Genomic DNA, 72,089 nt, shown 5'->3' with positions numbered 1-72,089 from the left:
TGATATACATATATACCACTAAAAATATATTAATTTTTACTCAAATATATTTCTCAGGTTGTTTTGATGAGGTGAGGGAGGGATGTGGTTGCTTATAAGATAATAAGGGGTTTTCTGCAAATTGGAGCAGAGAAGTGAGTTATTGTTGCAAAAATGCCACAACTTACCTCATAGCCGTTAGATGTAGATCTAATGATCAGAAATGACGGATGACAGACACACCATCATCACCAACTGAGTCTTTTATAGGAGTAGAGATATAAGCTTGTTATCCATGCTAAACCAGCCAACATAATGGTGCATTGGTTAGTTGTATTGGTTTAACGGTGTTGTTCTTGGGTTCGATACCTGGCTGCCTCAATTTTAGTTTAGTTTAATTTTCACTCTGTGATGACAGGCATGACCCATTGGTTCGTGAAAAAAAGGTCAGGTCAACCGGGTGTGCTAGGAGATTTTGTGCACAATCATTTATAATCATTTGTTGAAGAACATCTGCGATGATGATGAAGAGGAAGGGGGAAAGTGGGTCACCTTGGCGGAGGACGTTCTTACACTGGATCCACGGGCCAGGTGAGCCATTCAGTAGAACCGCAGTTTTGCTAGAGGTAAGCAACGTGCTTATCCACCCCAGCCATTTTTCTGAGAAGCCCCGAACACTAAGAATAGAGAGAAGAGCAGGCCAGGAAACCGAGTCGAAGGCTTTGGAGAAGTCTAGTTTAATAACCAGCGTGGGAGCTTTGGTCCTAGCACAGACATGGAGAAGTCTGCGGCATAGAGAAAGTTCTCAGAAATAGTTCGACCTAAGAGGAAACCTGTCTGGTCAGGGTGGACAAGAGCAGGTATGACTGGTTTGAGGCGATTTACAAGTAGTTTAGCCAGAGCTTTGGGAGGGCAGTTTTGAAGTGAGATAGGGCGGAAAGCGTCAGGAGATGGGGAAGCCGCTCCTTTTGGGATGAGGGCAATGAATGCTCTGTTAAGACATGAGATATCGGTCGATAGTGAGTAGAAACTGCTGCAGAGGTCAGTTATCTTGTGTTTAATAATGGGCCAGAATTTATGGTAGAAACCAGGGCCAAACCCATCCGGACCGGGGCTAGCCATTTGGTTCATGTCCGCAAAAGCGTCATAAATTTCTTGTCCAGAAAAAGGGGAGTCTAGGTGTAGAAGCTGCGGCAACGGGTTAGGGTATAGGGAATGCAGCGAGAAGTTCCAAATTGGGGTGGAAGAGACACTAAGGATAGAAGTGAAGAAGGGCGTGAGAATTTGGATTTTTGATTCATGCGCCATGAACTCCTAATTATTATGCAAAATCATAGGAATTTGTTGTTACAATGCCTCTGAGAGGCTGAGGCGTGGAAGAATTTGGAGTTTTCGTCACCATCTATAGTTGCTTTAATTTTTGCACGAAGCTGCTAGTAGATCATTTTCTCGCGGATGATTCGATGGAGGACTTTTATAATAATCTCGCGCAAGATCTGTTCAGGTTGCGACAGAAAACAGGACTCTTCAATTGAGTCCATAAGGTTGATGACCACTTTACAGTTTGATTCCTTGACCGAGAGCGGGAGAATTTTTTTCCGCTAAGAACGGAGTGCGAAGCGGCATTTTTTTAAGCGCACAAACCAGTGTTAGGGGGGCAGAGGAGAGGGAAGGGGTCGAGGCCCAAGAGTCTAGGACTGCGGATCGGCAGGCCGGATTTTGGGCCCAACCGAGCTGGAAGCGGAAGAGAGCGGGCGAGGGATGCCAGTATTAATAGAGATGATCAGGGTACCGTGATTGGAAACAAAGCGCGTAAGGCTTGAGACCGAAGAGTCCAGGAAGGTAAGGTCCCAAGCAGAGTTGATGAAAACTCTGTCTAGTTTTTCTAAGGTTGGTTGGTCACGCTTGTTTGACCAGGTGAAGGCTCTGTCGATCAAGGGGAGCTCAATGAGGGCCAGGGAGTTTATGCATTGGTTGAAGAGGTCCACCTCGTGCTGGCGAAAGGCGTCACTGTTTTTATCAAGCGCCGATCGCATTAGGTTGAAGTCGCCAAGGATAATCCAGGGGAGTTTTGAGGGGGTGGGAGAGAAGCAAGTTCCGCTAAGAAGCTGGGTTTGAGTGCATGATCCGTTGGGGCATAAACATTTGTGATTCGAAGCTGGGATGGGGAGGCCAAGGTGGAGACCGTGAGGGTCAGTGTGAAATTGGAACACATAGAGCTAATGACAGTGAAGTGAGCAGATGAGAGGGCAGAGAGGATGCCGCCCGAGGAACCTAGGGCGTCCTTGTGGTGAGACAAGTCAAGTTGTCGGGGGATGAATGATTCTATTTTCACAGAATCGGGGGCCGTTAGTTTGGTTTCTTGGAGAAAACAGGTGTGTGGTCTAATCATAATGAGCTCCGCCGGGACATCTAAACACTTCTGTGGTTGGCCCAAACCACGAACATTCCAACAGCAGAAAGAAAGAGTTGTGCGATTCACTTCAACAAGCATACACCAGTCCGTCTCACGAATACAGTGGCCGATCGAAACATTGATAAATTAAGATGGAGTGGGTGGTACATGGGTAATAAGACATGCCATACAGAGAGCTTGCTAGCACAAAATACGCACGCAGAGAGCACGTGCAACGACATACGTTGTCCCAGTTCGACAACACGAAAAGAGCCAGTTGAACAAATGGCCAAACCTAAGTGCAGAAATTAAAACGACGGAGGCAGGGGCGGCGAACGGCCAAGGGCGGGGTCGGAGCAGATCATGGCTCACTAGAGGGCACCGATGCGAGCTCATGGACATCGTCATCAGTTGCGCCACACTGCAGGGCGATGAGCGAGAGAGCCACTGAGTCCATGGAGGGCACATCCGGGTTGTCTGACAGGCCCGCGGCGTTGATGGCAACGGCGAGGCCGCTCGAGGCAGCAGAGATGTCAAACTTGCGAGCCCGAGTCCTAATTGCCTTGGTAGTCATGTCGACGAAAGCCGACCCTTCGAGGCCAGCCAGGCGACGGCTACGACGTGGGCCGATGGTGGAGTCGAGGATATGCGGCGTCCTACGACCTCATGTGCGTCGTCCGGGATGTCGATATCCTCTTAAGGAGGGGGAAAGGGGTTAGAAATGGTGGAGGGCAAACGAGAACTGGGGGTACAAGGCGAAGAGCAAATGACATCCATACCAGAAGTGGTGTCGGAGTCGTCGTCATCAGCCAGGGGAGCAAAGGGGTTGGAGACGACGAACTCGCCGGAGAGGTCGACCACATGATCGGAGCTGGTGTTGCTGCTATTTTCGATGGCCTCGTCGACGAGGCCAGCAAGCGGCGAGCAGTCCTCCGGGAAGAGGAGGGGCGAGGGGGCCAGCCCAACATCGTCGTGGGCTTGGGGGGCGATCGTCTGAAGGGGCGGTGGAGGCATGAAGTCGTCGTCGTGGTGCACCCCGTTGCAAGGACATGGCGAAGCAGCATTATTTTGCCAGACACCATGGACGTGCGAGATGTTCTCGGGGTCGGCATCGTCGAGGTCGTCGTTGTTGTTGAGAGGGGCGGCGAGGCCATTGACAATGGCTCAGGTCTTAATCACTATGAGACGCACGTCGACGACTTGGGCGGGGTGGGAGGCGGGAATGCAGCGGTCCGGGGTGTTGACGCCCGCCTCCACTTGAACGAAGGCGCGCATGGTGGAGAAGTCGCCGGGGTGGAGGCAGCGGCGGTCGACATAGCAAAGGAGCCCGAAGTGGCCAAAGACGAAGTTGGCGCCATGATGGTGCATAGCTCGAGCGGAAAGCGTGCAACGTCAAGCTCGACGAGACGGTCGTACATGGTCATGGCGCAGTTGTCCGCGTCCTCGGGCCGAACCAGCTCGACACGGATCCCAAGGTAGTCCATGGGAAAGATCTGGAGCGCCTCCGACCGACCCGCGGGGTCGTCAAAGATGAGGAGCGCGGCACAGCCCGAGGCCGCAGCAAAGTGAAAGGATGCCGAGGGAAGGCGCGAGTCGAAGAGCTGGTGGATGAACTCGTGAGCGTCGATCATAGCCATGTTGATGTGGGCGAAGGCGAAGACGCTGATGTCGTTGATGAGGCCATGTGGGACGAAGATGTCGGGGATGGGGGTCGGCATGTTCGCCGGCGAGGGGAGCAACAACGGGCGGCGAGGCCGAGGCTGCAGCGCTAGACGAGCTGCCAACCGAGCCCACGGGCGACGGGAGCAGCGAGGCTCGCTGCGAGGGCGGGGCGGAGTCGCCATCCGACGACGACGAAGGTTGAAGGGGCGCGGGGATGGAGACCGCCGGCGAGAGGGTGAGCGGTTCGTCGAGGAGGACGTGGTGGGAGCCGAAGAAGATCTCACGAGCGGGGGAGGCGGCTGGGGCGGAGAGGCGAGAGGCTTGGGAAACCATGGTCACAGGCGAACGGTGGAAAGGTGGGTGGAGGAAGGCGAGAGGAAGGTGGGACGGGCACTCGAAGGCCTTTTGCCCGTTGAGGCCGCAGCAAGCGCACCGGAGAGGGTCACGGTAGGAGCTGATGAGGTGGTCGCTGGCTCTGCACCTAAAGCACAAGGGCTTGGATGGAATGCGAGGTGGTCGGGCGGAGTGGTGAAGATAAAGGGGCTGGGGCGAGCGCGGGTCGGGGTGGCCTTGGGAGCATGCGAGATTTTTGGGTTAGAGAGAAGGGCGTCGAGGTACGGGGAAGGGGAGCAGCTTGCCGGAGTGACGTGACCAGGCAAGGGCTTGGGGGGTGAGCCAGCGGCGCCTGTTGTACGTGCTCGAGTGGATTGCATGTTGATCCAGTTGGGGGAGGAGGAGGAGGTGGGGGTAGACCTGGTTTACCTGCAGGGGCGGGTGGACCGGGGGGAGCGCAACTGGCGGTGCATGGGCAGGGAGCACGGGCCATTCGGGTGATGGGTCAGGTCACATTAAATGCGACGCGAGGGGCCCCGCGGAGATCAGGCATACGTCTCGCGCGTGCGAGGCCGAGGGGTCGCGAGGCGGATTGAGTGGAGTAGGTGTTTGTTTAGGGGTCAGGGTAGGCCATGGCAAGGAGAGAGGCGATGTGGGCCGAGGTGACGGAATAAACAAACTGGTCGGAGGGGGGAGAGGCGGGTGAGGGGCACCGAGGATGGAGGAAGCTTGGGCGACACAGACTTGGCAGGTTGGGCTTTTGGCCCAGGCCGGCGGACAGGTCAGAGTGGCCAGGGTGTCATTCAAATTTGAAATTCCCCAATCTCGCGCGAGATCCAGGGTGGCTTCTAGGTATAGCGTTAGGCCAGGCAGGACAAGAGGAGACCGTTGCAGCAATTCGTTTCTGATCAAAGCTGATGAAACTAACGAGAGGAACAAGTTTTCCACGTAATGCAGAACTGAGAATGTAGAGGCCCCCGCAAAGCAGTGGTCAAGGGCCACTTTAACCATGAAAGCACTAGGTTTTGCCTTAGATGAAACAAATGCAATTCAAATAAGCATGCTTGGGTCTGAGAGTGGATGGAGGTGACATCCAAGAGGAACTAGACCTACTTTGTGTTTGCGATGGATGAATGATCAAAAATTGAGGCCGTGGCGTAGCGGACTAACCTTGGGAGCTGCCGATGACGAGCTTACCATGGGACCTTGCGGTTGGATGGAGGCCGATTGGGAGCACAGTGAGGACGATGGCGCAGCGCAGCGCCACTGGGGGAAGCGGATCATAACGCTCGACACGACGAAGTCACCACCATCACGAATGTGAGACGCAATGGCGGGCAAGGCGACGGTGAAGGAGAGCACCGCCACATCATCCAGGGCGACCGCGAACTGGCCAAAGTCACCACCAAAGATGGAGCAGAGGACGAGCTCGAAGAGGGACGCCGTCATGACGAGAGGAAACTGGATAACTCTGGCATGCATGCGGCAGCGGACGTGAGTCCGAGGCAAGGGCCGACAATGTTGGTACTGAAGCGAGAGCGAACAAAGGCCTCGAAGTCGACACCATAGAGAGGGTGAACATGCAGGAGTTGCGATAGTGGCGCACAGGAGGGTGGCAAGGACGCCGAGGCAGCAGAGCATGCAGAGTCGAAGGAGGCGGTGAAAGAGCGGCCGCGGATGGGGAGCTGGCGTGAGAGGATTTGCACAACCTCCAGAGACGCAACACGGAAGAAGAACACGCCGCCCCGGGGTTGCGCACATGGTAGTCAGCAGCAAGGCCTCCAAGGCAGGCTTGAAGGAGGGCGGCGGCAAGATATTCATCAAAAGGAAGGCCGCGAGACGTGATGAGGACCTGAGCCATAGCGGAGTGGGGGGAAGGGGCGGAGGCGCAGGGGATGCCGAGAACACGGCGGAGCTGGTCTTGGAAGTCAAGCCCCATGGCGTCGCCAACACGAATAAAGGAGCGCATGGCGACTGCCGAGGTGTTCATGTAGCGATGGCTTGGGTGGAGGAGTGGGTCGAGCTAGAGACCCTCGTAGAAAGGGGTGGAAAGGAGGTAAGGGCAAGCGGCATCGCCGGCGGTGGAGGCTGGTGCAGGCGGCGCCGCGGGGGAGAGGGGAGGGGCGAGAGCCGGGGAGGGGAGGGTGGATCTGGTCAAATAGGCATGCATTGGAATTCAACTTTCTGGTGGTTCTAGTAGTAAAATATTAACTAAGAGACCTGCAAGGTAATTGCTGAAATCCCATTCAGGCAACATAAAAGATGATGGACTTGGTTTTGTGATAGCCTCACATGTGTGTAACCGTGTACGTGTTGATTACTCACCAACGGGGTTTAAAAATAACTAGTTGCCATGTAAAATTGACTGGTTGCCTGCTTTGGACCCTTGACGTAATCTCTTGTCCGCACCTGGGTATCTGGATCAAGTTCCATTGTGTGTGTACTAGGTTTAGTTTATGCCGGGCTGCTGCTGCTCCGCGTCAACTAATAGTCTCTGCGTGTGCGTGTGCGTGTGCATAACACACCGTTGAGTTGACCACTGAGATTCCGGAGAGTTTCTAGCATCCAAATTGTTGGAGTAAAACTGACACCATCATAACAGATTAGGTCAGAACAGAAATCCAGCTGACTAGGTGAACAGCCAAGTCAGAGCTAGCTAGCAGCTGACTAATTACCGGTTTGATTAATATTTGGACTGGGCATATATTGATCGAATAAGTTTTTTTACCGGAGCCGGGAGCTACCGGAGACCACTAGCCAATAGCAGTGCTCCAACTGACGTATCTCAATCCTTCTTTATCGTATTTGATTCCTTTTCTGGGTTTTTTATCTGTATTTTCTTTACCCTGGGACCCATGTATGGAAGAGACAGTACTGACACATGCATCTCTTTTTCTGCACATAGTACAGTACACATTGTCTGTTTTCTCTTATACAACTCATCGCTTTTAATTTCATGTTGATAATTTAGATGGCTCATATTTTTAAAACCAAAATTTATTTTTTGAAACTTTTTATATATTTGAACTCCTGATTTCAAGATCTTTAGAACAAGCTTAGTTTTGGATACTTTTTGAACAAGTTTGAATCCATTTGTTTCACTCAATATGTTTCACTTATTTCAGAAGAACTATTTATTTCAGTTATTTCGAACCACTAATTTCACATGTTTGAATCCATTGAATTTCTGAAATACAATTTCAATTATTTCAATCGTTGTTAAAAAAACAGATTTCGCTCATTTCAAAAGATGGATTTATCCCCATTAAAAAACTATTTCACTCGTTTGAAGAAAAATATTTAAATCAGTTCAATCCAGCTGATTTCACTAAATTAAGAAACATATTTGACTCAGTTTAATAGAATGCACTAAATTTAAAAACATATTTCACTCAGTTTGATAGAATGATTTGATCATTTCAACAAATGATTTCACTCATTTCAAAAAGTGATTTCAATCATTTCAAAAAATAGATTTAAAACATTTCAAAACGGTTGATTTCACTAAATTGAAATAATATATTTCACTCAGCTTAATAGAATGATTTCTATCATTATAAAAAAGATTTCACTCATTTCAAAAGTGATTTCAGTCATTTTAACAAACATATTTCACTCATTCCAAAAAAAATATTTAAATCATTTCAATACAGTTAATTTCACTAAATTGAAAAAATATATTTCACTCAGCTTAATAGAATGATTTCTATCATTTTTTAAAAAAACCACTCATTTCAAAAAGTGATTTCACTCATTTTAACAAACATATTTCACTCATTCAAAACACTGGGTTCACTCATTCCAAAAAGTATGTTTCGTTGTGTTCAAAAGACAGATTCCGCTCGTTTGAAAAACTTAGTTCACTCGTTTCAAAAGTTGTATATAACTTATTTCGACAAAATAGTTTCACTCAATTTAGCAGACATATTTCACTAATTCCAAAACACAGATTTCACTCATTTCAGAAAATGGATTCCACTTGTTTCGAAAGGTAGATTCCACTTGCTTCAAAAACAGATATCACTTATCAATATATATTGAAGTGGAAATATGATTGAAATAACAAAACTCAAACTAGACGAAATATATTCAAGATTGGCCTTGTTTTAAAGATCTTCGCGCCAAAAGTTCAAATATATAAATAGTTTCATAATTAATTTTTTAGTTAAAAGATATAAATGATTTAAATTAGCAAAGGTAAAATAAAAATGTGGATTTGTTGTGTAAGAGAGGAGAGAGACTGCTCATGTACTTTTGCTGCCATGCATGTGGCCTACAGTACGTGAGAGAGAGGAGCATGCATGCATCTGATCAAAGGTAGGCCCAAGTAATAATTTTGGTGAGGTCCATTCACTGTATTTGATCAGGTATAGATGTTGTATCACAGAAACTGGAAATAATGCGTGGCAGCTGCATGAATCCTCACGCACCCAATGGACGATGGATTACTAACCGGTATATCCCGGTTCCGGTAAAAAGAGCTTTGCGATATATTGATCCACCATGCATGTATGGTGGTTCTTTTTTTTCAAAATGGAGGTAAAAGATTTGCCTCATCATTTAATTAAGAGGAGAATAGAGTTTGATTGTTTACAACCCACGATAACACGCCACATGGCAACTACTCACTAGAATGTCCCCTAGTTTTTTAGCTCCTGCCGTCACCCATAGTCTAGCGTCGGTAAGAATGTTGTTGACTAGGATCGGTGGCGGCGCGCTCTTGTGACGGAAGATGCGTGCGTTCCTCTCGTTCCAGACGGTCCATGAAACAAGCATTGTGAGGGAGGCCATGGCCTTCCTATTGGGAATACCCAAGCCAGTCATGTTTGCCCACCATTCCTTGACGGAGGCTTCAAGGTGCCAACTGGAAGGGTCCATATGGTCCAGACTTAGCTTGTTGATGACCAGTCTCCACAACCTATTGGTGAAGCGGCACTTGAAGAAAAGGTGAGCCCCTGTTTCTTGCTCCCTCCCACAAAGAGAGCAATGACCACAGTTTTGCCACCCACGCTTGTCCAATCTATCCGCCGTCCAAATCCGGTCTTGTAAAGCAAGCCAAGCAAAAAACTTGACTTTTGGCGGTGCCCAAGCCGATGCGCAATCTATCCGCCGTCCAAATCCGGCATGTATGGTGGTTCTGGTTCCTCAACGTTTGAGTCAATTTGTAATGCGTGATCATCCGGTTTATTCCAACAACCTTGATGCTGATGTCTGGTAACAAAAAGTTATCCATAAGCTGATTATTAACAGAACAAAAAAGCGGTTTTGCTAAAAGTCTGCTATAAACCAGTTTTTTTGTAAACACATTGCTGATTATCTATATCCAAACAACCACTAAGTTCATTTTAGATACGAGAGATTCCAATATTTTATCGCCTAATCATGACACTGTGATAGTTTACTCAATTTTAAATCTTGCCACAATTTACCTCTTAGTTGTGACAACTTTTGCCGCATTTAACTATTTTTTCCCAAATTGAAGCTAGATTCACTTGTTAGGACGACATAGCAATTGAATGAACATGCAACTTGGATGCGCACTTATTATGGCCATATATACAATTGTGTCAAAATCCTTCAAAATTTGATAAATCCAATCCCGGCTAGCTGCACCACCCCGCTCTCATTATAGGCCTGAATTATCCGCCTAGTCAGCTACCACATCATGCTGACATATTAGTTGCCTTCCGAGTTGGGAAAAGTAATAATAAAATAGAGTAAATATTGTTTTATCTTAAAGCATGATTAAGGCCTGTTTTCTGAATGAGGTGTAAAATGCAACAAGATTTTAAAAATGAGGTTAATATTTTCACAAGATCACAAATAGATGGTAGATTTTTTTTGAATTTTACTCACATTTTGAACTTGATCGAATTATGACCAAAACAAAACTGACACGGTTATGGCAAGATATATACTTATTCTGCATAAAATAGTAAGTTCTTAAAGTGAGCCGTGTTTCCCCTGACCAAAAAGTTGTGAAAATGCATCAAATTAAAGAAATGCAGCCGTATCAAAACAAGACTTGGTAGCTGTCTATGTCGTGGTAAACACATGTAGCAAAAATCTAAACTAAGAGATCTGCATGGTAATTGCTGAAGTCGGACTAAGTCTTATGATCGGCTGCCATTTAATTTCGGTTTATTTTTAACCTCTGTTGTCGAGTGATCAACACATACACGGTTAGAGCACACACGTGAAGCTATAGTATAAACTACCAATATACAATGTAAAATTGACTAGCTGCCTGCTTTGACCCTTGGGAGTAATCTCTTGGACATGTTACTAGGTATTTGGATTGAGTTGTGAACTTGTGATGTGTACTCAGTACTTTTGTTTTATGCCGGCTGCTACGGTGAACCTATAGTCTCTGCGTATGCGTGTGCATAGCGTACACATCGTTGAGTAATTGAGTTCGGTGGACAGCCAAGTCAGAGCTACTACCTGTTTGATTAAGATTTGTACTGGGCATTGATGCACCATGTATGGTGCAACCTCGATGTTGGAGTCAATCTGTGATGCGTGATCATCCCATCTATTATTCCAACTAGATGATGTATGTATGTGTAACATCATGCCATGCGTGTGATGTTGTTAATAAACCAACAGACAGGAATCTGCCTCTGACCGTATCTAGTTTGGCCTCTGACTGGATCCCTGTCTTTGACTGTAATAGCGCATGCACGAGCCATCTAGGGTCTACCTGCCACTGCCAGGTGTAGTATATATATGACCTCGGGGTAGGGTTACTGCAACAAGCATTAAGCAACAACAATTGAGCCTGATAGCTCGAGAAGGTGGTGGAGCAGCCGGCGGGCAGCAAGCAGGCAACATGTGTAAGATCATGCCCCCCGTGGCAGCAGGCCTCGTCGTCTTCTTCTTCGCCGTCCTCCTCTCGGCGGCTGCTGGCGGCGATGCGGCTGTTGTCGAGCACACGTTCGTTGTGAACCAGGTGCGCATGCGGCATCTGTGCAACGACACGCTGGTGACGGTGGTGAACGGGCAGTTCCCCGGCCCGGCGGTGGAGGCCACGGAAGGCGACACCGTCGTCGTCCACCTCGTTAACCAGTCACCCTACGGAATAACAATCCACTGGTACGCGGCCACGCATGCATGCATAAGCTATCTTCTTCCTTCTTGGTTGATCCTCTAACATGCGCGCGTGCATGCAACTGCAGGCATGGCGTGAAGCAGCGGCTGACGTGCTGGGCGGACGGAGCCGGTATGATAACGCAGTGCCCGATCCAGCCCAACACGACCTTCACCTACCGGTTCGACGTCACCGGGCAGGAGGGCACCCTGTGGTGGCATTCCCACGTCTCCGCGCTCCGGGCCACCCTGCACGGCATCATCGTCATCCGCCCCAGGTCCGGCGCCTACCCGTTTCCCAAGCCCGACGTGGAGGTCCCGGTCATCATCGGTGAGTGGTGGCAGAGGGACCTCGTCAAGGTGGACCAGAACTTCTCCATCGGGGGCTCGTTTGAAGATAACCCCGCCGCCATCGCCATCAACGGCAAGCTCGGAGACCTCTACAACTGCTCCGGTAAGCTGTTTGTTTGATACTCCCCCGATCGACTTGTGAACACATGAAAAGCGTACTGAACCTCTGCATGCTCTGTTTACAGGCGTAGCAGAGGACAACTTCGTGCTGGACGTGGAGCCCGGCAAGACGTACATGCTGCGGCTGGTGAACGCGGCGCTCTTCTCCGAGTACTACTTCAAGGTCGCCGGGCACAAGCTCACAGTGGTCGGCGCCGACGCCAACTACGTGAGGCCCTTCACCACGGACGTTGTGGCTGTCGCGGCCGGCGAGACCATTGACGTGCTCATGGTCGCCGACGCCCGACCCTGCCGGTACTACATGGCTGCCCTGGCCAACCAGCCGCCGGTGCCTGACCCGCAGATCCCGGAATTCGTCTCCAGAGGGGTGGTGCAGTACAAGAACATCCCCAGCGATGCGCAAAACTGCACAGAGAAATCGCCTCTCATGCCTGCTATGCCTGACCAGCACGACACGATCACGACCTTCTACTTCCATGGAAATCTCACCGGCCTGCAGCCTGGTGGTAACCCGCTGCTGCCTCAGGTCCGGGATCGTGTGGACGAGCGGCTGTTCCTCACGCTGGGCAAGGGCTCCATGTGCACGAACAACAAAACGTCCTGCAAGCGAGGAGGAAACCCGGAGTCCTTCGAGGTGGCCTACATCAACAACGTGTCCTTCCACCTCCCGGAGACCACGGCGGTGCTCCAAGCGCGATACTACGGCGGCAAGTTGAACAACAACGGCGTGCCGGTGCAGGACCTGCCCAGCAGGCCGCCAAGGGCGTTCAACTTCACCGACCCGGTGCTCATACCGGTCGTGCCCGGCGGCAAGATGGAGGAGCTCGAGCCCACGCGCAAGGCCACCATGACGCGCCGGTTCGCGCATAACGCCACCGTGGAGGTGGTCTTCCAGAGCACGGCCACCATGCAGAGCGACTCCAACCCGATGCACCTCCACGGCCACGACTTCTTCGTGCTCGCGCAGGGCCACGGCAACTACGACGCCGCCCGGGACGTCAGGAGCTACAACCTCGTGGACCCGCCCATGAAGAACACCGTGCAGGTGCCGAGGCTCGGGTGGGCCGCCATCCGCTTCGTCGCCGACAACCCCGGGGCGTGGTTCCTGCACTGCCACTTCGAGTTCCACATGGCCATGGGCATGGCCGCCGTGTTTGAGGTGGACAACGGACCCACGCTCGAGACCACTCTCCCACCACCACCTTCGGATCTGCCAAAGTGCACGAGATAGATGCGCTCCCTATCATGGACTACCAAATAGCATCACCATTTTATGTACCTAATATACTGGAATTCTTTTTTGGCACGAAATAATGTACTCCTAGATGATTCTTCCCCGCCTTTCAGCGGAGTATTCTATTAAGTATTGACATTGTTTAGTATTGTATATTGAGTATTGACATTGTTTATTAACCATCTACTCATGTTTTTATGGCACGAAATAATGTACTCCTAGATGGAGTATTGTCGTTCCCCGTTGCACATGTTTTTCATGTGCCCTCATGCTGATTTTTGTGCCGGCACTCCTACCGGCGAGATGTCGATGCATGCTGAAAGACAATTCTTTCCCATAATGAGGACGGCCACTCTTTCTCTCACCAAACCATTTGTTGTACCTTAGAGCATCTCCAACAGGCGCCCAAAAACTGATGCGCGCGCTAAAATTCAGGTTTTTTGGGCGTCGGACAGCTCCGGCAGAAGCTGTAAAATAATGCACGCGCAAAAAAGGGTTGAGCGCGCGCTGAAAAACGCTATCGCATGCTGCAAATTTGAGGCGCCGGATTGCACGCGCTTCATAATTTACACTGCATGTTTTTTGGACGCGCGTTTTTTGGCATCTGATAAAGCAATGTTGGGCCTGGCGCGCTAAAAGTGCTATAGTGACACGCTAAAACTATTTTAGGGAGCGAAACTTTTTCTGCACATGTTGGAGATGCTCTTAGAAAGCTTGCGATCTTCCTCCCTAAAGCCTCATTATCCTAATCAAGTTAGAAAAATCAAGAAGAGACACCGATCTATAATTCAACCAAGCCAAAAAGCAATTCACTTGCCCATCTTGTTACTCTTGAGTTTGTGGGGAGTCCTAGATGGTTGAAGTCGCGTGTAAGCTTTCAAGTGTCTAAATTTGTTTTGGGAAGTTGATGTCACCTCAAGATGAGTTATCTTGGGCATTCACTGGACGAGGCTATCAAAGAAGAAGAGAGACGCAATGTCGTTGGGCATATCTTGGTGTTTCACTCGTCTCTGCAACAAATATAAATGTTCAGCCAAGAACATTTTATTACGGAACCTCACCAGAGGGCATGGTGCTCCTGTGATTTCAATAAGAAAAAGAGAATTGACCCAATTTATAAGGAAAACTAAGCCAAAAAAGTACACGAAATCAAGGTTGACCACATGACAACGATGCAAGAACCTCAACGACGAATACAAGCAGACCCTAAACAAAACTAGAATCCACTACCAACCGTAGCAACGATCATGAGCCAAAGAGACCTGTGATATGGGAGAAGTAAACGACACCTTCAAGAAGGAAAAAGATACCCATGGTTGCATTTGCCGCCCGTACTAACCCTAGCCGGCCAAAATTTACATTCTCTGAAGAACATGGATTTCATCAGGCGTCTACGTAATATTGGTTCTCTTGTTTCCTAGCTTTGTGTTTACTGCTTGCTAGCTTGTTTAGTGTGAGCCTTGCTTGCTTGTGATATCTAGGGTGTTACATTCGGTTACATCTACGGAAAACTTCCAAATCCCTAAAATCTGTTGAAATTGGCATCAGCCACTCGCTACACATGTATATGAGTTGAAATTTTATTTTACTCTTTTGGCCTAATCACACATTGCTGAGCTTAGAGTTGCTCAAATTTTTGCGTGTCCAACTTTTGTGGTTTGTATACTTTTCTTAAATCCAAAACTAAGATACACATTTTTTGTACATTGTTCCATATTTACTTTTGCCTATCTATTGTTTTCATGTGAGAGTCTCGAGCTAGTGTTTGCATGAAGGCCTAGTTACATGGATGTGCAGATATGAACCGTAAAGTGTTTTTTACCAGTGACGGTACCTAGAACATTGTATAAAGACAGAAGAAGTCATCTAACTACTAACTACGGACCCATAGGTTTGTGGTAAACTACTCACGCATCATCGGAGGGGCGGCAAGGATGATGAAGAACCCCTCTGTGATCGTTTCCCCCTCCGGCAAAGTGTCAGAAAAGGTCTCTAGATTGGATCTCGTGGTTCTGGAACTTGCGGCGGCAGAAAAAGTATTTCGTGGACTCCCTTATGGTTTTGGGGATTTTAGAGTATTTATATAGGCGGAGGTAGTCAAGACGATGCTCGTGGGCTCCACTACCCACCAGGGCGTGCCAGAGGCCCCTAGCGCGCCCAAATGCCTAGTGGGCCCCACGTCCATCTTCTCGTGGCCTCCAGAAGTTTTCAGGGTCTCTTATCACCCGAAGAAATCTCCAAAAAAATTCGTTCCATTTGGACTTCATTTGGTGTTGATAGTCTGAAAAGTAGAAAACAAGCAAAAAACAACAACTGGCACTGGACACTAAGTTAATAGGTTAGTCCCAAAAAAAATATAAAGTTGCTTGTAATTGTAGATAGATACGTTGGAGACGTATCACACCCTCATATCCGTCCTATATTTGGGCTGGATATGAGGGGTGCCGATCAGCCCGGGCGTTTGAGGTGTCCGTCTGGGTCGAAATTTCGTGACCGGTTAGTGACCGAGTGGGCCGCTCGAATGATTAAGGAGGGTTTAGGGTGCCCAGCTGTATATGCTCTAATAGGTAGGTGTATTCCACCCTTTCCCTAGGATCCTGTTGTGTATTTCCTACGCGAGGTCCCACCACCCAGGATGTCCCACCACGTGCATATCTAGGACGCCAGGATGCCATACCACTTGCATGTCCTGGACAACTAATCAACTGATTAAATCAGCTAATTAATTTATATCAAATGGGTCATACACAATTTCAATTTTCGAGGTCAAGACCTTTACAACAAGACCATTCATGGATATATTTCTTAAATTTCAACGTTTCAATTCACTTATTTCGCTCAATCTATTAATTAAGTGTTGTAAATCAGTTTTTGATTTTAATGAAATTATTTTTTTGAAATGAGCTAAACTTATTTTTTGAGAAGGAGTGAGAGTATATTTTAGTGAAATTACTTTTTCAGAAGAGTGGATTTTTTTGAATGAGTGAAAACTTTCAAATGAGTCAAATCAGTTATGTCTGCATTTCAAGCGATTGTGAAAAGTGTTTTTAAACAAGTGAAATATAGTATTTCAATAGAGTTTTTGAAATGAGTAAAATATATCTTTGTACTGAGTGAAAACTTTGAAAGAAATTAGTTTTGTAATGAGTGAAATATAGAATGTCAATAGAGTTTTTGAGTAAAACATATTTGAAACAAGTGAAATATAGTATTCCAGAAATGAGTGAAATATGTTCATTGAAGTGATTGAAATTAATTTTTATATGACTGAAATATCAGTTTCGCAAGCGCGCAGTGAAATTAGGTTTTAAATATATCTTTTGTACTGAGTGAAAAAGGTTTTTTTGAAACGAATGAAATATAGTGTTTCAATTGAGTGAGTGTAATGTGTTTTCTGAAATTAGTGAAATGTGATTTTGAGTGAAATAAGTTTACTGGAACTGAGAAATTATTTTTGCGATGACGAGTAAACATATATTCAAAAGAAACCTAGATCAAAAGAAATATCTCGAACAAACCTATTTCATAAGAAATATGCTAAAGAAACTTATTTCATAAGATAAGTCTGAAATATGTTTATTGAAATGAGTGAAATCATTTTTTATATGAGTGCAATATCAGTTTAGCAAGCGCACGGTGAAATAGTTTTGAAATGTATCTTTTGTAATGAGTGAACAAGGTTTTTTGGAACGAGCGAAATATGGTATTTCATTTGAGTGAGTATAATGTGTTTTCTGAAATGAGTGAAATCTATCTTTGTAAATGAGTTTAATGTGGTTTCTAGAATGAATGTAATCTATCTTTTGTAAATGAGTGTAATGTGTTTTCTGGATCTAGTGAAATGTGAAATTGATTGAAATGTTTTCTAAAACTAGTGTAACTAGATGACACCCCGCGCGTTGCTGCGGGAATTACGTGCTAAAAATAAAAGTATCAATACAATAACTGAACATTTATTCAAATATACGTCCAAATAACAAAACATTCTTGAGGAAACCAATGTTTGGGGAAAACCCGAAGCATAAATATTGATATGGATTAAAACCCTGGTTCCTAGTAAAACACTGGTATCAATACAAAAAGTAAACTTTCATAGATAATTAGATATCACGATCTGTTACATTTCTCTTAAATATATGGATAAAACATTCGTTCGCCGGAAAAATGTGGTATCAACTAATGGGCATACTACACATAGATCAAAACGTGCCTCCACACAAAACACAAAGTACGATTAATTTAACACATCCTAGTAACACAAAGGGTTCGAATATTGGAGCAATACAGTAGGCAACCTCTAACATGATTTGTTTTACATATGAGTACACACACTAAAATGTTGGAAGGAAATGATTCTCGTCGTCCCTCTTGTCAGCATGTCTCTTATAAGTACTTGTAATAGCATGGAAACCGAAAGGAAACTGTAACAAAAGTATACATGCAAACGTAGTGTGGTGGCAGAAAGGAGCCAATATATAATATGTACTGAGGAAAAATAGAAAATATGTATCACATTAGCAAGCAACGGTAGGGGTAATCAATGGAGAATTCCCTGTGAATTTGATGGTGACAGATTGAAACAGAGGAAAGCATAGTGACACACACGCTCGGTCAGTAACACAACATAGAGGCAGGACCTTTGAGGTCAAATCAAGATACATCTATGTGCCTTGATAAACATGGTTATAAAACAATTTAGCATTTCTAATCTCGACTAAATTAATGTCAACCGTCGCTGGAGCAAAAAACAGTGACAATCCATCTTACAGTTCTTGGAAAAAGATGAGTCACTGATGTTCGCCTTCCTCCACTTCTTGTCCCGCTTGCTCCATAAATAAGCATTTGAGGGATTATGTAGCGGGTAGTACCAAGAAGGCTGGGGGCTTGCAAAGAAAGTAAAAATAAAAATAAAGCGCATGAACCAATAGAGCCTGTTTTTTAAAAATTAGCAAACAAAACATTTGAAGGACAACAGAAAGGCATGAACGACCAGAAACTGATCCAAAAATACGCCAACAAAAATACTTAAGGACAAACAATAGAGCTGCCAATAATAGTACTCGGCAACATCTGAAACTGAAATCAATTCTCCTCCCAAAATTTACATACTATATAAGAAAAGCATAATAGGTACTAAAATCTGAAAGTAAATCACATCAATGTTCTAAGTAGGGGCACCTTCTGGTTGCCTGCAGTGGTGCTTCAAATATCGATTTGCACTGGAGTTTGTTACTGCTCGATACCGCGGATGTGCTACAACAATCAAATCCACCACAGACGGATTGATTTGCGCTGACTGTGAATCAGCATACCCTTACCCAATCCCACCCATGGGCCATAGCTCCGTGCCAATGTAACCAAATGAACTCAGCAAGTCAGCATACCTTAACCACTATCTAATCGAACTACACGAATATGACTCAAATCAAATTAGCTAGCGTGTTAAGAAAAAATGAAAAATATGAAGGTAGAAGATGAGTAGTAGAGGAGTGGGCATCGTTGGTTGAAATACCTGGCCAACGTCTCCACCCATCAGTTTCACTCGTAGCCTGAAAGGAAGCCAACACAGGACTATTGTAAATTAGATCAGACTGGATCAAGGATTTGGATCCCAAGTGCACGTTTTTTCTCACGGGGCACCGAAATTCCCGGTTACCACGGTAACCGCAAAATTCCAGAAAAATTTCGGACGAAATTTGAATTTGAATTCAATTTTTTTAATGTTCTATAGCAAGCACCACCGCAGCGTGAATTCAAATTTCGGGACAGAGAGAGGAGGACGACCACCGGCATCTCAACGACGAGACAGGGCGCCATACCGATTCGATGCGAACGGAACAGAGAGAGGGAATGCAGCAGCACCGCAGCCATGTCTACGATGCTACAGGGCACCAGAACGGTCTACACCGAGAAAGGAACTACAACCGGCATATGCGCCGAACACCAGCGGTCGTGTCAGAGGACCAGACCACACGGCGAGATTGCATCTTTTCTATACAGCCGTCGCACTGTATCGTTCTCCAGGGAAAGACTGTTTCTTTATTATAGATCGATTGGGTTCTTTGTTCACGGAAAGATTGTTTCTTTATATATTAGGAGAGAGAGACGGTTGGGCTTTTTAATGAGATTATAGGGCTTCTTTGTTGGGCTTCAGTGCATCATTTAACGCTGATTATCTTGTGGTGAATGTTTCTCAAAAAGAAAATCTTGTGGTGGGTGGGTTCTGTAGTTGTAACTAAATTGAAGATGAAAAGATGGTCTCTTCGGTGACCAGGGAATGACTACATGCAAATTATAATTTAATCACTGATTTGTTGGTGGGTCCCCCATGTAATCGCTGACTTGTGATTGGCCGGTATCTAATAACATGGCATGCTGAGTTGGACCGTTTGCATGTTAAGAGAATGCCTTGTAGTGGGGAGCAACTTCTTAAGAATGTAAGATGTGAAATTGATTGAACTGTGTTTCCTGAAATGAGTGAAACAGTTAGATTCAAACTAGCCAAAGTGTATCCAAGATTGGTCTTGTTTTAAAGGTCTTGTCGCTTTGAATTCAAAATATTAAAAGTTTAGAAACTGGATATTTAGTTCAAAACTTATCAACCTTTTAAAATGTCACATGAAAAACAAAGTGCATGTATTTAGTGTGTGCATGCAGCCGTGGTGTATCTGTTTTCTCTCCCCCTGTCCCCTGACACCCCATCCAGTTTTGTGTAGCCGTTTGTATAAGATTTGTATTGCTAAAAGAGAGATAATAGCATGGTGGGGTCTTCATATCAGTCTCAAAGCAAGCGTTTGACGATGGATTCCTAACCAGCAGGTACCGGAACCTGTAAATTTACTTATTCGAGATATGAACATTCTAGCCGGCAGGTCGACTCAGATTCGATTGCTCCCTATTTCCAGCAGCATCGAGACGCGTATGTCGCTGTCATACGTGTTCAATTTCTCAACGACCATGGCATTGAGTTGAGATGCTGCGTCTCCCGGTCAAGGCAGGCCATGGCTTTCATATCCTACACACACCACACACTCCACCAGTCGACCTAGCTATATCCAAGCAGAGTATCCAGAGAAGAAAACACACGTCAAGAATGGCATTAGCAGCCGCCGTTCTGTTCCTGCTGATGCTGTTACATGTGCTGGTAGTGGCACCCGCGTCAGCTCGACGGCGGCCGCCCGTGGCGCGGCCGGGCTGCCGCGACAGCTGCAGCAACATCACCGTTTCATACCCCTTCGGCATCGGCGCCGGTTGCTACCGCGACGATGGCCGAGCTGGCTTCCAGCTGGAGTGCCACGGCTCCCCTCCGCGCCTCACCGTCAGTGGCTTCGACCACCACCTCGCGGGCCTCTCCCTCGCGTCCGGCGAGGCCCGCGCCTACCTCAACGCGACGCGGGAGTGCTTCAGCTCCACGGGGGCCCTCGTCGACCGCACCAACAGCTACATGTCCCTCCAGTACAGCGTCTACCGCTTCTCTGACGCCAAGAACCGCCTCGTCGCGCTCGGCTGCCCCAACCTCGGCTACTTCGTCGACGGCGACGGATACTACGTCAGCGGCTGCATGTCCGTGTGCCGCCCCTCGCGCTACGCCATGCCGGGCCCGTGCACCGGCGTCGGCTGCTGCCAGAGCGAGATACCCGCCGACATCAGCTTCTTCGGGCCTTACCTGCGCAACTTCCCGCCGTCGAAAGATTCAACCGCTTTCACCACCAACGCCACGTCGTGCCACTACGTGTTCCTCGTCGAGGACGAGTGGTTCACCTACTCCGACCGTGTCTTCCTCAACCGCACCGACGACTTCGCGGTGCCCCTCGTGCTCGACTGGGCCGTTCGCAACATCGACAACTGCAGCGCCGCCGGCCAAAACGCGACCGACTTCGCCTGCCGGAGCGTGGGCAGCCAGTGCGTCGACGCAACCAACGGCCCCGGGTACCGGTGCAGCTGCCCCAAGGGCTACGACGGCAACCCCTACCTCGACAGCGGATGTGCAGGTACACATCCTACTGATTTCTGACACCAACACCACAGTTTTTGGGCTAGCCACACGAAACCAACACTATATAGTATAGCTGTTGTGCTCTGTTACTACTCCCTCCATTTCAAATTACTCGTAGCAGAAATGAATGTATTTAGAATTAAAATATATCTAGATACATCCATATCTGTGACAAGTACTTCCTTCATTTCAAATTACTCGTCGCAGAAATAAATGTATTTAGACTTAAATATATCTAGATACATCCATATCTGTGACAAGTACTCCCTCCGTTTCTAAATATTTGTCTTTTTAGAGATTTCAAATGGACTACCACATACGGATGTATGTAGACATATTTTAGAGCGTAGATTCACTCATTTTGCTTCGTATGTAGTCACTTGTTGAAATCTCTAGAAAAACAAATATTTAGAAACGGAGAGAGTAATTTGGAACGGAGGGAGTACATTTTTGTGATTTGTTTGAACAAATGATGTTGAAATTGCTTTGCAAACTGAAGACATCGACGAGTGCCATCTCAAAGACGAATACCCGTGCTACGGTGTGTGCACAAACACGCCGGGGAGCCACACTTGCCAATGCCCACCGGGTACAAGTGGAGGTGCCACCGCCAAGAACGGCTGCAGGCCAAAGGACAATTTCACCTTAGCTCTGAAAACCGTCATAGGTAAACACACTGATCCATGGATGGTCATCATGCAACATATTCCATCTCCATCGTTGGTTCTTCCTGTAATTTTTTCTCAATAATCTAAGCTAATGATCGTGTATGCAATGTCATATTTAGGAGTCAGCGTTGGGGTATTCTTGTCGGTGTTCATGTGCTTCTGGCTCTACTTGGGGCTCCAGAAGAGGAAACTGATCAAAGCAAAGCGGAACTTCTTCGAGCACAATGGAGGCGTCATCTTGCAGCAGCAGATGCGTTCCAATAGAGGTACCTCTGTAGGAGGCGGCGGCGGGTTCAAGATATTCTCGGAAGAAGAGCTCGAGAAGGCCACCAACAACTTCGCCACAGACCAGGTCCTCGGACGCGGCGGCCATGGAATAGTCTACAAGGGCGTCTTGGAGGACGAGACTGTGGTGGCGATCAAGAAGTCTAAGATGATGGAGAAGTCCGATATCAGGGAGTTCGCGAGGGAGATGCTCATTCTCTCCCAGATCAACCACCGTAACGTCGTCAAGCTGCTTGGTTGTTGCCTTGACGTGGAGGTGCCGATGTTGGTCTACGAGTATGTCTCAAATGGCACCCTCTACCACTTCATCCACGGGAAGGAGCTTAACAACGACACAGCCTTGGACACCCGTCTCCGCATAGCCGCAGAGTCGGCAGAGGCATTGGCGTACATGCATACGTCGGCTTCACCGCCGATCCTCCACGGAGATGTCAAGACCGCCAACATCCTCCTCGACAGCAACCTCACCGCCAAAGTCTCGGACTTTGGGGCATCGAAGCTGGCGCCGAGCGATGAGGTCCAAATCGCAACACTGGTGCAGGGCACTTGCGGGTACCTGGACCCAGAGTACCTCATGACATGCCAGCTAACAGACAAAAGTGACGTGTACAGCTTCGGCGTCGTGTTGCTGGAGCTCTTGACTGGAAAGAAAGCGATATGCTTCAGTGGGCCGGAGGATAGGAGCCTCGTGTCGCGCTTCATAGCGGCCGTGAAAGCCGGCACGCATGAGAAGCTCCTGGACGTCCAGGTGAGGAAGGAAATGGGGCCCGAGGCGTTGGAAGAAGTCACCCACATCGTGACCCGGTGCGTGAGCGTGAGCGGGGAAGAGCAGCCGGCCATGAAGGAGGTGGCGGAGAGGCTGGAGGCGCTAAGGAGGTACCAGCGGCGCCCGTGGGGTCAAGTTGGTGGCAGTGATTCGGAGGAAGGGCAGAGCTTGTTTGGAAGGGATATGGAACGGGGTGTGGAGTACATGTTTGGGCCTCAAGATGTCCTTGATCTTGAAGGGGGTAGCACATATACTTTAAGCTTGTAGACTGTGTTTGTTCTTTCGCAAAGGTATATCTCGACTTGAATTCTTTTTGAAATAGTAGCAGACGCAAACACTAGATTGGAGAAGACTGTAAAACAGTTGTATTGTCCAAATATTATGAATATATAAACATTAAATTAGAGAAGAGTGTAGAACATAAATGCAAATTTCTCAAAAAACTAAATTCAACAATAAATGTGTTTTTTTCGTTCCTTTTCTTGTTTCTTCTGGTCTTTTCTATTGTTTTCTGCCATTTTACTTCTTTCTATCAGGTTTTTTCTTTCTATGTTTTCTGTATAAATAGTTTTTGTTAGCAATACGGTAGGCAGACTGCCTCTATCGAATGTTTTCCTGCGCATATGTGATGGTACCAAATTTAATAAAAACATGACACTGCTTCTACTGCCCGCCTTACCATTTCTTGGGTGCAAAGAGGTAGAGGACTCTGTATCATTGGGTTGATAATTTTCTTGTGGTACAAAAAGGGTCACGGAAAGATAAGCAAACAGAGTAAAGCAAACAAAACCGTCACATCATTGTTAACAAATTTACCTATAATTGTATTTCACTGATGCGGATATTCTTGAATGTGCCCTCATGTTGATGTATCAGGCGAGGAAAGGCACCGTGACACCATCAGGGAGGAAGGCAAGTTCATCACGCCTGTGCCGGGTTTCAAGCTCCCGCCCCTTCCACCGAGCGCTCCCTATGAAGAGATCACATCACAGAGCGTTCATGCATGCATTCCGTGGCATTGACCATCACTAGGTCTGTTCAAAGATGCTTAATATATATTGTTCAACAAGCAAGGCGGCATTGATCTGCGATGTTTAAGTTACTACGTATGGCGACGCCTAAGTTCAGTAATTGTAAGGCAGCATCGCTGTAATAATGGGAGAAAACAGTGAGCATTCAACTTGAACTAGCTCAGTTCCTGAGAAAGGGTCAGTGCGATGCACTGTTGATAAGGGAAAGCATAAACAGTTTCTGGAAACATCAAACGAGACTTGAACAGGATCGAGATGCGTTTTGATCAACAGACATAGCCCCAGACTGCTAAGGTTGTGCTCAAAACGAGTGACACTGCAAGTTTGCACTTGTTAAATTCCATCCTAATTAAACTCATAGTAAGATGGTAATGCGCTGCAAGATAGAACAACAAACAGAACAAGGAAATCCAGCATCAGTTCATCAGTTTCAAGCCCACAACATCGTACCTGCGACCATTGCCGAGCCTGTGTGCACCCTCGACAGGATCATAGATTCAGAGCAACAGAAAATTTATGCTCGCTGACAGGTAGAGTTCCATGTTCCTTATTCCTGTCCAGGTCAGTGAGAAGAAACATCCAGAGATAAGAGAAGGATGTCTCACCGACCCTCCTCAGCGATTTGAAACATCCGACCGTCCATCTCGTTTGCTTGATGAGATCTAGGCCGTCGGATCGAGGCTCGGGAGGACGCAGGCCGTAGGATCGAAGCCGAGGCACTATAGAAATGAATAGTTACGGTCTCGCGGTAAAAATCTCGTGACACCGCGCGTAATTTCAGCGCCCCCCCGAGGGCATTTTAGTCATTTCACTATTGGGTATAAAAAGGGGGCGCTGCCGTGGGATGACCTAGCCGCCGCCTCCCTCACGCACTCGCGCCTCCCCCGCCCTCCCAGCTCGCCGCCGCCTCCTCTCCCCTCCCGCGCGCCTCCTCTCCCCTCCCCTCCCGCCTCCTCTCCTCCCACCCACATCGCCGCCGCCGCCACCCACCGCCTCGAACCGCGCCGGAGCAGCAGCAGCAGGCCAAGGCGGCGCAGCAGCAGGCCTTGGGCGACGAGCAGCAGCGGAGGGAGGACGAGGAGCACGACGGCGGTGGCGGCGGGGAGCGGCAGCAGCAGGCCAAGGCGGCGCTGCCCTTCTCCGCCATGTGCGTGCGGATCTCCCGCGACTCCTACCCCAACCTCCACGCCCTCCACAACGCCTCCAACGACAGCCTCACTGACGCTGCCTACGTCAAGATCTCCGAGGGCGACTTCGGATACGTCCTCGACGACGTGCCCCACCTCCCCGACTACCTCCCCGTGAGCAGCCACCCCTCCCCTCCCCTGCTCCTCCTCGCTCGACCGCTCGTAATTGTCCGGCGCGGGGGATTACCCATTTTTGAGCGTGCAGTGTGCCTGATTAGTCGGCCACGATCCACAGATAGAAGGCAACTCTGATGAATACGTACTAGAAATGCTGTGCAAAATCTATGAATTCTGTTTTCGTTCCTTACTGTTGGTGCCGTCTGCTTTTGGGAATGGGATTGTTGATTAGGCAGCAGGCAACTCTGATGAATACTAGCAAAGCTATGGCTATTCTGTGGATTCATAGTTCCATAAGTTACTGTCGTTGGCTCTGCTTTTAGGAATGGGAGATTTGATTGGGTAGAATAGATGACACCGATACCGGAGAAGTAGTAATCTGTTAGTATGTATTGTCTGCTTGCTTCTCCCTGCCATGTTCGGTTAAATTCGTGAGCCAATTTGCTAGAATTTGTAGAAGTTGGTCTTTTTATATTTGCCCAATCGCGGTGAATTTGTTTTGTTTGAAAGGTGAAACCATGATCCATGAGAATTGAGCTTATGGTTTGTTGTTTTATTCCTTTTGCAGACTTACCCGAACTCATTACAAGACCAACCAGCATATTCAACTTCAAGTAAGGCTTCTCCTGCATACATATTGTTTATTTGATTTTCCGCTCTTTGGTAAGTCTCTGAGTATGCATGCTGTATATGTGAATGTGACACTGGAACTTCTGTTCTTATCGGTATCAGGCAATATTTTGTCAATGAAGATGACACCGTACCACAAAAGGTATATGTAGAGTGTCACTCAATGTTTTCAATCTGATGTTGTGGTCGATGGTGGATTTACAAGTAGCTATATTTGCTATTGCAGGTTGTTGTTCAAAAGAATAGCCGCCGGGGGTTCACTTCCGTCGTGCTGGACCCCGTCAGAGGGTATCACTTGCACCTCTTTTGGTTATTGACGCATCACTTGCGTCTTTTCTGACGGAAATATTTGTACTTCAATCTTGTTAGGTTATCACTTGCACATACCTGTAAGTTGTGGAGGCCTTTGCCCTGGGCTCAACACTGTTATCAGGGAGCTGGTGTATGGCTTGGCGCACATGTACAATGTCAACAACATCTATGGAATACTGGTTTGTGCCATACTGCCCTATTCTAAATGGCCATGTACATCCTTGTATCTTTGTCTGTGCCTTCAGTCAAAAGAAACAAACAATCTAATGACCAAAATATACAAACAATCTATGTAATACAGGTATGTGCCCTGTTCTAAACGTACAATGTCAACAAAACCATAGGACTTGTCCCTCCCATAGATGCTTGTATAAATGTTACTCTCGCATTTTTGTACATGTCTATCTAAATTTGTCTGCTGTTAAAAGGACTCACCAGGTACCTTAAGATCTCTATATTATGGTCCCACCATATCAAACGTTTCAGATTGCAATGCATCTACTTCTTGACTAGATCTACCATATTATACTGAAATAACTATAAGATGAATTATACCTGCTGTGATTTTTATTTTATTTTTGTGAAATATTCTCTTCAGATTGCCGTGCGCCACCCGCCCTTCGCATGTGTAATCACTTAAAGTAAACTGTCTTTTAAATTGAATTCATTATTCCAAGACACCTTGGATATAATTGAGCAGAACACAAAACCAAACTCCGAGCAAGAGATTTCAGTAGAGCTATGAGCCTAAGCAGAAATTGTGGACGAAACTAGGTAAAAAAATGTTGCACATTGATATGTTTTTTTGGGTAAATAGGCCTATGGTAGCATCATTTATAGGTAATTATGAACAAAAGGGCAAAATAAGCTTTGTTGTTATATGCTGTCGAGTTTTTAATGGCTATCAAACACAACATTATGCTTGTGTGTCTTCTTATAAACACACGTCTTTGTTGTTTCTCGCCGTTTTCCTTTAAATTACGTATATATGTACATGGAATGCTTCTCCCTGTCAACAACTAGATCCCCCCCCCCCCCCCTTGTTTGACAGGTTAATTAATCCTACATTTCAGTACCAACCAACATATGTTCCTTCTTGAGCTCTCAACCCTGGGGTACACCTCCCGGTCAAGGCGCACCTCTTGTCTCACCGATGATGCAGCCTGGGCATCACTCGCTCTCAGCTAGCTATGTAAGTACTGCAGGGACTCTGCTGCATTTCAATCACTTGATGTTTCTCTACCATGGAGTAGAGTTTAAGACCGCTCCGCATGATTTGATGATATTCCTTTTTGAGCATCGGCTCTGGTGCATTCTTACTCACCACCGGGTACTTTGAAGCTAATAATGTTCCAGATTGGTGGCATTCTGTTTCAAAGCATGCTGGTTCGGTTTTGCAGCAGTTTTGACTTAAATAGTGGTTCGGTTTTGCCTTCAATAGTGGTTCTGCAACTAATTATTTGTTGATCTATTGGTTTGATTGGGAACAGGTGGGGTCTTCTGTTTGAGCAGACTACCTATAAGAATTGTCAGCGCCTTTACCTATCAGAGCAGGTGACCTTCAAAAGTTCTTAGTTTGAACACTTAGACAAACAGTTTTTTAGCATCTACGACTGGTTATTAGGTTTTGTTACATAATTAGTATTTATATTCCCTTATTTCATTTTTATTTTCTTTTTCTTTGCCTTGACACTAAATTGTGTATGTGTTATTTGCAGGTACTAATCTTGGTGTGAGCTCAAGGCAATAGGCAATTCTGAAGGTAGGCAATCGACATTAGCCAGGTAGTTGTACATGGTCTGGTCTCTTAGCATAATCTGAAAGTATCTAATGCAGTACTCAATATTAGTAGTCATTTGAAAAATATGCCAGTGTCTTGTTTGTCATGTCCATTCTGTTAATCTAGAAGAAACCGAGAGCATACACTCACACTTTAATTGAACCCAAATTGTTAACCTGCGATAAGTAGATATCAGTCACACTTCGTTCTTACTTTTCTGGCTTTTCTATGTTCTTACTTTTTTTGCACTTTCCTTTCATTTCTGTAGATGCCAGGGCTGCCTGCCTTGTGTACCATGGTGAGAAGTAGCACCAGTAGGTCGGCTCAGTCCCAATGGCAATGTTCTTTGTTATTTTATTATTATTCAACCACATACATTTGTCTCTTCCTGATGCCCTTGGTAACTTGAAAATCTGCAGTGCCATATTGGCTCCCTCTGCCGAGCACCGTGGAGGAGGTGAGCAGTTGTCTCTAGAATCATTTTTCATCCTGTGATACTTATTGTTCTGCCCTTGGATGGTCATTCTTGTTGAGTGATAACCAGGGCAGCTCAACTGTATAAACAGATTGATCTGGTGATAAGAGGTGATGGGGGTAGGTTATATGATCGAGGAAAGGCGAATCTGAGCCCACTATGCATTGAACCCTGAACCCTTTTTATTTGTATTTAAAGGTGTTGCTTATTTATGCTCCAGTGTTTATAGCCGTCTCATGTGGGTGTTTAAAGGTGTCTAAGAGACGAGTGTCTCACCGAGCCTCCTCAACGATTTGAAACATCTGACCGTCCATCTCGTTTGCTTGATGAGATCTAGGCCGTCGGATCAAGCCTTGGGAGGGCGCAGGCCGTAGGATCGAAGCCGAGGCACTTTATGAATGAATAGTTACCGTCTTGCGGTATCTCGTGGCTCGCCTGTAATCCACGTGCCCCATCGGTCGGAAGCCATTCTTGCTAGGGCGATGATGATTGCCGTGGCTGAAATAAGTGTGCCTTTGAGCAATCGAGGCACTTGTGGGTATCAAGTTGGATCCTCCCTCTTGTCTCTAGAATCCTTTTTCATCCTGTGATACTTATTGTTCTGCCCTTGGATGGTCATTCTTGTTGAGTGATAACCAGGGCAGCTCAACTGTATAAACAGATTGATGTGGTGATAAGAGATGACGGGGGTCGGTTATATGATCGAGGAAAGGCGAATCTTAGCCCACTATGCATTGAACCCTGAACCCATTTGTATTTAAAGTTGTTGCTTATTTATGCTCCAGTGTTTATAGCCGTCTTATGTAAAGATTTCTTCTCTCTCATACCTTTATTGCATATAAGTTCTTGATCTTTTATTGTTTGTTGTTGGTTTTTGAGCTGTGGAATGTATTCCTAATCCTGATCTATAGCACTGCCTTTCTGAACTTGATGTCTAAATTCTACTGGACAATGCTTATTTGGCAAGATGCTCATGGGTTAAGTTATTTGATGCATTGCTTTCACTATCAAATTGTTTGCTACTTTGAGCATCTGGCTGCATACTGTATTGTTTTATATTTGGTGCACTGGACCAAGAGCGCACAGAGGGAGATCTTCTCTGCCGCGCCGGCGGCAGCAACAGGGAAAATCCAGTCCACGGTGCCACCAATGAGAAAGGTAAAGACGAGCTGTCGGTCGCTTATTAATTCCGTGCCCCTGTAGTGTTGATCAACAAATGGCTCGACCTGTCCTCAAGGTAAAATTAGAGTCGTTTCTCCTGAGTGTGATCCGTTGATCCTTAGAGCCATTTTCTCCCGAGTGTGATCATAAGATTTAATAATGGTCTCTTGCACACCAATTTTCTTTCTTACCCTTTGTTACTTAGTTAGTCTTCATTATATCATAACTCACAACTTTTCTAACTCATTTTTGTAAAGAAGAATTAAATCAGTACTTCTCTTTAGCTACTAGCCTGTTGTTTGCCGTGTCTGGGAGTGGCGGGTTCGGGTGCGAGAGATGGGCTTCAGGGTTTGGTGGTTCCTGCGGAGATCGGATAGTATGCTTGGCTCTTGCTCGAAATCGGAAGCTCATTGGTAAATCCACCTATTTAGCAGATGGGGGTAGGAATTGCTTGATTGTGCTACCAAAATGTTTACTCATAGAAGCTTAGTGCTGTCAATTAGGTGTCGTATATCAGGGTGACTTCTAATTTTCAATGAGTGTGCCTTCTAATTTTCACAAGCACTGGCTTGAGGCTATGATCTTCTCCACCTGCTTATACCGAGCTTTGATCGTGTTTTCTCTTGTGCTGCAGGCTAGAGCTGTGGTGCAATCAGCATGTCGAGTATTTGACGAAAGGGCTCGATGCCGAGTATTGCTTCTCCAATGTAAAATTAACTCGAGTGTCGTCACTGGTTATTATTTTGCTTGACAGTTTTCATTCCAGTCGACCTTGGCTATTATGCTATTGGATGGTTCATGGACTCGCGTTGCTGGATGAAACGCTTGACGATGACCTTGAGAACGATATTGTAGACTTCTTGTCTTGATGCCAGGTTTGTTGATCTCTTACAATATAATTGTATGGATATGTTGCTGCAGTTTTCTGTTAAATTTTGATAACACTTATGCTTAAAGATATACATGTTGGAAACTTTACAAGCAGACTGTTTAAGGCTTTGTTTGAAACTTCCGCTCTTCTTTGCTGATACGAGAACCGCTTTGCCAAACTGCTTAAGGTGGTGGGGCTACATGAATAAATTAGCTCAATCCACGTGTAGTTTTGTATATATACATACTATAGATTATAGAAACTAATAAATAAGTTGCTGAGACAATATGCTCTGGTTTCATGACACAGTAAATCTCAAATCTGATAAATTATATAGCACTCATGCTTCAGTTGAACAACATTGCTTCATACAAGGATGACAAGAAAATAACCCTTATCTTACTTATCTTACTTTGTGCTATGCTTAGGTTGTCCCTTAAAAGTTCGGAAATGTTAACGCCTACACGCGTGGGTGTTTGCACATCGCCCACACGTCTCCATCACCATTCATTTTGCCACGTATGAATAGATGACATCAGCAAATTTTTTTTGGTTTTCGGCTTAAAAATGTTGTATCTCCTAAATAAAAAAGCGAACTAAAAATCCGTTTTCACCATTAAATCCGTCTCGACGAGATCTTTAAAACTACACCCCATGTTGATATGTTTCGACGAATTTTTTTTGCCAGAAGTTGCCATGATGTTTACACTGCAGTTGCCATAGGGCTTAAACTAAAGTTGTCATGTGGCAATTTTAGTTTGTAGATCATGGCAATTTTAGTATTTTGATGATGGCAACTCCAGTACTTTGACCATGAAAATTATTTTTTGTATGAACCATGACAATTTTGCGTGCATGTATCATGGCAATTTTAGTTTATGGTTCATGGCAAGTCTAATTCTCCATGATGTTATTCACTGGGTAGCTATCCAGCAATGCGTCGCTCGGGGCGGAACCCACGCTGCTTCTCGGCATGCATGGGACGGTGCTATCCATTGGTGGATCATCCGCTAGCTGCTGAGACCCCCTTTGTTGGCTAAGTGAGTCGATCTGCTCCTGCTGCCGCTGGAATTTGATTGCCAAGTCCGCGTGCGCTGATTCTAGGCCTTGAAGGCGTTCATAGTCTAGCTTCCTCTGCTCCTCCTCCATCTTCCTCTTCTTTTCCTCCGCAATCTTCTTTCTCGCACGGGTTCTGTAGTCGGCGTTCCAGTCCGAAAACCCTCATACCATGGAATAGTGCCCATGCCTTGTGTTCTTCCCGGGTGTTCAGGATTTCCCAGGGCACGCGTAAGCTCGCCGTTCTCTCTGTTGGGCTCGAACAACCCGGATCGAGCCTCTTCTATTGCTGCAACAAGTAGCTTATCTTCGGCTCCGTCCAGACATGCCTTCTTTGAAACTTTGCCTGTCTTCGGGTCCAACTCCCCCCATGTGCATAGAACCGAGTCCTGCACCTGGGGGGCCAGCTCAATGTTTCTGGAGTGACACCTGCATCCAGCATCTCTTTCTCAGACTTATCCCACTTAGGCATTCCCACCGCATAGCCACCTGGCCCCAGCTTATGGAACTTATCCTTTTTTACGGCATTGGCCTTGTTTATTTTTGACCGTTCCTTAGATAATTTCAAATCCTTGAATTTCATGAAATCGTCCCAATGAGCACTTTGGTTCTCTAGTGTTCCCTCGAATACTGGAGTCTTCCTTCCTCCGTTAACGTACTTGGCCCATTCACGAATCTTATGGTTCTTGAATGCAACCGCCATCTTTCTAAGAGCAGCGTCCTTGACTTTCTCCACGTCTGCACCTATGAAATGATCTGGTAGGGTGAAATGTTACATGAGCGTTTCCCAAAGCAAATGTTTTTGTCTGTCGTCGACAAAAGTAACTCCTGGACGTGGCTTTGCTGGCTCTCTCCATTCTTGAAGGGAGATCGGGAGTTGGTCCTTCACAAGAACTCCGCACGGACGAACGAACTTGTCCGCTATCTTCTTAGGCGCGAATGGTTCGCCATTAGGTCTGATTGCCTCGATATTGTACTTTACGCCCTCCTTCAACTTTTTGTTCGGGCCTCGTTTCGTCTTGTTGCCTGAAGATTTGCTCGATCTGGATGGCTGAAAGAAGAAAGATCGATTCGTTAATATATCTTCAAGTCATTTAAAACATGTGATGATCACCAGATGCCTGCTTATATAAATATATATACCTCGCCGGTCTTTGTTGTTTCAAGATCAACATTTTCTTCGTCATGTTCATAGTTCATGACTTCATCAATTCGGTCGTCGCGATCGAATATCATATCACCCTCCCCGGTGTTGTTTAGATATTTGGAGCCGTCATAATCTTCTTCGTTCTGATCATCATCTGGCCCGCCAGGATTGCGTATGATATTGAACAGGGACTCTTCTCCCTCTGTCGGTATTGTCCGCCATAGGTTTTGTTTAACTAATCCAAAAGAAATATATTCAAATTACAATGCATGGATGCAATCCATTAATAAGGAAAAACTGAATCAATCATAGTACATAATAAGCATCATAGAATATAATCTCGATTACGTCGTCTCGAATAATAGATATAATCTCGAATACATCGTCTTGAATAATAGATATAATCTCGAATACATCGTCTCGAATAATAGATATAATCTCGAATACATCGTCGGATCATGCGGTGCGGGCGGTGGACACCCAAAGAGAAGGAACCCTCATAGGATCATAGCTGAAGTGAGATCCCTGAAGAAACTGCCAGGTATTGGAGAACCTGCCGCCCTCTAACGCAACCATGTAGCGATGGACGTGCTCGTCCTCCTCCCTGACACGGCGACGTACCACCTCCAGCGGGGCCGGCTCCCTCCGCACCAAAACTGGCCCACGCGAACGCCACCAAACGAGATCAGGATCGACGATCGGGGCCGGGTTCCTCATCAAGCGGCGCGCCCCTCCAGGCAACACCTCAGTGCCAGCCCGGCGGAGCCCAGTACCGGACATGGGTCAGCCGGACGTCGTTGCGGACGGGTCGACGGCGAGGATGCGGGCCGGACACCGTCGAGAACAAATACTAGCTATATGCCCGCAAAAGTAACATTTTTTTAATGATTGGATTGTGATAACTAAAATTTCTAACATTTCTATATAACTAACATTCCTATAACATTTCTAACAATGCTATATAACTAACATTTCTAATATTTCTATAACTAAAAAACAGAAAAAAATTATAACATTTCTATACATATAACTGACATTTGTATAACATTTCTAATATTTCTATAACTAAAAAAGAGAAAAATTTCTAACTTTTTTATAACTATTTCTATAACTAAAAAACAGAAAAATTCCTAACAATTCTAGCTTTTCTATAACATTTCTAACAATGCTATATAACTAACTATTTCTATAACTAAAAAAAGAAAAATTTCTAACTTTTTTATAACTATTTCTATAACTAAAAAACAGAAAAATTCCTAACAATTCTAACTTTTCTATAACATTTCTAACAATGCTATATAACTAACTATTTTTATAACTAAAAAAGAAAATTTCTAACATTTTATAACTGTTTCTATAAGTAAAAAACTAAAAAAAATGTATGTGTGTGTGTGTGTGCTCACTGGCGAGGCGAGAGGCAACGGGGGGCGGCGACGGAGACGGCGACGGGCGCGGCGACGACGGGGATGGCGACGACGGGGACAGGGCCGGGGCGGCGACGACGGGGACGGGCCGGGGCGGCGACGACGGGGACGGGGACGACGTTGGACGGGCCGGGACGGCGCGGCAATGACGACGGGGACAGGGACGACGGGGCGGCGACGGGGGCGGCGACGAGGGATATGGAGACGGGGGCGGCGGGCGACGGGGCAGGGGAGAAGAAGCAGATGAGAGACTGAAATTTTTGAAGTGTTTAGTTATATGGGATGGACCTTTAGTATCGGTTGGAGGCACCAACCGGTACTAAAGGCCTGTTTTGGCCAGGCCAAGCGGCGGGAACTGCACACCCTTTAGTACCGGGTGGTGGCTCCAATCGGTACTAAAGGGGGGGCCTTTAGTACCGGTTGGAGCCACCACCCGGTACTAAAGGGGTGCGCTGGCAAGGTGCTGTGCGGCAAGTTTAGTCCCACCTCGCTAGCCGTGGGACGTCCGCACTGGTTTATAAACCCCCGTGCGGTAGCTCTCTCGAGCTCCTCTCCAATGCAGGCCTACTGGGCCTACATGTTCTATGCTGCCCTGTGGGCCTACTGGGCCTTTGCGGGCCTGTATCCTGGCCCAACAACATGTTGGGTTTCTAGTCGTATGCAGGCCGCTCTGGCCCAGTAGGCGGGCTTTTATTTTTATTTTTTTTGCTTTATTTATTTTTTAGTTGTTTTTTTGTGTATTTAGAGTTTCTTTGTGAATTTTTTTGCTTTAGGTACAAAAAATTACAAACTTTATGTTAGTGCCTGTAGTTTTCAAATTTGAATGTTTAAATTTTGAATTATTTGAAATTAGTGTGAATCACTAGTTTGTGAATAACTTAACTTTAAAAATTAGTAAAGGCATGAAAGAATTTGTTTGCACATAAAATTTCTTCGCGTTTCAAATGCCAAAACACATAACTACCCTAACTATTACAGATATTCCCTCCTGGGTGTGAAACACAGAAGAAAGTGATGATAGTGAAGCCGATCACATCCCAGATCTTTGGATGTGAAATTTTTTCTTCGCGTGTGTCCCTTTGCACCGTAACCATGAAAAATCTTCATCATCTAACGGGATGCTCGGGTCAATATTCACTGTGAATGGAGCAATTTCATCAAACTTTTCATAATCTTCTGACATGTCTGTCTTGTCATCTACTCCCACGATGTTTCTCTTCCTAAAAAGAACTATGTGCCGCTTTGGCTCATCGTACGATGCATTCGCTTCCTTATTTTTTTTTCTTGGCTTGGTAGACATGTCATTCACATAGAAAACCCGTGCCACATCATTGGCTAGGACGAATGGTTCGTCTGCATACGCAAGATTATTGAGATCCACTGTTGTCATTCCGTACTGCGGGTCTTCCGTTACCCCGCCTCGTGTCATGTTGACCCATTTGCACCGAAACAAAGAGACCTTCAAACCACGTCGATAGTCAAGTTCCCATATGTCCTGTATATAACCATAATATGTTTCCTTTCCTGTCTTGGTTTCTGCATCAAAGCGGACACCACTGTTTTGGTTGGTGCTCTTATCTTGGGCGATCGTGTAAAATGTATTACCATTTATCTCGTACCCTTTGAAAGTCATTATATTTGAAGATGGTAACTGGGACAGCAAGTACATGTCATCTTTAATAGAGGTGTCATGCATGGTACATGTCTGCAACCAGCTGGCGAAACTCCTGGTTTGTTCACGTGTAATCCAGTCATCAGACCGCTCCGGGTGTTTGGAGCATAGCAAATTCTTGTGTTCATCCATATGCGGAGCCACCAAGGCGGAATTCTGTAGAACTGTGTAGTGTGCTTCAGTGAGAGAATGTCCGTCCATACATATTATTTGTTCCCCTCCTAGCGTGCCTTTTCCATCTAGTCTGCCTTTATGCCGCGATTCAGGAACACCAATCGGCTTAAGGTCATAAATAAAGTCAATACAAAACTCAATGACCTCCTCATTTTCATGACCCTTGGAGATGCTTCCTTCTGGCCTAGCACGGTTATGAACATATTTCTTTAAGACTCCCATGAACCTCTCAAAGGGGAACATATTTTGTAGAAATACATGACCCAAAACGTTAATCTCTTCGCATAGGTGAACTAGGATGTGCGTCATGATGTTGAAGAAGGATGGTGGGAACACCAACTCGAAACTGACAAGACATTGCACCAAATCATTCTCTAATCTTGGTATGATTTCTGGATCGATTACCTTCTGAGAGATTGCATTGAAAAATGCACATAACTTCACAATGGCTAATCGAACGTTTTCTAGTAGAAGTCTCCTCAATGCAACCGGAAGCAGTTACGTCATAATCACGTGGCAGTCATGAGACTTTAGGTTCAGAAACTTTTTCTCTGCCATGTTTATTATTCCCTTTATATTCGACGAGAAGCCAGACGGTACCTTAATACTAAGCAGGCATTCAAAGAAGATTTCCTTCTCTTCTTTGGTAAGAGCGTAGCTTGCATGACCCTGATGTATGCCGTCTTTTCCGTGCATACGTTGCTGGTCCTTCCGTGCCTCAGGTGTATCTTTTGTCTTCCCATACACGCCCAAGAAGCCAAGCAGGGTCACACAAAGATTCGTCGATTGCGGAGCGGACCTCTAGGTCTTTCCAATAGGGCAGGTCTCAAAATATAGATTTCTTCTTCCACATGGGTGCGCGTCCGTCAGCGTCATTCAGAACAGGTTGTCCACCAGGACCCTTTTCAAAGACCACCTTCAAATCCTTGACCATATCATGTACATCAGCACCAGTACGGTGGCGAGGCTTCATTCGATGATCCGCCTCACCTTTGAAATGCTTGCCTTTCTTTCTTACGGGATGCCTGCTTGGAAGAAATCGACGATGTCCTAGGTACACATTCTTCTTACAATTAGCCAAATATATACTGTCGGTATCGTCCAAACAGTGCGTGCATGCGCGGTATCCCTTGTTTGTCTGTCCTGAAAGGTTACTGAGAGCAGGCCAATCATTGATGGTCACGAACAGCAACGCCTTTAGGTCAAATTCTTCCCCCATGTGCTCATCCCACGCACGTACACCTGTTCCATTTCATAGTTGTAAGAATTCTTCAACTAATGGCCTTAGGTACACATCAATGTCGTTGTCGGGTTGCTTAGGGCCTTGGATGAGCACTGGCATCATAATGAACTTCCGCTTCATGCACAATCAAGGAGGAAGGTTATACAAACATAGAGTCACATGCCAGGTGCTATGGTTGCTGCTCTGCTCCCCAAAAGGATTAATGCCATCTACGCTTAGACCAAACCATACGTTCCTTGCGTCATCTGCAAACTCCTTTCCGTACTTTCTTTCGATTTTTCTCCACTGCGACCCGTCAGTGGGTACTCTCAACTTTTCGTCTTTCTTACGGTCTTCTTTGTGCCATCGCATCGCCTTGGCATGCTCTTTGTTTTGGAACAAACGTTTCAACCGTGGTATTATAGGAGCATACCACATCACCTTGGCAGGAATCTTCTTCCTGGGGCGCTCGCCCTCGACATCACCAGGGTCATCGCGGCTGATCTTATAGCATAATGCACCGCATACCGGGCAAGCATTCAAATCCTCGTACTCACCGCAGTAGAGGATGCAATCATTAGGGCATGCATGTATCTTCTGCACCTCTAACCCTAGAGGGCAGACAACCTTCTTTGCTTGGTACATACTCTCGGGCAATTCGTTGTCCTTTGGAAGCATATCCTTTATCATTACCAGCAACTTTCCAAATCCCTTGTCAGATACACCATTCTCTGCCTTCCATTGCAGCAATTCCAGTGTGGTGCCCAGCCTTTTCTTGTCACCTACGCAATTCGGGTACAACAATTTTTTGTGATCCTCTAACATGCGCTGCAACTTCTTCTTCTCCAAATCACTTGTGCAGTTTCTCTTTGCATCGGCAATGGCCCGACCTAGATCATCAACGTGCTCATCCGATGCCTCTTCTTCAGCTTCTTCCCGCATTGCCGGCTCAGCTTCTTCCCGCATTGCCGGCTCAGCTTCTTCCCGCATTACCGGCTCAGCTTCTTCCCTCATTGTTGTATCATCGTATTCAGGGAACCCATGGCCAGGATAGCTGTCGTCGTCCTCTTCTTCTTCATTGTCTTCCATCATAACCCCTCTTTCTCCATGCTTGGTCCAAACATTATAGTGGGGCATGAAACCGGACTCAAACAGGTGGACATGAATGGTTCTTGACGTAGAGTAATTGCGACAATTCTTACAGTCAGCACATGGACAATGCATAAAACCATCAGCTCGCTTGCTTGCCTCAGCCGCAAGCAGAAAAGTACGCACGCCATTAATGAACTCGGGAGAGCATCGGTCATCGTACATCCATTGCCGGCTCATCTTCAATACACAGCACCGAAAACATCAAATTAATTCAATACATAAAGTTCATACATAAAGATCATACAACACTTAAATGCAAAAAACAAATAACTCTCTAGCTAAAGAATTTAAATGCAACAACAAATGCGATCAAGATCGCAACTAAGGTAACAATTGATCCAACAGCATAATAATGCCAAGCCTCACTATGAATGGCATATTTTCTAATCTTTCTAATCTTCAAGCGCATTTTCTCCATCTTAATCTTGTGATCATCGACGACATCGGCAACATGCAACTCCAATTCCATCTTCTCCCCCTCAATCCTTTTCAATTTTTCCTTCAAATCCTCGTTTTCTCTTTCAACTAAATTTAACCTCTTGACAATAGGGTCGGTTGGAATTTCGGGTTCAACTACCTCCTACATACAAATATCTATGTCAACTTGATGGGCATAATTTGTCATAAACACGAAATGCAATGAATAGTTTTAAAAGAGAATATACCACATCCGAATCATAACCCGGACGAGGGCCGACGGGGACGGGTATCAAAACCATGGCACTATGCATAACAAACAACGTATGGGTAAGATAATTATACGAGTAACTATATATATCCAAATCACACAAACATCATTTTTTATATAAAACTTCATGAACAAGAGGCTCACCACAAGGTGGTGCCGGCGACGGGACGTTGCGAGCGATCGACGGTGGTTACGACGGAGATTTAGAAGGTACTAAGTAAACCACACCTACATATGCAAAACTAAGTGTTATTTTTGACCTCAAATTGCATATAAATCAAATACTAGTACATATATATAATTCCTCCCAAATTACTAAACTCAAAAATCAATCACTATATAAAGCATTGCACGAGCTAATCTAGCAATGAGAGATGAAAGGAAAAAGTTGCTAACCTTTGTGATCATTTGAATGGATGGTGGCCTTCAAATCTTGGGCAAAATGTGTGATGAGCTTGAGAGGAAGAGGGAAAAGAACAGAGAGGAGAGGGGAAAGGGGAAGAACAAAGCGAGCTCGGGTGGACGAAGGGTCTATGTAGGACGACCTTTAGTACCGGTTCGTGATACGACCCGGTACTAAAGGTGCTGGAGGGGCCCCGGACTGACAACATCCTGCCACCACTCACTTTAGTACCGGTTCGTGGCATGAACCGGTGCTAAAGGTTAGTCACGAACCGGTACTAATGAGAGCGGCCCGGCTAGCCGTTGGAACCGGTACTAATGTACACATTAGTGCCGGCTCAAATTCAAACCGGCACTAATGTGCTTCACGTTTGACCCTTTTTCTACTAGTGAACTGTTGATGTCCATAATTCGGCTCCGCACCTGTAACGCCCCGGACACACCCGCCGGTGGTCGTTACTCCTGACGGGATATAGACTGGCCCCACAGATCAATACTAGTCTTTTCTGTGCACTTTGTCCTCACTCGTGCGCACCCGGGAGCAACTTCCCAGTCGGTCACCCATCCTGAAACTACTCCAAGCTGAGCATGCTTAACTTTGGAGTTTTGTCCGAATGGGCTTCCGGAAAAGAAGGAATTCCTTATTGATATGAGTAGTCTATCATCCCTAATAAGCCAAGCTATCACATACTGTTGAGGAACGTTGCAGAAAACAAAAAAATTTCCTACGTTTCACCAAGATCAATCTATGGAGTCAACTAACAACGAGAGGAGAGTGCATCTACATACCCTTGTAGATCGCGAGCGGAAGCGTTCAAGAGAACGGGGATGATGGAGTCGTACTCGCCGTGATCCAAATCACCGATGACCAAGTGCCGAACGGACGGCACCTCCGCGTTCAACACATGTACGGAGCGGATGACGTCTCCTCCTTCTTGATCCAGCAAGTGGGAAGGAGAGGTTGATGAAGATCCAGCAGCACGACGACGTGGTGGTGGATGCATCAGTGATCGCAGCAGGGCTTCGCCGAGCTTCTGCGAGAGGGAGAGGTGTAGCAGGGGAGAGGGAGGCGCCAAGACTTGAGGTGCGGCTACCCTCCCTCCCCCTTTATATAGGCCCCCTGGGGGGAGGGGCGCCGGCCCTGGAGATGGGATCTCCGAAGGGGGCGGCGGCCAAGGGGGGTAGAGTGCCCCCCAAGGCAAGTGGAGGCGCCCCCCACCCTAGGGTTTCCAACCCTAGGCGCAGGGGGCCCAAGGGGGGGGCGCACCAGCCCACTATGGGCTGGTTCCCCTCCCCACTTCAGCCCATGGGGCCCTCCGGGATGGGTGGCCCCACCCGGTGGACCCCCGGGACCCATCCGGTGGTCCCGGTACAATACCGGTGACCCCAAATCTTTCCCGATGGCTGAAACTGCACTTCCTATATATAATTCTTCACCTCCGGACCATTCCGGAACTCCTCGTGACGTCCAGGATCTCATCCGGGACTCCGAACAACTTTTGGATTACTGCATACTCATATCTCTACAACCCTAGCGTCACCGAACCTTAAGTGTGTAGACCCTACGGGTTCGGGAGACACGTAGACATGACCGAGATGGCTCTTCGGCCAATAACCAACAGCGGGATCTGGATACCCATGTTGGCTCCCACATGCTCCTCGATGATCTCATCGGATGAACCATGATGTCGAGGACTTAATCAATCCCGTATTCAATTCCCTTTGTCAATCGGTACGTTACTTGCCCGAGACTCGATCGTCGGTATCCCAATACCTTGTTCAGTCTCGTTACTGGCAAGTCACTTTACTCGTACCATAATGCATGATCCCATGATCAACCACTTGATCACATTGAGCTCATTATGATGATGCATTACCGAGTGGGCCCAGAGATACCTCTCCGTCATACGGAGTGACAAACTCCAGTCTCGATTCGTGCCAACCCAACAGACACTTTCGGAGATACCTGTAATGTACCTTTATAGTCACCCAGTTACGTTGTGACGTTTGGCACACCCAAGGCACTCCTACGGTATCCGGGAGTTGCACAATCTCATGGTCTAAGGAAATGATACTTGACATTCAGAAAAGCTACAGCAAACGAACTACACGATCTTTGTGATATGCTTAGGTTTGGGTCTTGTCCATCACATCATTCTCCTAATGATGTGATCCCGTTATCAATGACATCCCCATGTCCATAGCCAGGAAACCATGACTATCTGTTGATCAACGAGCTAGTCAACTAGAGGCTCACTAGGGACACATTGTGGTCTATGTATTCACACATGTATTACGATTTCCGGATAATACAATTATAGCATGAATAATAGACAATTATCATGAACAAGGAAATATAATAATCATTTTATTATTGCCTCTAGGACATATTTCCAACACATACACCCCACTCAGAGAAACCGACGTCCTCGTCGGGCCATAGGAACGTTCCCTCTTGGTACATACGTCTATGCATCCAGTCTGGTACATGTGCCATGTCGGGTGCCACGACGGGTCACAAACATTATGAACAACATGAGAGCGCACATGTCCGCAAACATCCGTGTAACCGCGAGGGTCGGCTCTGTTACCAACTTGTAACGCCCCGGACACACCCGCCGGTCGTCGTTACTCCTGGCGGGATCTAGACTAGCCCCACAGATCAATACTAGTCTTTTCTGCGCACTTTGTCCTCACTCGTGCGCACCCGGGAGCAACTTCCCGGTCGGTCACCCATCCTGAAACTACTCCAAGCTGAGCACGCTTAACTTTGGAGTTCTGTCCGAATGGGCTTCCAGAAAAGAAGGAATTCCTTATTGATATGAGTAGTATATCATCCCTAATAAGCCAGACTATCACAGCACTGATACGTCTCCGTCGTATCTATAATTTTTGATTGTTCCATGCCAATATTATTCAACTTCCATATACTTTTGGCAACTTTTTATACTATTTTTTGGACTAACATATTGATCCAGTGCCCAGTGCCAGTTCCTGTTTGTTGCATGTTTTTTGTTTCGTAGAATATCCATATCAAACGGAGTCCAAATGGAATAAAAACTAACCGATATTTTTTTGGAATATATATGAATTTTGGGAAGAAGAATCCACGCGAGACGATGCTTGAGGGGCCCACGAGGTAGGGGCGCGCGCCCCTGACCCTCGTGGCCACCCCGTAAGGCGGTGGGTGCCCTTCTTTTGCCGCAAGAAAGCTAATATCCGTATAGAGATCGTGTTAAAATTTCAGCCCAATCGGAGTTACAGATCTCTGGAAATATAAGAAATGGTGAAAGGGAAGAATCTGAGAACGCAGAAACAGAGAGAGACAGAGAAACAGATTCAATCTCGGAGGGGCTCTCGCCCCTCCCGTGCCATGGAGGCCATGGACCAGAGGGAAACCCTTCTCCCATCTGGGGAGGAGGTCAAGGAAGAAGAAGAAGAAGGGGGGCTCTTTCCCCCTTGCTTCCGATGGCACCGGAGTGCCACCGGGGGCCATCATCATCACCGCGATCTACACCAACACCTCCGCCATCTTCACCAACATCTCCATCACCTTCCCCCCTCTATCTACAGCGGTCCACTCTCCCGCAACCCGCTGTACCCTCTACTTGAACATGGTGCTTTATGCTTCATATTATTATCCAATGATGTGTTGCCATCCTATGATGTCTGATTAGATTTTCGTTGTCCTATCGGTGGTTGATGAATTGCTATGATTGATTTAATTTGCTTGTGGTTATGTTGCTGTCCTTTGGTGCCCATCATATGATTGCGCGCGTGGATCACACCATAGGGTTAGTTGTATGTTGATAGGACTATGTATTGGAGGGAAAAAGTGACAAAAGCTTCAACCTAGCATAGAAATTGATGCATACGGGATTGAAGGGGGACCAATATATCTTAATGCTATGGTTGGGTTTTACCTTAATGAACGTTAGTAGTTGCAGATGCTTGCTAATAGTTCCAATCATAAGTGCATAGAATTCCAAGTCAGGGATGACATGCTAGCAGTGGCCTCTCCCACATAATACTTGCTATCGGTCTAGTAAAGTAGTCAATTGCTTAAGGGACAATTTCGCAACTCCTACCACCACTTTTCCACACCCGCTATATTTACTTTAGTTGCTTCTTTACCTTAACAGCCCCTAGTTTTATTTTCGTGCTCTTTACTTTCTTGCAAGCCTTTCCGAAAACACCTACAAAGTACTTCTAGTTTCATACTTGTTCTAGGTAAAGCGAACGTCAAGCGTGCGTAGAGTTATATCGGTGGTCGATAGAACTTGAGGGAATATTTGTTCTACCTTTAGCTCCTCATTGGGTTCGACACTCTTACTTATCGAAAACTGTTGCGATCCCCTATACTTGTGGGTTATCAAGACCTTTTTCTGGCGCCGTTGCCGGGGAGCAATAGCGTGGGGTGAATATTCTCGTGTGTTCTTGTTTGCTTTATCACTAAGTAATTTTTATTTGTTGTTCTTAGTTGTTTTCTATCTTTAGTTATGGGTAGGAAATGCAAAATACCAAAAAAAATAGTTGTACCTACTGAACCAATGGTTGAAGAACCACTCAAAATCTATCACACTGCTGATGCTTATTACTTGGATAATCTTTGATCGCTATGTGCTCGTGCTGAAACCCCAACTAGCTTAGTTGAGGGCAAATCTTTAGATGAGCATGCTTGTTATGTGCGACACCGCATATCTGAAAAAGAGAAACTATTATGGGGTCAAATTCAACATTTGCAATGCTATGCTTGGAATTTATGTGAAATATATGATTTTACTTGTTGTTCTGAAAACCCTAAGAAACACCTTCCCTATCAATGTGAGTTTAGTGATAATGGAATCATATCTTGGTATGCTAAGGGTGTTTACAATTACTATGATGTTCAACAAATTGAAGAATTTGTTGCTTTTGAGGGTTCTTATGAAATTGCTTCTTTGATTGAAAAGTATGATGCTACTTTTCACAAATCTGAAAATTTTGCTATACTTAAATATTGCTATGATAATTATGCTTCTAATACCTATGTTAAACAATATATTGAGGAATACTCCGCTGTCCAAGAAGAGATTAATATTTTGCAGGAGTCTATGGAAGAAGAAATTGATGAAACTGTGAGCTCATTGGATGAAAAAGATGATGAGGAGAGCGAAGAACAAAAGGAGGAAGAGCGAATTGATCACCCGTGCCCACCTTCTAATGAGAGTAACTCTTCAACTCATACATTGTTTAATTCCCCTTCGTGCTTACCGAATGATGATTGCTATGATGACTGTTATGATCCCGTTGATTCTTTTGAAATATCCCTTTTTGATGATGCTTGCTATGCTTGTGGCCAAGATGCCAATATGAATTATGCTTATGGAGATGAACTTGCTATAGTTCCTTATGTTAAACATGAAATTGTTGCTATTGCACCCACGCATGCTAGTCCTATTATCTTTTTGAATTCTCGCAACTACACTATATCGGAGAAGTTTGCACTTATTAAGGATTATATTGATGGGTTGCCTTTTACCGTTGCACATGATGATTTTGATAGATATAATATTCATGTGCTTGCTGCTCCTACTTGCAATTATTATGAGAGAGGAACTATATCTCCACCTCTCTATGTTTCCAATACGATAAAATTGCAAGAAACTGTTTATACTATGCATTGGCCTTTACTAGGTGTGCATGAATTGTTCTTTTATGACATGCCGATGCATAGGAAGAGAGTTAGACTTCGTCATTGCTTGATATATGTTGCTTTGTGCTCACTACTAAATTACAAATCATTGCTAATTAAAATTGGCTTTGATATACCTTGGGATCCGGGTGGATTCACTACTTGAGCACTATATGCCTAGCTTAATGGCTTTAAAGAAAGCGCTGCCAGGGAGACAACCCGGAAGTTTTAGAGAGTCATTTATTTCTGTTGAGTGCTTTCATATAGTTTAAAAACAACAAAAATAAAGAGGGGAACCCAAAACTTTTTCAAAAAGGAAAGCGAAAGTGAGAAAGACAAGCATTGTTGAAGTGGGAGAGCTCCTTGAACTTTGTTCATGCTCATGGCAACTTTGTGAATCTTGATTACAGAAACTTTTCAACAAAAATAATTATCCCCTTGTACAATTCCATTGTATTATAAAAATAATGTGCCAAGGTTTGCCTTTAGGATGTTTACATTTGCTTGATGGTTTGTACGGTGCAGGACAGAAACTTTGGCTGTAGTGCGCGATTTTACATTTTTAGCTGGAACGTCAAATGGTTCTGATTCTTTTTTCACTGTCTTCCTATACAAAATGTTTATTTTTACTAATTTTGGTAGAATTTTTCATGTATCAGAAGTATGGTGAATTTTCAGATTATTACAGACTGTTCTGTTTTAGACAGATTCTGTTTTTGATGCATAGTTTGCTTGTTTTGATGAAACTATCAATTTATATCAGTGGATTAAGCCATGAAAAAGTTATATTACAGTAGACACAATGCAAAAACAAAATATGAATTGGTTTGCAACAGTACTTAGAGTAGTGATTTGCTTTATTATACTAACGGATCTTACCGAGTTTTCTGTTGAAGTTTTGTGTGGATGAAGTGTTCGATGATCGAGAAGGTCTCGATGTGAGAAGAAGGAAGAGAGGCAAGAGCTCAAGCTTGGGGATGCCCGAGGCACCCCAAGTAAATATTCAAGGAGACTCAAGCATCTAAGCTTGGGGATGCTTGGGAGGCATCCCCTCTTTCTTCAACAAATATCGGTATGTTTTCGGATTCATTTCGTTCATGCGATATGTGTAAGTCTTGGAGTGTCTTTTGCATTTAGGTTTTTATTTTTATGCACCATGATGGTATGAGATAGTCCTTGGTTGATTTATAGAATGCTCTTTGCACTTCACTTATATCTTTTCAGTATGGCTTTATAGAATGCTTCATGTGCTTCACTTATATCATTTGAAGTTTGGATTGCATGTTTCTCTTTACATAGACAACCGCCATTTGTAGAATGCTCTTTTGCTTCACTTATATTTGTTAGAGCGTGGGAATACCTTTTGTAGAAAGAATTAAACTCTCTTGCTTCACTTATATCTATTTAGAGAGATGATAGGAACTGGTCATTCACATGGTTAGTCATAAAATCCTACATAACTTGTAGATCACTGAATATGATATGTTTGATTCCTTCCAATAGTTTTGCGATATAAAGATGGTGATATTAGAGTCATGCTAGTGGGTAGTTGTGGATTAGTAGAAATACTTGTGTTGAGGTTTGTGATTCCCATAGCATGCACGTATGGTGAACCGTTATGTGATGAAGTCGGAGCATGATTTATTTGTTGATTGTCTTCCTTATGAGTGGCGGTCGGGGACGAGCGATGGTCTTTTCATACCAATCTATCCCCCTAGGAGCATGCGCGTAGTACTTTATTTCGATGACTAATAGATTTTTGCAATAAGTATGTGAGTTCTTTATGACTAATGTTGAGTCCATGGATTATACGCACTCTCACCCTTCCACCGTTGCTAGCCTCTTTAGTACCGCGCAAATTTCGCCGCTACCATAAACCCACCATATACCTTCCTCAAAACAGCCACCATACCTACCTATAATGGCATTTCCATAGCCATTCCGAGATATATTGCCATGCAAGTTCCATCATCATCATATACATGACTTGAGCATTCATTGTCATATTGCTTGCATGATCGTAAGATAGCTAGCATGATGTTTTCATGGCTTGTCTGTTTTTTGATGTCATTGCTACGCTAGATCATTGCACATCCCGGTACACCGCCGGAGGCATTCATATAGAGTCATATCTTTGTTCTAGTATCGAGTTGTAATATTGAGTTGTAAGTAAATAAAAGTGTGATGATCATCATTATTAGAGCATTGCCCCAGTGAGGAAAGGATGATGGATACTATGATTTCCCCATAAGTCGGGATGAGACTCCGGACTTTAAAACAAAGGCAAAACCAATAAAAAGAGGCCAAAGAAGCCCAAATAAAAAAAGAGGCCAAAGAAGCCCACCAAAAAAACAAAAAAAATAAAAAACAAAAAAATGAGAGAAAAAGAGAGAAGGGGCAGTGCTACTATCCTTTTACCATACTTGTGCTTCAAAGTAGCACCATGTTCTTCATATAAAGAGTCTCTTGAGTTATCACTTTCATATACTAGTGGGAATTTTCATTATAGAACTTGGCTTGTATATTCCGATGATGGGCTTCCTCAAATGCCCGAGGTCTTCATGAGCAAGTAAGTTGGATGCACACCCACTTAGTTTCAGTTGGAGCTTTCATACACTTATAGCTCTAGTGCATCCGTTGCATGGCAATCCCTACTCACTCACATTAATATCTATTGATGGGCATTTCCATAGCCCGTTGATACGCCTAGTTGATGTGAGACTATCTTCTCCTTTTTGTCTTCTCCACCATCATATTCTATTCCACCTATAGTGCTATGTCCATGGCTCACGCTCATGTATTGCGTGAAAGTTGAAAAGGTTTGAGAACGTCAAAAGTATGAAACAATTGCTTGGCTTGTCATCGGGGTTGTGCATGATGTGAATATTTTGTGTGGTGAAGATGGAGCATAGCCAGACTATATGATTTTGTAGGGATAACTTTCTTTGGCCTTGTTATTTTGAAAAGACATGATTGCTTTATTAGTGGGCTTGAAGTATTACTGTTTTTATGTCAAATGATAGACTATTGCTTTGAATCACTCGTATCTTAATATTCATGCCATGATTAGACATATGATCAAGATTATGCTAGGTAGCATTCCACATCAAAAATTATCTTTTTTTATCATTTACCTACTCGAGGACGAGCAGGAATTAAGATTGGGGATGCTGATACGTCTCCGTCGTATCTATAATTTTTGATTGTTCCATGCCAATAGTATTCAACTTTCATATACTTTTGGCAACTTTTTATACTATTTTTGGGACTAACATATTGATCCAGTGCCCAGTGCCAGTTCATATTTGTTGCATGTTTTTTGTTTCGCAGAATATCCATATCAAACGGAGTCCAAACGGAATAAAAACTGACAGATATTTTTTTTGGAATATATATGATTTTGGGGAAGAAGAATCCACACGAGACGATGCTCGAGGGGCCCATGAGGTAGGGGGGCGCGCCCCAGGGTGTCAGGCGCGCCCCTGACCCTCGTGGCCACCCCGTAAGGCGGTTGGTGCCCTTGTTTCGCCGCAAGAAAGCTAATATCCGGATAGAGATCGTGTTAAAATTTCAGCCCAATCGGAGTTACGGATCTCCGGAAATATAAGAAACAGTGAAAGGGAAGAATTTGAGAACGCAGAAATAGAGAGAGACAGAGAGACAGATCCAATCTCGAAGGGGCTCTCTCCCCTCCCATGCCATGGAGGCCATGGACCAGAGGGGAAACCCTTCTCCCATCTAGGGAGGAGGTCAAGGAAGAAGAAGAAGGAGGGGGCTCTCTCCCCCTCGCTTCCGGTGGCACCGGAGTGCCACCGGGGGCCATCATCATCACCGCGATCTACACCAACACCTCCGCCATCTTCACCAACATCTCCATCACCTTCCCCCCTCTATCTACAGCGGTCCACTCTCCCGCAACCCGCTGTACCCTCTACTTGAACATGGTGCTTTATGCTTCATATTATTATGCAATGATATGTTGCCATCCTATGATGTCTGAGTAGATTTTCGTTGTCCTATCGGTGGTTGATGAATTGCTATGATTGATTTAATTTGCTTGTGGTTATGTTGCTGTCCTTTGGTGCCCATCATATGATTGCGCGCGTGGATCACACCATAGGGTTAGTTGTATGTTGATAGGACTATGTATTGGAGGGCAAGAGTGACAAAAGCTTCAACCTAGCATAGAAATTGATGCATACGGGATTGAAGGGGGACCAATATATCTTAATGCTATGGTTGGGTTTTACCTTAATGAACATTAGTAGTTGCAGATGCTTGCTAATAGTTCCAATCATAAGTGCATAGAATTCCAAGTCAGGGATGACATGCTAGCAGTGGCCTCTCCCACATAATACTTGCTATCGGTCTAGTAAAGTAGTCAATTGCTTAAGGGACAATTTCGCAACTCTTACCACCACTTTTCCACACCCGCTATATTTACTTTAGTTGCTTCTTTACCTTAACAGCCCCTAGTTCTATTTTCGTGCTCTTTACTTTCTTGCAAGCCTTTCCGAAAACACCTACAAAGTACTTCTAGTTTCATACTTGTTCTAGGTAAAGCGAACATCAAGCGTGGGTAGAGTTGTATCGGTGGTCGATAGAACTTGAGGGAATATTTGTTCTACCTTTAGCTCCTCGTTGGGTTCGACACTCTTACTTATCGAAAACTGTTGCGATCCCCTATACTTGTGGGTTATCAAGCACCTTCATGGTCATGGCCGAATAAGTGAAACTTCTACAGGAGCACAAATGCCTTCACCTACTATCGTGGCATTGTTGGGGAACGTAGTAATTTCAAAAAAATTCCTATGCACATGCAAGATCATGGTGATGCATAGCAACGAGAGGGGAGAGTGTTGTCTACGTACCCTCGTAGACCGTTCGTGGAAGCGTTATATCAACACGGTTGATGTAGTCATACGTCTTCACGCCCGACCGATCCAAGTACCAAAAGCACGGCACCTTCGAGTTCTACACACGTTCGGCTCGGTGACGCCCTCGCCTTCTCGATCCAGCAAGAGGGGCGAAGTAGTAGATGAGTTCCGGCAGCATGACGGCGTGGTGACGGTGTTAGTGAATAACAATCTCTGCAGGGCTTTGCCTTAGCACTACGAAAACTATGACGAAGGATAAACTAGAGGGGACGGGGTTGCCGGCACACGGCTTGGTGTTTCTTGATGTGTCTTTGGTGCTAGCCCTACCCCTCTATTTATATGTTGAGCCCTGGGGTCGAAACTTGGAGTAAAAGCCTCCTCAAAGTCGATTTCACCCGAAAGGCAAGAGTCCTTCTCGGACTCCAGGGCTAGACGCCAGGGTTCCCGGCGTCTACCCCCTAGACGCCAGGGTTCCTGGCGTTTAGCCTCTGGTCTCCGCAAAACTTCCTTTTGCACTTTCCAAAAGCCTCGTGGGCTTTCCCCTTTGGCCCAGATAAAGTGTTCTCGTGCCCAAACATTTCGGGAAACATCCGGAACCCCTTCCGGTGAATTTGGGAACCCTTCCGGAGATCAAACACTACTATCCACATATCAATCTTTACTTCCGGACCATTCCGGAGTTCCTCGTCATATCTGTGATCTCATCCAAAACTCCAAACAACATTCAGTCACCAACATACATAACTCATAGTACTGTATCGTCAACGAACGTTAAGCGTGCGGACCCTACGAGTTCGAGAACTATGTAGACATGACCGAGACACCTCTCTTGTCAATAACCAATAGCGGGACCTGGATGCCCATATTGGCTCCTACATATTCTACGAAGATCTTTATCGGTCAGACCGCATAACAACATACGTTGTTCCCTTTGTCATCGGTATGTTACTTGCCCAAGATTCGATCGTCGGTATCTCAATACCTAGTTCAATCTCGTTACCGACAAGTCTCTTTACTCGTTCCGTAATACATCATCCCGCAACTAACTCATTAGTTGCAATGCTTGCAAGGCTTATAGTGATGTGCATCCCGAGTGGGCCCAGAGATACCTCTTTGACAATCGGAGTGACAAATCCTAATCTCGAAATACGCCAACCCAACAAGTACCTTTGGAGACACCTGTAGAGCACCTTTATAATCACCCAGTTACGTTGTGACGTTTGGTGGCACACAAAGTGTTTCTCCGGTAAACGGGAGTTGCATAATCTCATAGTCATAGGAACATGTATAAGTCATGAAGAAAGCAATAGCAATAAACTAAACGATCAAGTGCTAAGCTAACAGAATGGGTCAAGTCAATCACATCATTCTCCTAATGATGTGATCCTGTTAATCAAATGACAACTCATGTCTATGGTTAGGAAACATAACCATCTTTGATCAACGAGCTAGTCAAGTAGAGGCATACCAGTGACACTCTGTTTGTCTATGTATTCACACATGTATTATGTTTCCGGTTAATACAATTCTAGCATGAATAATAAACATTTATCATGATATAAGGAAATAAATAATAACTTTATTATTGCCTCTAGGGCATATTTCCTTCAGTCTCCCAGTTGCACTAGAGTCAATAATCTAGTTCACATCGCCATGTGATTTAACATCAATAGTTCACATCACCATGTGATTAACACCCATAGTTCACATCGACATGTGACCAACACCCAAAGGGTTTACTAGAGTCAATAATCTAGTTCACATCGCTATGTGATTAACACCCAAAGAGTACTGAGGTGTGATCATGTTTTGCTTGTGAGAGAAGTTTAGTCAACGGGTCTGCCACATTCAGATCCGTAAGTATTTTGCAAATTTCTATGTCAACAATGCTCTGCATGGAGCTACTCTAGCTAATTGCTCCCACTTTCAATATGTATCCAGATTGAGACTTAGAGTCATCTGGATCAGTGTCAAAACTTGCATCGACGTAACCCTTTACGACGAACCTTTTGTCACCTCCATAATCGAGAAACATATCCTTATTCCACTAAGGATAATTTTGACCAATGTCTAGTGATCTACTCCTAGATCACTATTGTACTCCCTTGCCAAACTCAGGGCAGGGTATACAATAGGTCTGGTACACAGCATGGCATACTTTATAGAACCTATGGCCAAGGCATAGGGAATGACTTTCATTCTCTTTCTATCTTCTGCCATGGTCGGGCTTTGAGTCTTACTCAACTTCACACCTTGTAACACAGGCAAGAACTCCTTCTTTGACTGTTCCATTTTGAACTACTTCAAAATCTTGTCAAGGTATGTACTCATTGAAAAACTTATCAAGCGTCTTGATCTATCTCTATAGATCTTGATGCTCAATATGTAAGCAGCTTCACCGAGGTCTTTCTTTGAAAAACTCCTTTCAAACACTCCTTTATGCTTTGCAGAATAATTCTCATTATCTCCGATCAACAATATGTCATTCACATATACTTATCAGAAATGTTGTAGTGCTCCCACTCACTTTCTTGTAAATACATGCTTCACCGCAAGTCTGTATAAAAACTATATGCTTTGATCAACTTATCATCCAACTCCGAGATGCTTGCACCAGTCCATAAATGGATCGCTAGAGCTTGCATATTTTGTTAGCACCTTTAGGATTGACAAAACTTTCTGGTTGCATCATATACAACTCTTCTTTAATAAATCCATTAAGGAATGCAGTTTTGTTTATCCATTTGCCAGATTTCATAAAATGCGGCAATTGCTAACATGATTCGGACAGACTTAAGCATAGATACGAGTGAGAAACTCTCATCGTAGTCAACACCTTGAACTTGTCAAAAACCTTTTTGCGACAATTCTAGCTTTGTAGATAGTAACACTACTATCAGCGTCCGTCTTCCTCTTGAAGATCCATTTAATCTCAATGGCTCGCCGATCAATGGGCAAGTCAATCAAAGTCCATACTTTGTTCTCATACATGGATCTCATCTCAGATTTCATAGTACGCGGAATCTGGGCTCATCATCGCTTCCTCATAGTACATAGGCTCGTCATGGTCAAGTAACATGACCTCCAGAACAGGATTACCGTACCACTCTGGTGCGGATCTCACTTTGGTTTACCTACGAGGTTCGGTAGTAACTTGATCTGAAGTTACATGATCATCATCATTAGCTTCCTCACTAATTGGTGTAGTAGTGACAGGAACAGATTTCTGTGATGAACTACTTTCCAATAAGGGAGCAGGTATAGTTACCTCATCAAGTTCTACTTTTCTCCCATTCACTTCTTTCGAGAGAAACTCCTTCTCTAGAAAGACTCCGAATTTAGCAACAAAAGTCTTGCCTTCGGATCTGTGATAGAAGGTGTACCCAACAGTCTCCTTTGGGTATCCTATGAAGACACATTTCTCCGATCTGGGTTTGAGCTTATCAGGATGAAACTTTTTCATATAAGTATCGCAGCCGCAAACTTTAAGAAACGACAACTTAGGTTTCTTGCCAAACCATAGTCCATACGGTGTCGTCTCAACGGATTTAGATGGTGCCCTATTGAACGTGAATGCAGCTGTCTCCAATGCATAACCCCAAAACGATAGTGGCAATCGGTAAGAGACATCATAGATCGCACCATATCTAATAAAGCACGGTTACGATGTTCGGACACACCATTACACTGTGGTGTTCCAGGTGGCGTGAGTAGTGAAACTATTTCACATTGTTTTAACTGAAGGCCAAACTCGTAACTCAAATATTTTACTTCTGCGATCATATCGTAGAAACTTTTATTTTTGTTACGATGATTCTCCACTTCACTCTGAAATTCTTTGAACTTTTCAAATATTTCAGATTTGTGTTTCATCAAGTAGATATACTCATATATGCTCAAATCATCTGTGAAGGTCAGAAAATAACGATACTTCCCGTGAGCCTTAACACTCATCGGACCGCATACATCAGTATGTATTATTTCCAATAAGTTAGTTGCTCGCTCCATTGTTATGGAGAACGGAGTCTTAGTCATCTTGCCCATGAGGCATGGTTCGCAAGCATCAAAATGATTCATAATCAAGTGATTCCAAAAGCCCATCAGCATGGATTTTCTTCATGCGCTTTACACCAATATGACCAAAACAGCAGTGCCACAAATAAGTCGCACTATCATTATTAACTTTGCATCTTTTGGTTTCAATATTATGAATATGTGTATCACTATGATCGAGATCCAACGAACCATTTTCATTGGGTGTATGACCATAGAAGGTTTTATTCATGTAAACAGAACAACAATTATTCTCTAACTTACATGAATAACCGTATTGCAATAAACATGATCCAATCATATTTATGCTCAACGCAAACACTAAATAACATTTATTTAGGTTCAACACTAATCTCGAAAGTATAGGGAGTGTGCGATGATGATCATATCAATCTTGGAACCACTTCCAACACACATCATCACTTCACCCTTAACTAGTCTATGTTCATTCTGCAACTCCTGTTTCGAGTTACTACTCTTAGCAACTGAACCACTATCAAATACCGAGGGGTTGCTACGAACACTAGTAAAATACACATCAATAATCTGTATATTAAATATACCTTTGTTCACTTTGCCATCCTTCTTATCCACCAAATACTTGGGGCAGTTCCGCTTCTAGTGACCAGTCCCTTTGCAGTAGAAGCACTTAGTCTCAGGCTTAGGTCCAGACTTGGGTTTTTTCACTTGAGCAGCAACTTGCTTGCAGTTCTTCTTGAAGTTCCCCCTTCTTCCCTTTGTCCCTTTACTTGAAACTAGTGGTTTTATGATCAACACTTGATGCTTTTCTTGATTTCTACCTTCGTCGATTTCAGCAACACGAAGAGCTTGGGAATCATTTCCGTTATCCCTTGCATATTATAGTTCATCACGATGTTCTACTAACTTGGTGATGGTGACTAGAGAATTCTGTCAATCACTATTTTATCTGGAAGATTAACTCCCACTTGATTCAAGCGATTGTAGTACCCAGACAATCTGAGTACATGCTCACTGCTTGAGCTATTCTCCTCCATCTTTTAGCTATAGAACTTGTTGGAGACTTCATATCTCTCAACTCGGGTATTTACTTGAAATATTAACTTCAATTCCTAGAACATCCATATGATCCATGACGTTAAAAATGTCTTTGAAGTCCCGATTCTAAGCCGTTTAAGCATGGTGCACTAAACTATCAAGTAGTCATCATATTGAGCTAGCGAAACGTTCATAACATCTGCATCTGCTCCTGCAATAGGTCTGTCACCTAGCGGTGCATTAAGGACATAATTCTTCTGTGCAGCAATGAGGATAATCCTCAGATCACGGATCCAATCCGCATCATTGCTACTAACATCTTTCAACTTAATTTTCTGTAGGAACATATCAAAAATAAAATAGGGGAGCTAAACGCGAGCTATTGATCTACAACATAGATATACTAATACTATCAGGACTAAGTTCATGATAAATTAAAGTTCAATTAATCATATTACTTAAGAACTCCCACTTAGAAAGACATCCCTCTAATCTTCTAAGTGATCACGTGATCCAAATCAACTAAACCATAACCGATAATCACGTGAAATGGAGTAGCTTTCAATGGTGAACATCAATATGTTGATCATATCTACTATATGATTCACGCTTGACCTTTCGGTCTTAGTGTTCCGAGGCCATATCTACATATGCTAGGCTCGTCAAGTTTAACCTGAGTATTCTGCGTGTGCAAAAACTGGCTTGCACCCGTTGTAGATGGACGTAGAGCTTATCACACCCGATCATCACGTGGTGTCTGGGCACGACGAACTTTGGCAACGGTGCATACTCAGGGAGAACACTTTTATCTTGAAATTTAGTGAGAGATCATCTTATAATGCTACCGTCAATCAAAGCAAGATAAGATGCATAAAAGATAAACATCACATGCAATCAATATAAGTGATATGATATGGCCATCATCATCTTGTGCTTGTGATCTCCATCTCCGAAGCACCTTCATGATCACCATCGTCACCGGCGCGACACCTTAATCTCCATCGTAGCATCATTATTTTCTCACCAATCTTATGCTTCCACGACTATCGCTACCGCTTAGTGATAAAGTAAAGCATTACAGCGCAATTGCATTGCATACAATAAAGCGACAACCATATGGCTCCTGCCAGTTGCCGATAACTCGGTTACAAAACATGATCATCTCATACAATAAAATTTAGCATCATGTGTTGACCATATCACATCACAACATGCCCTGCAAAAACAAGTTAGACGTCATCTACTTTGTGAAGGAAATATGCCCTAGAGGCAATAATAAAGTTATTATTTATTTCCTTATATCATGATAAATGTTTATTATTAATGCTAGAATTGTATTAACCGGAAACATAATACATGTGTGAATACATACACAAACAGAGTGTCACTAGTATGCCTCTACTTGACTAGCTCGTTAATCAAAGATGGTTATGTTTCCTAACCATGGACAAAGAGTTGTTATTTGATTAATGGGATCACATCATTAGGTGAATGATCTGAAGGAAATATGCCCTAGAGGCAATAATAAAGTTATTATTTATTTCCTTATATCATGATAAAAGTTTATTATTCATGCTAGAAGTGTATTAACGGGAAACATAATACATGTGTGAATACATAGACAAACAGAGTGTCACTAGTATGCCTCTACTTGACTAGCTCGTTAATCAAAGATGGTTATGTTTCCTAACCATTGACAAAGAGTTGTTATTTGATTAACGGGATCACATCATTAGTTGAATGATCTGATTGACATGACCCATTCCATTAGCTTAGCACTCGATCGTTTAGTATGTTGCTATTGCTTTCTTCATGACTTATACATGTTCCTATGACTATGAGATTATGCAACTCCCGTTTGCCAGAGGAACACATTGTGTGCTACCAAACGTCACAACATAACTGGGTGATTATAAAGGAGCTCTACAGGTGTCTCCAAAGGTACATGTTGGGTTGGCGTATTTCGAGATTAGGATTTGTCACTCCGATTGTCGGAGAGGTATCTCTGGGCCCTCTCGGTAATGCACATCACTTAAGCCTTGCAAGCATTACAACTAATGAGTTAGTTGCGGGATGATGTATTACAAAACGAGTAAAGAGACTTGCCGGTAACGAGATTGAACTAGGTATTGAGATACCAACGATTGAATCTCGGGCAAGTAACATACCGATGACAAAGGGAACGACGTATGTTGTTATGCGGTCTGACCGATAAAGATCTTCGTAGAATATGTAGGAGCCAATATGAGCATCCAGGTTCCGCTATTGGTTATTGACCGGAGACGTGTCTCGGTCATGTCTACATTGTTCTCGAACCCGTAGGGTCCGCACGCTTAAGGTTTCGATGACACTTATATTATGAGTTTATGAGTTTTGATGTACCGAAGTTAGTTCGGAGTCCCGGATGTGATCACGGACATGACGAGGAGTCTCTAAATGGTTGAGACATAAAGATTGATATATTGGACGGCTATATTCGGACACCGGAAATGTTCCGGGTGATTTCGGAGAAAACCGGAGAGCCGGAGGGTTACCGGAACCCCCCCGGGAGAAGTAATGGGCCATATGGGCCTTAGTGGAGAGAGAGAGGGGCAGCCAAAGGTGGGCCGCGCGCCTCCTCCCCCCTGGTCCGAATTGGACTAGGAGAGGGGGGGGGGGGGCGGTGCTCCCCTTTCCCTCTCCCTCCCCACTTCCTTCCCCTCCTAGTAGGAGTCCTACTCCTACTAGGAGGAGGACTCCTCCTTGGCGCGCCTATAGGGCCGGCCGGCCTCCTCCCCTTGCTCCTTTATATATGGGGGCAGGGGGCACCCCTATACACACAAGTTGATCCACGTGATCATATTCTTAGCCGTGTGCGGTGCCCCCTTCCACCATAGTCCTCGATAATATTGTAGCGGTGCTTAGGCGAAGCCGTGCGACGGTAGTACATCAAGATCGTCACCACGCCGTCGTGCTGACGGAACTCTTCCCCGACACTTTGCTGGATCGGAGTCCGGGGATCGTCATCGAGCTGAACGTGTGCTAGAACTCGGAGGTGCCGTAGTTTCGGTGCTTGATCGGTCGGGCCGTGGAGACGTACGACTACATCAACCAAGTTAACGCTTCCGTTGTCGATCTACAAGGGTACGTAGATCACACTCTCCCCCTCTCGTTGCTATGCATCACCATGATCTTGCGTGTGCGTAGGAATTTTTTGAAATTACTACGTTCCCCAACAGTGGCATCCGAGCCTAGGTTTTATATGTTGATGTTATATGCACGAGTAGAACACAAGTGAGTTGTGGGCGATATAAGTCATACTGCTTACCATCATGTCATACTTTGGTTCGGCGGTATTGTTGGACGAAGCGGCCCGGACCAACATTAAGCGTACGCTTACGCGAGACCGGTTCTCCCGACGTGCTTTGCACATAGGTGGCTTGCGGGTGACAGTTTCTCCAACTTTAGTTGAACCGAGTGTGGCTACGCCCGGTCCTTGCGAAGGTTAAAACAGCACCAACTTGACAAACTATCGTTGTGGTTTTGATGCGTAGGTAAGATTGGTTCTTGCTTAAGCCCGTAGCAGCCACGTAAAACTTGCAACAACAAAGTAGAGGACATCTAACTTGTTTTTGCAGGGCATGTTGTGATGTGATATGGTCAGGACATGATGCTAAATTTTATTGTATGAGATGATCATGTTTTGTAACCGAGTTATCGGCAACTGGCAGGAGCCATATGGTTGTCGCTTTATTGTATGCAATGCAATCGCGCTGTAATGCTTTACTTTATCACTAAGCGGTAGCGATAGTCATGGAAGCATAAGATTAGCGAGACGACAACGATGCTACGATGGAGATCAAGGTGTCGCGCCGGTGACGATGGTGATCATGACGGTGCTTCGGAGATGGAGATCACAAGCACAAGATGATGATGGCCATATCATATCACTTATATTGATTGCATGTGATGTTTATCTTTTATGCATCTTATCTTGCTTTGATTGACGGTAGCATTATAAGATGATCTCTCACTAAATTATCAAGAAGTGTTCTCCCTGAGTATGCACCGTTGCGAAAGTTCTTCGTGCTGAGACACCACGTGATGATCGGGTGTGATAGGCTCTACGTTCAAATACAACGGGTGCAAAACAGTTGCACACGCGGAATACTCAGGTTATACTTGACGAGCCAAGCATATACAGATATGGCCTCGGAACACGGAGACCGAAAGGTCGAGCGTGAATCATATAGTAGATATGATCAACATAGTGATGTTCACCAATGAAACTACTCCATCTCACGTGATGATCGGACATGGTTTAGTTGATTTGGATCACGTAATCACTTAGAGGATTAGAGGGATGTCTATCTAAGTGGGAGTTCTTTAAGTAATATGATTAATTGAACCTAAATTTATCATGAACTTAGTACCTGATAGTATCTTGCTTGTTTATGTATGATTGTAGATAAATGGCCCGTGTTGTTGTTCCGTTGAATTTTAATGCGTTCCTTGAGAAAGCAAAGTTGAAAGATGATGGTAGCAATTACACGGACTGGGTCCGTAACTTGAGGATTATCCTCATTGCTGCACAGAAGAATTACGTCCTGGAAGCACCGCTGGGTGCCAGGCCTGCTGCTGGAGCAACACCAGATGTTGTGAACGTCTGGCAGAGCAAAGCTGATGACTACTCGATAGTTCAGTGTGCCATGCTTTACGGCTTAGAACCGGGACTTCAACGACGTTTTGAACGTCATGGAGCATATGAGATGTTCCAGGAGTTGAAGTTAATATTTCAAGCAAATGCCCGGATTGAGAGATATGAAGTCTCCAATAAGTTCTATAGCTGCAAGATGGAGGAGAACAGTTCTGTCAGTGAGCATATACTCAAAATGTCTGGGTATAATAATCACTTGATTCAAATGGGAGTTAATCTTCCAGATGATTGCGTCATTGACAGAATTCTCCAATCACTGCCACCAAGCTACAAGAGCTTCGTGATGAACTATAATATGCAAGGGATGAATAAGACTATTCCCGAGCTCTTCGCAATGCTGAAAGCTGCGGAGGTAGAAATCAAAAAGGAGCATCAAGTGTTGATGGTCAACAAGACCACTAGTTTCAAGAAAAAGGGCAAAGGGAAGAAGAAGGGGAACTTCAAGAAGAACAGCAAGCAAGTTGCTGCTCAAGAGAAGAAACCCAAGTCTGGACCTAAGCCTGAAACTGAGTGCTTCTACTGCAAGCAGACTGGTCACTGGAAGCGGAACTGCCCCAAGTATTTGGCGGATAAGAAGGATGGCAAGGTGAACAAAGGTATATGTGATATACATGTTATTGATGTGTACCTTACTAATGCTCGCAGTAGCACCTGGGTATTTGATACTGGTTCTGTTGCTAATATTTGCAACTCGAAACAGGGACTACGAATTAAGCGAAGATTGGCTAAGGACGAGGTGACGATGCGCGTGGGAAACGGTTCCAAAGTCGATGTGATCGCGGTCGGCACGCTACCTCTACATCTACCTTCGGGATTAATATTAGACCTAAATAATTGTTATTTGGTGCCAGCGTTAAGCATGAACATTATATCTGGATCTTGTTTGATGCGAGACGGTTATTCATTTAAATCAGAGAATAATGGTTGTTCTATTTATATGAGTAATATCTTTTATGGTCATGCACCCTTGAAGAGTGGTCTATTCTTATTGAATCTCGATAGTAGTAACACACATATTCATAATGTTGAAGCCAAAAGATGCAGAGTTGATAATGATAGTGCAACTTATTTGTGGCACTGCCGTTTAGGTCATATCGGTGTAAAGCGCATGAAGAAACTCCATACTGATGGACTTTTGGAACCACTTGATTATGAATCACTTGGTACTTGCGAACCGTGCCTCATGGGCAAGATGACTAAAACGCCATTCTCCGGTACTATGGAGAGAGCAACAGATTTGTTGGAAATCATACATACAGATGTATGTGGTCCGATGAATATTGAGGCTCGTGGCGGATATCGTTATTTTCTCACCTTCACAGATGACTTAAGCAGATATGGGTATATCTACTTAATGAAACATAAGTCTGAAACGTTTGAAAAGTTCAAAGAATTTCAGAGTGAAGTTGAAAATCATCGTAACAAGAAAATAAAGTTTCTACGATCTGATCGTGGAGGAGAATATTTGAGTTACGAGTTTGGTGTACATTTGAAACAATGCGGAATAGTTTCGCAACTCACGCCACCCGGAACACCACAGCGTAATGGTGTGTCCGAACGTCGTAATCGTACTTTACTAGATATGGTGCGATCTATGATGTCTCTTACTGATTTACCGCTATCATTTTGGGGTTATGCTTTGGAGACGGCCGCATTCACGTTAAATAGGGCACCATCAAAATCCGTTGAGACGACGCCTTATGAACTATGGTTTGGCAAGAAACCAAAGTTGTCGTTTCTGAAAGTTTGGGGCTGCGATGCTTATGTGAAAAAGCTTCAACCTGATAAGCTCGAACCCAAATCGGAGAAATGTGTCTTCATAGGATATCCAAAGGAGACTATTGGATACACCTTCTATCACAGATCCGAAGGCAAGACTTTTGTTGCTAAGTTCGGAAACTTTCTAGAGAAGGAGTTTCTCTCGAAAGAAGTGAGTGGGAGGAAAGTAGAACTTGACGAGGTAACTGTACCTGCTCCCTTATTGGAAAGTAGTGCATCACAGAAAACTGTTTCTGTGACACCTACACCAATTAGTGAGGAAGCTAATGATAATGATCATGAAACTTCAGAACAAGATACTACTGAACCTCGTAGATCAACCAGAGTGAGATCCGCGCCAGAGTGGTACGGTAATCCAGTTCTGGAAGTCATGCTACTAGATCATGATGAACCTACGAACTATGAAGAAGCGATGGTGAGCCCAGATTCCGCAAAATGGCTTGAAGCCATGAAATCTGAGATGGGATCCATGTATGAGAACAAAGTGTGGACTTTGGTTGACTTGCCCAATGATCGGCAAGCAATTGAGAATAAATGGATCTTCAAGAAGAAGACTGACGCCGACGGTAATATTACTGTCTACAAAGCTCGACTTGTCGCAAAAGGGTTTTCGGCAAGTTCAAGGGGTTGACTACGATGAGACCTTCTCACCCGTAGCGATGCTTAAGTCTGTCCGAATCATGTTAGCAATTGCCGCATTTTATGATTATGAAATTTGGCAGATGGATGTCAAAACTGCATTCCTGAATGGATTTCTGGAAGAAGAGTTGTATATGATGCAACCGGAAGGTTTTGTCGATCCAAAGGGAGCTAACAAAGTGTGCAAGCTCCAGCGATCCATTTATGGACTGGTGCAAGCCTCTCGGAGTTGGAATAAACGCTTTGATAGTGTGATCAAAGCATTTGGTTTTATACAGACTTTTGGAGAAGCCTGTATTTACAAGAAAGTGAGTGGGAGCTCTGTAGCATTTCTGATATTATATGTGGATGACATATTACTGATCGGAAATGATATAGAATTTCTGGATAGCATAAAGGGATACTTGAATAAGAGTTTTTCAATGAAAGACCTCGGTGAAGCTGCTTACATATTAGGCATAAAGATCTATAGAGATAGATCAAGACGTTTAATTGGACTTTCACAAAGCACATACCTTGACAAGATTTTGAAGAAGTTCAAAATGGATCAAGCAAAGAAAGGGTTCTTGCCTGTGTTACAAGGTGTGAAGTTGAGTCAGACTCAATGCCCGACCACTGCAGAAGATAGAGAGAAAATGAAAGATGTTCCCTATGCTTCAGCCATAGGCTCTATCATGTATGCAATGCTGTGTACCAGACCTGATGTGTGCCTTGCTATAAGTCTAGCAGGGAGGTACCAAAGTAATCCAGGAGTGGATCACTGGACAGCGGTCAAGAACATCCTGAAGTACCTGAAAAGGACTAAGGATATGTTTCTCGTATATGGAGGTGACAAAGAGCTCATCGTAAACGGTTACGTTGATGCAAGCTTTGACACTGATCCGGACGATTCTAAATCGCAAACCGGATACGTGTTTACATTAAACGGTGGAGCTGTCAGTTGGTGCAGTTCTAAACAAAGTGTCGTGGCGGGATCTACGTGTGAAGCGGAATACATAGCTGCTTCGGAAGCAGCAAATGAAGGAGTCTGGATGAAGGAGTTCATATCCGATCTAGGTGTCATACCTAGTGCATCGGGTCCAATGAAAATCTTTTGTGACAATACTGGTGCAATTGCCTTGCGAAGGAATCCAGATTTCACAAGAGAACTAAACACATCAAGAGACGCTTCAATTCCATCCGGGATCTAGTCCAGGTGGGAGACATAGAGATTTGCAAGATACATACGGATCTGAATGTTGCAGACCCGTTGACTAAGCCTCTTCCACGAGCAAAACATGATCAGCACCAAGGCTCCATGGGTGTTAGAATCATTACTGTGTAATCTAGATTATTGACTCTAGTGCAAGTGGGAGACTGAAGGAAATATGCCCTAGAGGCAATAATAAAGTTATTATTTATTTCCTTATATCATGATAAAAGTTTATTATTCATGCTAGAATTGTATTAACCGGAAACATAATACATGTGTGAATACATAGACAAACAGAGTGTCACTAGTATGCCTCTACTTGACTAGCTCGTTAATCAAAGATGGTTATGTTTCCTAACCATGGACAAAGAGTTGTTATTTGATTAACGGGATCACATCATTAGTTGAATGATCTGATTGACATGACCCATTCCATTAGCTTAGCACCCGATCGTTTAGTATGTTGCTATTGCTTTCTTCATGACTTATACATGTTCCTATGACTATGAGATTATGCAACTCCCGTTTGCCAGAGGAACACTTTGTGTGCTACCAAACATCACAACGTAACTGGGTGATTATAAAGGAGCTCTACAGGTGTCTCCAAAGGTACATGTTGGGTTGGCGTATTTCGAGATTAGGATTTGTCACTCCGATTGTCGGAGAGGTATCTCTGGGCCCTCTCGGTAATGCACATCACTTAAGCCTTGCAAGCATTGCAATAATGAGTTAGTTGCGGGATGATGTATTACAAACGAGTAAAGAGACTTGCCGGTAACGAGATTGAACTAGGTATTGAGATACCGACGATCGAATCTCGGGCAAGTAACATACCGATGACAAAGGGAACGACGTATGTTGTTATGCGGTCTGACCGATAAAGATCTTCGTAGAATATGTAGGAGCCAATATGAGCATCCAGGTTCCGCTATTGGTTATTGACCGGAGACGTGTCTCGGTCATGTCTACATTGTTCTCGAACCCGTAGGGTCCGCACGCTTAAGGTTTCGATGATAGTTATATTATGAGTTTATGAGTTTTGATGTACTGAAGTTAGTTTGGAGTCCCGGATGTGATCGCAGACATGACGAGGAGTCTCGAAATGGTCGAGACATAAAGATTGATATATTGGACGGCTATATTCGGACACCGGAAATGTTCCGGGTGATTTCGGAGAAAACCGGAGAGCCGGAGGGTTACCGGGACCCCCCCGGGAGAAGTAATGGGCAATATGGGCCTTAGTGGAGAGAGAGAGGGGCAGCCAAAGGTGGGCCGCGTGCCTCCTCCCCCCTGGTACGAATTGAACTAGGAGAGGGGGGGCGCCCCCCTTTCCCTCTCCCTCCCCACTTCCTTCCCCCTCCTAGTAGGAGTCCTACTCCTACTAGGAGGAGGACTCCTCCTTGGCGCGCCTATAGGGCCGGCCTCCTCCCCTTGCTCCCTTATATATGGGGGCAGGGGGCACCCCTATACACACAAGTTGATCCACGTGATCATATTCTTAGCCGTGTGCGGTGCCCCCTTCCACCATAGTCCTCGATAATATTGTAGCGGTGCTTAGGCGAAGCCCTGCGGCGGTAGTACATCAAGATCGTCACCACGCCGTCGTGCTGACGGAACTCTTCCCCGACACTTTGCTGGATCGGAGTCCGGGGATCGTCATCGAGCTGAACGTGTGCTAGAACTCGGAGGTGCCGTAGTTTCGGTGCTTGATCGGTCGGGCCGTGGAGACGTACGACTACATCAACCAAGTTAATGCTTCCGTTGTCGATCTACAAGGGTACGTAGATCACACTCTCCCCCTCTTGTTACTATGCATCACCATGATCTTGCGTGTGCGTAGGATTTTTTTTGAAATTACTACGTTCCCCAACATGATCTGATTGACATGACCCATTCCATTAGCTTAGCACCCGATCGTTTAGTATGTTGCTATTGCTTTCTTCGTGACTTATACATGTTCCTATGAGTATGAGATTATGCAACTCCCGTTTCCGAAGGAACACTTTGTGTGCTACCAAACGTCACAATGTAACTGGGTGATTATAAAGGTGCTCTACAGGTGTCTCCAAAGGTACATGTTGGGTTGGCGTATTTCGAGATTAGGATTTGTCACTCCGATTGTCGGAGAGGTATCTCTGGGCCCTCTCTGTAATGCACATCACATAAGCCTTGCAAGAATCAACTAATGAGTTAGTTGTGAGATGATGTATTACAGAACGAGTAAAGAGACTTGCCGGTAACGAGATTGAACTAGGTACTGAGATACCGACGATCGAATCTCGGGCAAGTAACATACCGATGACAAAGGGAACAACGTATGTTGTTATGCGGTCTGACCGATAAAGATCTTCGTAGAATATGTAGGAACCAATATGAGCATCCAGGTTCCGCTATTGGTTATTGACCGGAGACGTGTCTCGGTCATGTCTACATTGTTCTCGAACCGTAGGGTCCGCACGTTAACGTTACAATGACAGTTTCATTATGAGTTTATGTATTTTGATGTACCAAAGGTTGTTCGGAGTCCCGGATGTGATCATGGACATGACGAGGAGTCTCGAAATGGTCGAGACATAAAGATCGATATATTGGAAGCCTATATTTGGATATCAGAATCGTTCCGGGTGAAATCGGGATTTTACCGGAGTACCGGGGGGTTACCGGAACCCCCCAGGGGTTATTGGGCCTACATGGGCCCTAAGGGAGAAGAGGAAAGGAGGCAAGAGGTGGCCGCGCGCCCCTCCCCTCCCTAGTCCGAATAGGACAAGGAGAGGGGGGCGGCGCCCCCCCTTTCCTTTCCCTCTTCCTCCTCTTTCCCACTTCTCCTTCTCCAACTAGGAAAGAAGGGAGTCCTACTCCCGGTGGGAGTAGGACTCCCCCTTGGCGCACCCTCCTTGGCCGGCCGCCCCCTCCCCTTGGCTCCTTTATATACGAGGGCAAGGGGGCACCCTAGGACACACAAGTTGATCTTCGTGATCGTTCCTTAGCCGTGTGCGGTGCCCCCTCCACCATATTCCACCTCGGTCATATTGTAGCAGTGCTTAGGCGAAGCCCTGCGACGGTTGAACATCAAGATCGTCACCACGCCGTCGTGATGATGGAACTCATCCCCGAAGCTTTGCTGGATCGATGCCCGGGGAGCGTCATCGAGCTGAACGTGTGCCAAGAACTCGGAGGTGCTGGAGTAACGGTGCTTGGATCGGTTGAACCGGGAAGACGTACGACTACTTCCTCTACGTTGTGTCAACGCTTCTGCTTCGGTCTACGAGGGTACATAGACAACACTCTCCCCTCTCGTTGCTATGCATCACCATGATCTTGCGTGTGCGTAGGAAATTATTTGAAATTACTACGTTCCCCAACAGTGGCATCCGTGCCTAGGTTTTATGGTTTGATGTTATATGCACGAGTAGAACACAAGTGAGTTGTGGGCGATATAAGTCATACTGCTTACCAGCATGTCATACTTTGGTTCGGCGGTATTGTTGATTGAAGCGGCCCGGACCGACATTACGCGTACGCTTACGCGAGACTGGTTCTACCGCCATGCTTTGCACACAGGTGGCTGGCGGGTGTCAGTTTCTCCAACTTTAGTTGAACCAAGTGTGGCTACGCCCGGTCCTTGCGAAGGTTAAAACAACACCAACTTGACAAACTATCATTGTGGTTTTGATGCGTAGGTAAGATTGGTTCTTGCTTAAGCCCGTAGCAGCCACGTAAAACTTGCAACAAACAAAGTAGAGGACGTCTAACTTGTTTTTGCAGGGCATGTTGTGATGCGATATGGTCAAGGCATGTTATCGACAACTAGCAGGAGCCATATGGTTATCGCTTTATTGTATGCAATGCAATCGCCTTGTAAATGCTTTACTTTATCACTAAGCGGTAGCGATAGTCGTAGAAGCATAAGATTGGCGAGACGACAACGATGCTACGATGGAGATCAAGGTGTCGCGCAGGTGACGATGGTGATCATGACGATGCTTCGGAGATGGAGATCACAAGCACAAGACGATGATGGCCATATCATATCACTTATATTGGTTGCATGTGATGTTTATCTTTTATGCATCTTATCATGCTTTGATTGGCGGTAGCATTATAAGATGATCTCTCACTAAATTTCAAGATAAAAAGTGTTCCCCCTGAGTATGCACCGTTGCCAAAGTTCGTCGTGCCCAGACACCACGTGATGATCGGGTGTGATAAGCTCTACGTCGATCTACAACGGGTGCAAGACAGTTTTGCACACATAGAATACTCAGGTTAAACTTGACGAGCCTAGCATATGCAGATATGTCCTCGGAACACTGAGACCGAAAGGTCGAGCGTGAATCATATAGTAGATATGATCAACATAGCGATGTTCACCATTGAAAACTACTCCATTTCACGTGATGAACGGTTATGGTTTAGTTGATTTGGATCACGTGATCACTTAGATGATTAGAGGGATGTCTATCTAAGTGGGAGTTCTTAAGTAATATGATTAATTGAACTTAAATTTATCATGAACTTAATCCCTGATAGTATCTTGCTTATCTATGTTGTAGATCAATAGCTCGTGTTTAGCTCTCCTGTTTTATTTTTGATATGTTCCTAGAGAAAACTAAGTTGAAAGATATTAGTAGCAATGATGCGGATTGGATCCGTGATCTGAGGTTTATCCTCATTGCTGCACAGAATAATTATGTCCCTGATGCACCGCTAGGTGACAAACCTATTGCAGGAGCAGATACAGATGTTATGAACGTTTGGCTAGCTCAATATGATGACTACTTGATAGTTTAGTGCACCATGCTTAAACGTCTTAGAATCGGGACTTCAAAGACGTTTTGAATGTCATGGACCATATGAGATGTTCCAGGAGTTGAAGTTAATATTTCAAGCAAATACCCGAGTTGAGAGATATGAAGTCTCCAACAAGTTCTATAGCTAAAAGATGGAGGAAAATAGCTCAAGCAGTGAGCATGTGCTCAGATTGTCTGGGTACTACAATCGCTTGAATCAAGTGGGAGTTAATCTTCCGGATGATAGCGTCATTGACAAAATTCTCCAATCACTTCCACCAAGCTACAAGAGCTTCGTGATGAACTATAATATGCAAGGGATGTGTTGGGGATATTACTGCTGGGCGTAAACCGGCCTATCTGGGCCGGGTCAACTTCATCAGTAGTTCCAGAAGTGATAAAGCCCAAGAAGGCAGATGAGGGCCTAAGGCCCGTAGCCGGTTCAAGACTTGTAGCTGTAAACCGGAATTTGTATATAAACTTGTATTGTAAGTTAGGAATAAGGAGAGACCAACCCGGATACGAATATCGACCGGTGTTGGGACTCTGTGAACCGACGGGTGTCACCCGTGTATATAAGGGGACGACCCGGCGGCGGTTCAAGGACAACAGACAACAACTCGAGACATAGGCGAAGCTTGTTTGCTCCCTAGTCATCGAAACCCCATCAATTCCATCACAACTAGACGTAGGCTTTTACCTTCATTGAAGGGGCCGAACTAGTATAAACTCTCTTGCGTCCCTGTGTCCGCTTTAACCCCTTCAAGCTAACCCGTCGCGATGGCTCCACGACTAAGTCCTTTCTCTAGGACATCTGCCGTGACAAAACCACGACAGTTGGCGCCCACCGTGGGGCAATCGCACGATGGTTTCCGGTTCTTGGAGGGCCGCTTTGAAGGACTCGAGGGCTACGCTGTAGGCCGGATGACTAAGAGTCGTCGCGGCAAGCTCTACATCGACGACGCAGGCTGGGGCCCCGAGGCCGGCTCAATTGAGTACGGGTACCGGGTCCCCTTTGGTAGCATTCACGTTTTCATTGGCAAGATCGGTGAACCGGGCCCTGAGCCGGACATCTGCACCGACCTCGTCGAGACGGCTCAGCGTGCGCGATCCGCCCGGGTTAAACCGGCCATGAAGCGTGCCTTCGTGGGAGTCATCCATGGAGGAAGTTATGAGGACGGATCGGAATTTCGCGGCGCGACCGTCGTTTGTTCCGGTGACGAATCTTCGACCGGAGAAACCGAATCTCTTTATCAGCTACAAGATGGCCGGATTGGGAGCTGTTCCGATGGCGACAGTATTCCGGACCCCTCTGATCTGCCCAACCGGGTTGGAATATTCATGGCCGGAACACAAGCAGCGCTTCATTCTTCGACAGCTGCGGCAACGATCTCCGGTTCAGCAGCGGCGACGGCTGCCGGGGCAGGAGGCCCTGTGCGCCCGCCGGCTCAGGTTCTATCAGAACTATTTGATGCGTTGGCTGTGCTTATGGCGGAAGTTAATCCGCCGGATCAGGACGTTCACAACGCGGAGATTGCAAAGGTAAAGGAACAGATCACCCAGGCCAAGGCGGATCTGGCGGCTGAGGACACCAGGATGGCCGCAGAGCGGGCCGCTTTAGACGCACAGGCCTACAGGCTTATGTTGGACCAGAGCGCGTCGCATGAAGTCATGAGGAGGAAGCACCGATCCCGCTTACCTCCGGTTTTCGAGGCCAGAGACCTTTTCAACACTCCAGGACCAAGAGCCGGCAATCCGCTGGAGGGAAACCGGGCAGAAGCCCCTGGGACCGGTGCACCGGTTCAGCCTCGTCAGATGGACCCGCCTCGTCAAAACACCGTTATACCTCAGGCTGCTTTAACACCTCCGGGTCACTACTCCAACCCAATGGACAATCTTGTTGCCGCTGCTGCACGGCTGGAGGCCATTCCAATTGAAGGTGACTCGCCGCAGGCAGTAGAGACGCGACGGGTCAAGGAACTTCTGAGGACAGCTTTGGCCCAACAGGAAGCGTACTCGTACAGCCGCGACCGGATCCACTCGACCCCCCGTCCAAGCCGGAGCTATAGCAGACATATGGATGAACCAGCAGTGTCGAGTAATGAACGACGTGGGGCACCCCGTGACAACAACCCGGCGGGTGGTGCTGATAACGCTCAGGGAGTGGTGGACCGGGCCCGCGCGCGCAGGGAGGCCGAGTTAGCCACACAGCATCAGGCTCGGCAGCTCACGCCGGTTCGTCCAACCACCTTGACTGAACCTGGTGTTACTTCTAGTTCTTTGGGGGTGCCTTGCCTTATCCCCGCTTTACGCAACGTGCGCCTGCCCAAGGATTTCAAAGGCCCGCGCAAGGTACCAAATTACACGGCGGATCAACCTCCAGAGACATGGGTGGAGAGCTATGAGATGGCCATGGAGATGCTTGATGTGGATGACGCGGCGTGTGCGAAATACTTCACCATGATGCTTGAAGGAACGGCCCGTACTTGGTTAAAAAGCTTGCCGGCTAATTCTATCAGTTCATGGGCCCAATTACGAGCCCGGTTTATCAGCAATTTCAAGGATACCTGTAAACAGCCTATGTCGATAGTGGACTTAGCTGCATGCGTCCAGGAGGAAGGAGAATCAACGACTCATTGGGTGCGCCGGGTTTCACAAGTGTTGCACTCCTCAGACCGCATCAACGCTGACACCGCAGTATTAACCCTAGAAGGCAACTGCCGGTTTGGGCCCCTGAAGCTGAAGTTGGGACGGATGAAGCGTCATTGCACCGACATGGGGACCCTCATGGCCGCTTTGGTGAAATATGCTGATTCTGATAGTACCAAGGATCCCGAATCTGATGATGACAAGACAGGGAAAGGGAAGAAGAACAGCAGCTCCAAAGGTCAGCAGCATCACTGGGCAGGCAATGGTGGTGGAGGCAAGCGTAAAGCGGATGGTAACATGGACTTTGTGGCTAATACCAACGCACAGGACAATGGCCAGCGACGCAAGGGTAGACCGAAAAATCGTAATGGAGCACCCAACCCTAACCCAAACCGCCTAAACTATCTGCTAAGCCAGCCCTGTCCAAGACATGGGACGAAGGAGGCGCCAGCAAACCACCTTTGGAAGGATTGCTTTATTATGCAGGAGTTCAAGAATTCTAATAATTTCCGGTATGATCACGAATCTGGCGGTGGCTCAGGATCCGGGCCGGGTTACGGTGGAGGAAGTTCCGGTTCAGGATTCAATGGTAATCCGGGCGGACATAATGGTCAAAATAGTCAGAACAACCAGGGTGGTTACAACCAACAGCAGCAACAGTCAGGTTACCAGAGCAACCCAAAGCAGTTGAGTAGTGGGCAGTACCATGTCTTCACCACTAGCTTGGACAAGCGAGACCGGAAGGTTCAGAGGCGGGCGGTCAACTCTGTTGAACCGGCCATACCCCGTTATCTACGTTGGTCTGAACAACCAATCATATGGAGCAGAGAGGATCACCCTCCCCAGGTCGATAATCCGGGTCAGTTGGCTCTAGTGGTGGCGCCTCAGGTGGGAGGTTATAAGTTCACCAAGGTGCTCATGGACGGAGGGAGCAGCATTAACATCCTGTATTATGAGACCTTCCGTCGTATGGGACTAACAGATAAAAATCTCAAACCGTCTAATACAGTGTTCCACGGCGTAGTGCCAGGCAGATCAGCGTATCCCGTTGGTAAGATAGCTCTGGAAGTGGCCTTTGGGGATGACCATGATTCCAGGTCGGAGACATTGACGTTTGAAGTGGTGAAAATCCAGAGTCCATATCACGCCCTGTTTGGGCGACCGGCTTACGCCAAGTTTATGGCACGGCCCTGTTATGTGTATTTGCAGCTCAAGATGCCGGGTCACAGGGGGACAATAACGGTTCACGGAAGCCGCAAAATCGCTTTGGAATGCGAGGAAGGAGATGCGGCTTATGCAGAGTCGGTTTGTGCCACCGAGGAGTTGAAGTACTATAAAGACAAT

At 45.4% G+C, this 72,089-nt stretch overlaps 3 protein-coding genes across 3 annotated transcripts; all 3 read left to right on the top strand.

Moving 5' to 3' along the window:
• The first annotated feature begins 11,213 nt into the window (after positions 1–11,213).
• LOC123128897 (laccase-19-like) lies at positions 11,214–13,160 on the top strand. Its single transcript, XM_044549012.1, has 3 exons — positions 11,214–11,464; positions 11,548–11,912; positions 11,995–13,160. Exons 1-3 carry the CDS (start codon positions 11,214–11,216, stop codon positions 13,158–13,160), a joined length of 1,782 nt encoding a protein of 593 aa, XP_044404947.1.
• Positions 13,161–20,157: 6,997 nt separating this feature from the next.
• On the top strand, positions 20,158–24,116 carry LOC123128896 (wall-associated receptor kinase 2). Its single transcript, XM_044549011.1, has 4 exons — positions 20,158–21,154; positions 21,659–21,826; positions 21,947–23,168; positions 23,755–24,116. The coding sequence occupies exons 1-3, from the start codon at positions 20,257–20,259 to the stop codon at positions 23,143–23,145; spliced, it is 2,265 nt and encodes a 754-aa protein (XP_044404946.1). The 5' UTR covers positions 20,158–20,256; the 3' UTR covers positions 23,146–23,168; positions 23,755–24,116.
• Positions 23,987–28,568, top strand: LOC123129788 (uncharacterized). The gene is made up of 9 exons (XM_044549812.1): positions 23,987–24,027; positions 24,763–25,210; positions 25,782–25,827; positions 25,946–25,985; positions 26,070–26,131; positions 26,213–26,334; positions 27,229–27,347; positions 27,646–27,709; positions 27,874–28,568. Exons 1-7 carry the CDS (start codon positions 23,987–23,989, stop codon positions 27,253–27,255), a joined length of 786 nt encoding a protein of 261 aa, XP_044405747.1. The 3' UTR covers positions 27,256–27,347; positions 27,646–27,709; positions 27,874–28,568.
• Positions 28,569–72,089: the final 43,521 nt, after the last annotated feature.

This window comes from Triticum aestivum, chromosome 6A (assembly GCF_018294505.1).
Source record: "Triticum aestivum cultivar Chinese Spring chromosome 6A, IWGSC CS RefSeq v2.1, whole genome shotgun sequence".
NCBI lineage: Eukaryota > Viridiplantae > Streptophyta > Magnoliopsida > Poales > Poaceae > Triticum > Triticum aestivum.
The sequence above is the reverse complement of the archived record's forward strand: the minus strand, read 5'-3'. Positions and strand labels throughout refer to the sequence as shown.

Coding starts and splice junctions, on each gene's coding strand:
- LOC123129788 (XM_044549812.1), top strand. CDS start 23,987: ATGGCGACGCCTAAGTTCAGTAATTGTAAGGCAGCATCGCT. Junction 25,986..26,069: donor ATGACACCGTACCACAAAAG/GTATATGTAGAG, acceptor TTGCTATTGCAG/GTTGTTGTTCAAAAGAATAG. Junction 26,335..27,228: donor ACAACATCTATGGAATACTG/GTTTGTGCCATA, acceptor CCTACATTTCAG/TACCAACCAACATATGTTCC.
- LOC123128897 (XM_044549012.1), top strand. CDS start 11,214: ATGCCCCCCGTGGCAGCAGGCCTCGTCGTCTTCTTCTTCGCCGTCCTC. Junction 11,465..11,547: donor TACGGAATAACAATCCACTG/GTACGCGGCCAC, acceptor ATGCAACTGCAG/GCATGGCGTGAAGCAGCGGC. Junction 11,913..11,994: donor AGACCTCTACAACTGCTCCG/GTAAGCTGTTTG, acceptor CTCTGTTTACAG/GCGTAGCAGAGGACAACTTC.
- LOC123128896 (XM_044549011.1), top strand. CDS start 20,257: ATGGCATTAGCAGCCGCCGTTCTGTTCCTGCTGATGCTGTTACATGTG. Junction 21,155..21,658: donor CCTCGACAGCGGATGTGCAG/GTACACATCCTA, acceptor TGCAAACTGAAG/ACATCGACGAGTGCCATCTC. Junction 21,827..21,946: donor AGCTCTGAAAACCGTCATAG/GTAAACACACTG, acceptor TGTCATATTTAG/GAGTCAGCGTTGGGGTATTC.